The 72,089-nt window shown below is 33.3% G+C and overlaps 1 protein-coding gene, 1 long non-coding RNA gene, 1 other non-coding gene and 1 pseudogene across 3 annotated transcripts; 2 read left to right on the plus strand and 2 right to left on the minus strand.

The window, feature by feature from the left end:
• Positions 1-4,424: 4,424 nt before the first annotated feature.
• Positions 4,425-13,420, minus strand: LOC107428391 (putative ABC transporter C family member 15). The gene is made up of 11 exons (XM_016038924.4): positions 12,332-13,420; positions 8,370-9,802; positions 8,150-8,236; positions 7,417-8,031; positions 7,128-7,292; positions 6,628-6,922; positions 6,004-6,524; positions 5,866-5,929; positions 5,538-5,777; positions 5,192-5,357; positions 4,425-4,686 (listed from the first exon to the last, which is right to left on the minus strand). Exons 1-10 carry the CDS (start codon positions 13,140-13,142, stop codon positions 5,239-5,241), a joined length of 4,350 nt encoding a protein of 1,449 aa, XP_015894410.3. The 5' UTR covers positions 13,143-13,420; the 3' UTR covers positions 4,425-4,686; positions 5,192-5,238.
• A 5,303-nt stretch (positions 13,421-18,723) lies between these two features.
• Positions 18,724-21,023, plus strand: LOC125418786 (uncharacterized). The gene is made up of 4 exons (XR_009635250.1): positions 18,724-19,289; positions 19,365-19,469; positions 19,619-19,669; positions 20,413-21,023. It is a non-coding gene; the product is annotated as an uncharacterized LOC125418786 (long non-coding RNA).
• Positions 21,024-25,105: 4,082 nt separating this feature from the next.
• On the minus strand, positions 25,106-27,526 carry LOC107428399 (uncharacterized). The gene is made up of 3 exons (XR_009635063.1): positions 27,179-27,526; positions 26,233-26,381; positions 25,106-25,388 (listed from the first exon to the last, which is right to left on the minus strand). It is a non-coding gene; the product is annotated as an uncharacterized LOC107428399 (transcript).
• A 5,358-nt stretch (positions 27,527-32,884) lies between these two features.
• Positions 32,885-37,609, plus strand: LOC132800123 (mitotic spindle checkpoint protein MAD2-like; annotated as a pseudogene).
• The last annotated feature ends 34,480 nt before the right edge of the window (positions 37,610-72,089 follow it).

The following is a 72,089-nucleotide window of genomic DNA, read 5'->3' on the forward strand; positions in this document are numbered from 1 at the left end:
GGAAAACACAAACAATATGATTTTCTAGGGTTTGTGTATACACCCACAAAATTGCTGTATACACCCACAAAATTTACTGTTCACGTACTGTTCATAGGCACTGTTTACTGACACGTGGCGTCATCAGGAGCCGACATGTGGCATTCCCACAAATCGACATGTGCGTCTTCGGAGGCCAACACGTGGCTCATTCACAACGTGGCACATGGCACACTAAGGTGATGACACGTGGCGCTGTAATATTCTGACACGTGGTGACACACGTGTCATATGTGACAGACCGACACGTAGCGACTCTGATGGTCGACACGTGGCGACTCTAATGGTCGACACGTGGCCTTGCTACTGTGTGAAAGTGGCATATCCACGGTTCGCCACGTAGCCTTCCCAGTGTGCACGGTGTGTCACTGTTTATATGCCACGTGCACACTCTCTCATGGAGACACGTGGCGTGCCCATACCAATTGGGCCACTATTCATGTGGGCTGGGTCTTATCTGGGCTTGGGTCTTGGGTTGAACAGTAGCCTGTTCTAATCTGGGTTGGGCCTTTGAACTGGGCCAGATCCAACCGTACCCAATTTCAGACCCATTAATCCAAAATCCGGCCCGTTTACCCATTTTTAACCCTTCTTCAACCTTCAACTGGGTCAAATTTGACCCATTTTACTGGTAAACGGGTTTTCTGATCCGGTTCATATTTTTTCACCTCTTTTTCACTAATCCAGCACCAAAAATTGCCAAAAAATTTTCAAACCCATAAGAAACAACTTTCTCACAAACCCAACACAACAAATAGATCAAATCATGGACATGTATATTTTACAAAAATATTTATAAACATTTGAATAAGTAAAAACAAAAAAAAATACCACATGTCCATCACATAACCCACTCGGGTTTGAAGCCTTTTTTTTTTTTTTTTTTCAACTGAAATGGGCAAAATTGTTTAAAAAAAAAATAATACACATGCCCACCTCATTTCTTTCACACGGTTTCATCACAAACCAAGGACAAAGAAAAAAAAAAAAATATATATATATATATATATATATATATATATATATATATAAATACAAAAAAGGGCTAGAATAATTGAAGGAAACAAATTTTGAGAAACTAAATAAACAAAATATACTAATTCCCATGACAAATCTAATACTCGGGTGTGAGGATTTTTTTTTTTTTTTTGTTTTAAAACAAAAACCTTTACACCCAAAAGTCACTAATCAACAACAAGATTGAACAATCCACATATATAAACATATATTCATGCGGGAAGTTGTCTTAATAATATTAGAAAAATAACATGGATATATGTGTATATATGTGGAATAACAATTGTCAATAATCATTATCAAATACAGGAAATAAAAATATAAAATAAAAACTTGTATGTCCTTAGTTTTAATCTGCTGGTTGAAAAAATAGTCCGAGGCCTGTGTGATACCACAGTGTCCTTAAGACAATTCCCACAGTCTCCCAAGATACAACGGAATCGAAAACTTTTGGATGCAGCACCACCAAAGCTTTCCCTCGAACTTTTAGTATACCATTGCTTTACCACTCTCTAAATGCAAACCTTTTTTGGAAAAACTTTTCACTGTTCAAACAAGAATAAAAAACCAATTGTTTTCCCTACTCTCTTCTCCCCCTTTTTTCTCGTACCCTAGAAAAGCCTCTTTCTTTTCCCTTCTTTGACTTTTTCATTTTCCAAAAACCCCAAAACGGCAACAAAATAAATTTCATTTAATGCCCACTAATACAAACTGTCCAAACTATTCAAATTCCTTAAAACGTTACAAAATACTCCATTCCACTCTATTATAGGCTTTGACATTTCCTCCATCCTTAAACTCCTATTAATCCATTAATTCATTATTTCAAAAGCCACAATAACATTATCTAAAATTTGTCTACTTAGAAGGAAAGTCCAAAATCAAATTGAGAAGGTGTCGTTTAAGTCGATTTGCTAAAATCTTTGCAATAATTTTGCACAAAACATTGCCCAAGCTAATCCGATGAAACTTAGTAACTCAGTAACTGCTTTCGGGCTCTTAACTTTTTTTTTTTAAAAAAAATAATAAATTACCTAATTTACAATCTACAATATGTCCAAATCTTCCTCATTTTGTATGAACCCAAATAGAATACTGAACCACTAAAACTATCCGTTTCGTTCAAACTCTTAACGTTTTGAATAGGAAGATATCAAAGTATGACTGATATTTTGTAAACTACCTTCCATATTGAAAACATGTAAACAAGCCCTTGTTACATTATCGCCAACTATATGCCAAAATTTCTAGAAGAATAATGCAGGCATACCATATATCTTAACCTGGTGTGAAGTGGATCCATTTGAAACAATGCTATCCACACCTCATCAGAAGTAAAAAGTCTCTCAAAATCTTGATTCATTTATATTAAAATTTCAAATCAATAAAATAAAATATAATTTTGACTCATAATAATCATAATAAAAGAAAAGAAAAAAGAAAAAGGAGCATGATACACACTGTGATTTACTTAATTCGTTTCCAAATATGAATAGGTTTAATTGGCTTATCAAGTATGACCCAAAAACAAAAAGGCTGCTTATAAAGAAACGATATAAAAGAGATGTATGTCTAAGACTAAGACCTCACTTGATTTTTTTTTTAATTTTTTAAATAAAACAACTGATATATTAATTTTAAAAAGCCATTGCATCATCTTGAAAACAATTCTCGATATGGATCCTATAAATTTTTTCACCACGGCTAACAAATTGTAAAATTTTAAGACATTATTTATTGAGACATATTTATCAAATAGTTCATATTTAAAAAAAAAAAAAATCCTTCATCTATAATAAATGTAGAATATCTAGCAGTTTTATTTTCAGTGGTAATTATTTGCCATGTAACTGCCTGGTCATCTTTTATTTTATTTTATTTTATATAAATTATTTAATTTACAAACTATTTAAAATTTTTTCACATTTTTTATGATTCAAACATATATTTTTATGGAGATAAATAGAAATATTCAACCATTAAAATTATATCGGTTAGTCATCTTGTTACCAAAAAAATCATCTAATCATATTACGTGGCCGCTTATGAGGTCCTTGCAAACTTTCACTGCAAGATATAAAATATAAAATCGATGAAAATTCTGTGTCTAAAAATTAGCAAAGAGGCCCAGCCCACTTTCGTTCTCCAAAAGCGGCAAATTTAAAAAGTTATCGTTGAAACTAGCCGTTTAAGACCTTTTTCATTCATTTTCCAAAATTGTTGGCCATCGCTATCTTCATATTTCCTAAACAAGTGCAACCCATTTTAGATCCTCCCTTTGATTTTCTAAGACACCCTAAAGTCTATGATTTTGATTTTTGTTTCCGCAAATTAATTTTTCTTTCGTACCAAAGAGTCTGATAAAAATAAAATTTTCTTGGTTTAGACTCGATTTTGGAGACATAAAATTTTCTTGTTTCTTTCTTTCTTTCTATTACCAGTTTTCTTTTCTAGGTTTCGTGATCTATAATAAATCTTTGCTGATTTTTGTTTTATTCCTTTTCCTCCTTATGGTCATTTGTGGTTTGTTAGTTGAGGGGATTACAAATAATTGATTGAATGAAACAATATGTAGTATTCTCTAGTCGAGGACTGAGCTTATTGCTAATCCCCAAATGATGAAATTGCATTCTTTTGATACCAAGGCAAGTTTTAAATAATATTGCCAATTCTTATCTGAGTTTACAAAAAAATAAATAAATAAATAACTGACTTAGATTGGTTTTGTTGGGGTTGTTGTGTTATGCAGATTCATAAGGTTGACACTCTTGTAATGATGAATGGGTCAAGCAGCAGGACAACAACCAACTAGCCTTCTTCCTTTGGCCATAAGTGAATGAATGTTGTGAATATTTCATTCACATTTCGTGTTAGATCAGTAGGAAAGAGGACATGGATATGAATGATTATGTTACTTAACTGTGTGCGGCTTTTAACTTGGAAGATGAATATATATATATATATATATATATATTCAATCTTTTCTTGCTTCCTTCTGCGTTGCTTCTAAATTGTAATGTAATCTAAATATCTGAGATTCTTTGTGGCATGACATATCTAGAAATATTTCCTCAGTCTCTGTTTAGATAAATATTCTCTTTGTTATGTGCTCGGATTTCATCTTTTATATAAATCAAGCACCCTCACTAGAATCGTGAATCCAAAAAGTTTGGACAAATAAATGCAAATTGTGTGTGTATCCCATGTGTGAATAAATTACACACTAATAATAAGATTAAACAACACTTTTTAATTCATGGTTGAACTTCCAAAGTTATATTTGAAATTATAAATACAAGATTTGATTTAGTATTTAAGAGAATTGAATATCCTCACATTCACAATGAGACATTTACAAGTTTGGAATGGGCTACAGGCTATAGTCAAACTTTTAAACCACTGAAAGTCTTGGAAATAGTTCTCTGACACGGAAGAATACAATATTTACAAACATAAAATTTCCAGGCTATGCAAAGAGGATTTGCTCCATTTCGTTTCTTCCGTAAAGCATATAGGACTAACATGAGTGGAATGGCTCCAAGTTTATACTGATATGTTCAAAAATCTTCGCCTAAGTATGTACCGGTGTGGGATTGGACACAATCATAAAGCCACACTTTTATGGTCACCCTGAAATTAGAAGTTTAACTATTAACTTGAATTACTACATCCTGCTGGAATTCTGTTATGGTGTCTAATGTATAAACAGGTACTTCGTCTAGGAGAACATATTGTTATACATGAATCAAGCATTACCATTCATTTGATGCATAACAAAATGACAATAATATCCATCAACAATAGCTGCCATCTTCGGTCAGTATCCAGTGCTCAATAAAACTTACATGTGCAACAACTTATCTTCATCAATATGACTTTGAATTAATATCAATGCCGTAATATTAAAAGCAAAACAATACAAAGATTGAAAAATGAAGCCAAAAAAAGCCATCAAGATGCATAAGATGTCCTTTTCTTTTATTTGTTGCTTTTTGAAGTGCGTACACTAAGCAATGCAGCTCCTAATTAAACATATCTCCACCACTCAATTAAGAAATTGACAAAGCTCATCATCATAATGAAATAATGTAAGAACATGGTAGCTTCAAAAGAATGAACAAGAGAGAAAGCTCACTTAAGATTGGATCAAAATTAAGCTTCAAGCATAATTTGTACTCGTGCTCAGGAGGTGCCCCTAGTTCTCCTGGATGATCTACTTGAGAATTCTGCCACTAACTTTGAGAATGACGAAGAACTATCCTCAAGTAATCTAGCAGGAGCATCATACTCCACAATATTGCCTGTATGGCTAAGAAATATCAGCATTGAGAAGCTAAAATTATATAACCAAAACACAGTACAAGAGTTTAAAACAACTAGCCAAGCCTGTTTCTATCATTTTCTCCATATTTCAGTACTAGTTATAGTAAATATCAAAAAGCAAAAACTTTTTTATTTCATACAGGTTTTCTAAGCCTTACCTCCATCAAGAACAAGAACTAAGTCACTGTCAATTACTGTGGGAATCCGATGAGCCACAGTTATGACGGTGCAACCAGATGTGTCTTTTTTTATCATTTGTTGGATAAAATTATCGGTTGCAATATCAATAGAAGCTGTGGCCTCATCTAAGACAAGGATTTTTCTTCTATTCATGAGTACTCTGGCCAGGCAGACAAGCTGCCTTTGGCCAACACTCCAATTTTGACCATCTTCAGAAACTGCAGCATGACATAGATTTTACAGCGAGCAAGATTGCTTTAACGAATGAGAGAAAACAATGTAACTTCTTTAGGTAGAATTTCATACCAGGTTCATCCAGAAGTCGTATATCCTGCCTTATTATCTCAGCCAACCGACATTTGTTAAGAACCTGAGGGTCATTAGTATTGTGAGCAAAAGAAGATTCATATGATTAATTTTCAAGATGGAGTTTTTGATCCATACCTCCCATATTTCTTTATCGGTATGCTGCTCTAAAGGGTCCAAATTTGTTCTAATTGTCCCCTGAAATAAAGTAGGATCCTGTGGTATAATACCCAACCTTGACCTTAAATCCAGCAACCCTATTTCAGAAATATCAATTCCATCTATAACAATCCGTCCTCTTGAAGGCTCCATAACTCTGAATAGAGCTTGGATTAATGTGGACTTTCCGCTTCCTGTCCTGCCTACAATACCGATTTTCTTATTTCCAGGAAAAGTACAAGTAATCCCTTTGAGAACCATTGGGAGGTCAGGATTGTATTGGACATGAAGGTTTTCCAGTTCAATTCTTCCATGGCTTGGCCATTCAGGGTTTGGCCTACATTTTTCAATTACTAATGGTGCTTCACTAGGTATATTTGTGAATTGAAGAATCCTCTCAACTGATATCATTTTATTTTCAACATTGCACATATTCCAAATAATCCATGCCTGAAGAACATTTAGATTTAAGCCATAGGTGGCAGCAAGTCCTGCCAAACCTGAAATAAAGATCAATCAGTCAGTCCCACTTAGTTCAAAACTAGAATTACATAAGAATACTAATATGGTAAATTTGGTTCAAAACATAATAGGGAGGCTTACTAGGGTCAATGGTTGATGGAGGCAGGCTAACCAAGATGATTAAAACAAGAAAAAAAACCAAGTTGAATAGAAAATTGGTCCTAACTGACAACCATTCCATTGTGGCAGCATTATGAAATGCTACCCGAGAATAGTCATCAATCAGACTAAGAAGTTTCATCAAGAATCTGTCTTCCTGATTAAAGCAACGTATTGTTGTTGCTCCTGTGATGGATTCAGAAAAATGATGGAGTATTGGAGCCTTTCTAATCCCAACCATCCTGGCTAGTTCCCTGGCAGTGGTAATGTAATAAGCCTGTAAAAAAGTTTTAAAAGTTTAGAACACATTAATAATTAAATGCCTGAAAATAATAACCTCTCATAATATCTTATTAGTTTATTCTGTTTGTGCTTATAGTTATATCATGCATGCAACTTGTGCCTGTAGATCTACGTTTAATTTAAGATAACCTTTCTATTAAAAGAATAGAAAAAGTAAACTTAGAAGTTGGTATTCTTACCTGATACCATAACGAAATGCCAATAACAAGAAGAAAAAGAAGAAAGATCTCCCAGGCCACATGGGACATAAGAGCAATAACAAAGAATAGCTGAATAATTGCAAAAACTAATCCAGCTACTCTGTATGGTATGTTGGTGTCAATCGTGCTTTGGTCAGTGGAACACTGCAACAATTATTCAAAAGATAAAAAAAAACAATCCAAAGAAGGAAAATCAAGTACTGGTGGATGGAATATAAAGCTTAAATGGTACACATATTAGAGTATGCAAAGTAACAAAAACACTGACCCTACTAAGGATTCTGCTTGAAGGTGTCAAATCAAAGAAAGATATGGGTGCTCGAAAAATTGCAGTTGTCATCCCATGGAATAGATTTTTTCCAGTCTCTAAAGCAATGGTGGAAAGAAAGACTGCCCTTCCTAATATGAATGCAGAGCTCCCGAAAGATAACAATATGAATATCCCTATTAATTGCTGATTGCTGTTGACTCTGCCTTGTTTCTCTGTGGCCCAAGCAAGCCAGTAATTGCTTGCCATTTGTAGTCCTTGAAAGAAAACATGGCAGAGTAGTATGATAGGGATAAAAGCTCCTCCATATGCAGAAGTCAAAAAGGTCGAGTAAACACCCCATTTTACTCGACCAGTTTCTGCTTCTTCTTCTTCTTCTTGTATTTTCTCCTGAAGCTTGCCATTGGATAAGGGCTCTCTTTGCTGCTCTTTCAGCTCTTCTATCCCATCTTCTGCATGGGGTGCACTATTATCACATGGATTGTCCTTCTGGGATGTTTTTAATTGGTTGATCGATTTCTTATACGCAGCCAATTGACACACTAGTTCACCCTTTGGATTTTTAATCAGATCTTCAAATTTTCCTGATTGGGCGATGAGACCGTCTTTTATTACCTATCATGAGTTACATTTCAACCAAAAAAAAAAAAAAAAAGAGAAAAAAAAGGGTTAACAGTTAGTTATATTGTTCGAACTTAGGAAAACATGCCCAAGAAAAAGTTCTTTAACTCACCAAAACAAGGTCTGCTGCTTCTAAAAATTCAAGTTGATGGGTAGTATAGACGACAGTCTTGTTGGACAATAGTTGCATCAGACATTTCTACAAAATACGTTTCAAGTTCTAAAAAAATAATCTAGTGGAAGAACCATATATGTGTGTGTGTATACATATGAAAAAAGATTTTGAAAGTAAAAGAACAAAAAAAAGGTTAAATAATGAATGTTTTTCTTGCCTTGAACAAATGTGTTCCTGTATGTGCATCAACAGCACTGAAAGGGTCGTCAAGGAAGTAAACGTCTGAATCACTATAGACAGCCCGTCCTAGTTGAATTCTCTGCTTCTGTCCTCCACTTAAGTTGATCCCTCTTTCTCCTATCAAACTTAGATCTCCGTTAGCCCACATCTTGATATCCTGGTCCAGAGCACATGCTTTCAAGACATGCTCATAAAAAGCTCCATCCATGTTTTTCCCAAAAAGCACATTGTCTCTCACAGTACCAGTTTGGATCCAAGAAGTTTGTGGTACAATAGCCTTTGTACCATAGACTTTTATTCTTGTCCCCGAAATCCTAGGAATCTCACCAAGTATACTATAAAGTAAGCTTGATTTTCCCGAACCTACTGAACCACAAATTGCAACCTTGTATCCTTGTACAACACTCAACTTCTCCATAATTTTTAGAACAAGCTTATTTAGATTCCGATCACTTGTTTCCCAAGTGTATTCCCCCTTCTCAATTTTGATCCCAATATTCGAAGAAGCCTTAGAAGTGTGACAATGTATCGGTTTGTTTCTTCGATCTTCTTTGATGAATTCACAAACACGATATAATGAGACCTTTGTTCGAGCAATGATTGATATGAGCTCCGGCAAGTTGTAGATTGCCTCCTGAAGAATTCTCAATGTTGCCAAAGTTGACAGGACTGTGCCTGCTGTCAATGGCGTTTTCACCAGAATGCAAACACCGAATGTGACAACTGAAACTAAAGTAGGTGAAGTCCAAAAGAGAAATGCCACGGCTGAGCACGTATAAAGATATCGCTTTAGCCAGCTTCTCTCAGTTTCTCTGAGTTGGAGAAGCTTCATCAAGAATCTTTGCTCCCAACCATGCAGCTTTAGAACTCTCATGCTCTTTAGAATCTCAGAAGTCTTCTTGATTCTTGAATCCTTGGCCTCCATAATATTGGATTCAAAGCTTTTCTGCATCTTCACTAAAGGAACATTGCAGACAACCACAAGAACTGTGGTGAGAAGAGTAGCAAAGGCAGGGGCAACACCCAAGTTCCCATAGAGTATGGCAAAAGCCAGAAAGACTTGGAGTGGAAGCAACCAAACTCCATGGATGTGGAGGCAGCAATCTCCAATCCTCTCCGCATCCACGTTGATTAAATTTATGATTTTACCACTGTTTGGCCCAGAATACTTCATCGATATGGACATCTTATAAATAAGTACAGTTAGGGCTGCTTGTACTCTCAGTCCAATTCGGTGAGCACCGAAATACCACTGCCTTTGTGTAACGGACTCCAATGTTTTTGAGAAGAAGATAATGAATGCGAGAAGAAAACCATACTCGAAGCTTGTACCCTCACTTTTTTCCAATAAGTAGTTCACGAGATTAGTGATCAGGAAAGGGCCTGTGTATGATGCAGCAGTATTTATTCCTACAAAATTGAACTAAAGTATGTAAAATCTGCATGATTAGAAAAAAAAAATTACAAAAAGAGGTGAGAATATATAAGAACATATATAAAGGCTACCTACAAAAGCAGCATGGAAGTGATCTATTACTTAAATCAAAATCATTGTTAAGTAACTAAATTTATCAGGATACAAGTTTAACTATCCAGCTGATCATATAATTGCTAAACCAGTAACATATAACCAGCAACACACAATCAAATATATATATATATATATATGTGTGTGTGTGTGTGTGTGTGTAGAAGATTACAACTAAATCATCTAGCACAGCCAGCAAATGGTCAATGTGACAGCAGGAATAAATAGACCCAGCTACATATATACAAATAATAACAAAAAGTAAATGAAAAAGGAGATCAAGCCAAAGAAAGAACACTAAGATATAATGTGCTTCGGTTATCAAAGGAGAAACGGATTTCATTTATCAAGAGAAGATTACAAGCACACAAACACAAAGAACAGCAGCCCCCATTACATGTAAAACTCTTCTATTACAGCTAAAGCTATTTTTAACTCTGTCCAACGTGTTTCACTTACCCACATATATACGTTTCTAACAACTCTAGAAACATTTCAGGTCACCCAATTGAAAATGTAGTCAATAAATTAGTGCTTACTCATATTTTGTATAATTAAGATTCGGGTCACAATCACTGTAGGGTCTTGGGAGATATCAAATTAAAAGATCTGTATCTATCTATTTGTTAAATTTACTATTATTTTATTTTATTTTATTTTATTTTTTCAGACTATCAAGTTCGTAACATGAGAATTCACATGTTTATCACCTGTACTCCTTACTCTTTTATTGATTGCCTTATTTATTTTTTTATATACAAATTCAAGCTAATAATTTATAGCATGTTTTTGTTAGTTTCTCGAGTAGCCTAGTATTTCTTATATGTTTGGGCAGCGAGCAAAGCATTGTAATTGGTAAAAGAAAATTCTGCAAGTATTAATATGGAGCATCAACGTACCAAAGAGGCTAGAGATACAGAAGATGTTGAAAAAAGCTGATTCATTCGTCAAGTAAAAACCAGTACATAAAGAAACTGAGTATGTAGTTACACAGGACAAAAACTAACAATAAGCTGCCTAGTATTTTCTTCCGCTCCAGGCTAAATACTCTCGTGCCCAGTGGTGGCATCGGTTGGTTTGGGTCCCTTGTTTTTACTTTTTTTTTTTTTTTTTTTTTATAATTTATTTATTAAATCATAGAGCAAGAACAAATTAAACCAAACTAAATCAAACCGATTTGATTTGGTTTGGTTTAGTTTAGTTAGATTGAATATTTTGATATTTTTTTTAATAATTTTTAAAAAATATTATTAGTTTTTAATGATTTAATTTTAATATTATTAATATATTTAAGCTAACTTCAAAAGTCTTTTTATAAAACTAAATAAGCTAACGACAGCAGTTAATTAGGTGAGAAAGAGAGTTTTAGGGAGGTGGGTTGAGTGGTTTATGATGGGGGCCCAGTTTAGAAAGCGCTCTGCATACAAATAAAAAAATGCCTCTCTAGCATTATTATATGCGTTAAGCCGAAACCTTATGTCACGCAAATATATAACATGATATATAACATACAACTATTCAAAACAATAATGAAATATATTAAAATTTAAACCTCAATTTTGGAATTATATATGAATAATCAAAGATTCTTACTGTATGACAAATAAAAAAATACCTCTTTTATGATATGCGTTAAACCTAAATCTTATGTCACACAGATATATAACATGCAACCATTCTAAATAATAATAAAATATATTAAAATATAAAATAGAATATATTAAAATTTAAATCTTAATTTTCAAATCATATATGAATAATCAAGGTTTTTACTTTATGACAATAACAATCCAATATTTATGGATAAATTTGCGTTAAAATTTTTGAGCAAATCATAGCTTATTGGATTAAATCAACGATCGAGATGATTTTATTAATTAAACACATAAAAAAAAAAATTTGCACAGTAAAGAAAAGAAAACACATCGTCTAGTGTCGACACCGACCATGGCTTGAGATAGAGAAAAATGGGAGAGGCCGACCATTCCTATTTTCTTGAATTTTCAGAATTTCAATTTTTTTGTATTTTTTAAAAATTTTTATCTATTAATTTCATCTCAACCCTTGTTCTCAAACACATGTTAAAAATTTTAACAATTGAGATATAACAAAGATATAATTTTCCATGTGCAATTTTTATCTCTTTATATTATTTATATTTTAAATTGCACGAGGATGCTGGTTGTTGCCACATATGGACTACTCTTGATTTGATTCTTTTTGGTACTTTCTGAGGACTTGAAACTAATTCTGTAGTTGGTGTAATAAAATCATGGAAGGAACCAAACAAAAGATGTCTTAAAAACAGAATGGTTAAATATTATTTATTTGAAATTGGAACTCTGCCGCATAACTAGAAAATTAAGGTGAGAATAAGTAAGAACATATATATATATATATATATAAGTTACCTGCAAAAACAGCATTTATGGCCATTGACTTCCATGTAGCATGGAGTATGGCACTAGTCAATGAAGCATCCTCAATTTTCTGGTGCCAAAGTGACTGTTCAAGCACATTTGCAGCATTATCTGCTCTTTCTGATACAGGCACAGAGGGAACATGAGAAAACTCAAGCTTTTGAACTCTTCCGGTTTCGAAGAGTTCATTCAGCCATTGGAATGAAATCCTGCTCCAAATTCCAGCACCGGTAAAAACTTGAGATTCATTATTCTCATTTTGAAGCAAGGGTTCTTGGACTTGGAGATCACTGTCATTCTTGGTACAGCCAAAAATATTGAAGAAACAGAGCAACAATGACAAGGGAAAGGAAGCAACATCCACAACGCTAGCTTGTGGAAAATAATCCGGTATCTCTACAAATTTGAGAAACTCAGAAAGATACCGGAACACACAGAGAAACCCAATAATGGTGGAAAATACCCACCAAAATATGAGTATTACCGGCCATTTTTTCTCACGGTTGAGAATTGTAAATTTGGAATAGACTACAACTACAGAGGCTAAGATCCAGGCTATGGCCGAGAAAAACCATTTAGATTTGATAGTTTTATAGTTAAACCAATCAAAAAGTCCAAATCCCAGGTACAAAACCGAGATTATGACATTTAAAATAATAGTGGACAGAGAAAAACCTCTGTACTGACCGAAACCTCTGCTTCTAGCGTTCCTTCTTCTACTTCCCCTCACAATCTCCACCAAAATCCATGAAAGAAATATCAAAGCGAAGAAAACACTGACAATCTCCCAATAGAAGTTCATCTTTGTTGACTACATGCTCAGAAAACAAAAAAATAAAATAAAATAAAATAAAAATTCACAAAACCCAGTTGAGAGCTATGAAACAGAGTATTGTATACCTGGCTTCGGAAACAGAGTATTTGTATCCTGAAACCAGCGTATAAATACCTTGACTATATAAGAAAAACGACCCACCCGCTTCAGATAAGGATTAACCTGATTCAAAAAACGAAGAGAAAAAAGAAAAAATTTCAGTTCAAAAGAGCGAAAACAACATACTCAAATTATGAAGAAAGACACTGTAGCTGTTTGTGGATGGTGACGAGGAGTGCACAGTGGTGCTTTGTATGGGTTTGTCAAATGGAACGCTTTGGTCTACTTTCTCAAATAAAATAAAATTTAAAAAAAATTATCCTCCATTCCTCTCACAAGTGTATTTCCAAACATCGATAATGATTGTTTGTCATGTAACATAAAAATTGATCTTAGCTACGTTAATGCTACATATACCTATAATAAAATATAAAATTCATTTTCAATAGTAGTGAAGACAAAAGTAATTAATAATTATTAATTTTTTCCTTTTTAAAAGAATTGATTTTTTAAGAAAATATATTCACTTTTGCAATGTTGAAACCAAATAAGCTTCATATCTAATATTGATTTTAGACATTGTCTTTGAAAAAAGAATTTTTTTTAAAAATTATGTTACTGTTTATTTTGATTTTTACAATCCAAATTCCTATTGGAAATGCTCAGAACCTAATCTATCCTAATTTTCTACCCTATGTTAGAATATTTTTAATTATTTAAATTTAATAAAATCAGTGAATAATATAGTTTACGGATCAGAATTGAAATTGATATTCTGATATAATAAAAATGCAATAAGCATAACTTATGTGGCAAGCCACAATTATGCCAAATCATTTAAACATGTTTGTTTTACTTTTAACTCATTAGACAATTCTTATAAAAGGTTAACTAAATATTTTTAAATTTGATTGATAATAAATTTTATTATCATTGTTGACATGATTTTCTATATAGGATGTCGTCATAGTTTCATGTGTATATAGTGAAGGAAATATAGTCAAAGACCATCACTTACTCCATATATATGTGTTTGTGTTTGTTTTGAGCCATTAAAAATTGTTATAAAAGGTTAGTTGGATATTTTTAAATTTGATTGATAATTTTTTTTTTTTTTTAATGTGGTAAACAATATTAGTGACATGATTTTTCATATAGGATGTCCTTATAATGTCATGTGTATATAGTGAAGGAAATATAGTCAAAGACCATCACTTACTCCATATATATATATATATATATAATAATTATATATTATTATTATTCCATTAGAATATCTTAATTTTAATATAAACGATCAATTTACTTTGATTAGTTTATATAATATTATAATTTACAATATCAGCGTATTCTTATAAGAGCATGAGATATTCATAAAATTTTATTCTTCTGAGTTGATGGAGCTTAGCATGATTTGACGGCAACAAACCTGTGCTTTAAGAATATTTTTTTGTTAATTATGCTTTAAAGATATGCTACAAAAGAAGGTTACAAAGACATGCAACATTGGAATTTTGCTTGCTCAATGGCAAGCGTGTAGTTGGGGAATTGGAGTTCTGCTTTTTGATATCAGTAGTTTGAGTGATTCTTTTTCTCATTGTACTTTTCGTTGATGCCTAAGAATTTAAATAGGGCTGTAGATTAGAAAGCCAAAAAAAAAAAAGAAAAAAAAAATATTCTAGGTGGTAATCTTCTACTAAACTGGACTCCTAAAAGCCAGCCTGAACTAAGCAACATCTTATTATTATTATTTTTTTTTATTTATCTCTTCAATAAAATTCTCCTTTCAGATAAAAAAAAGAAAAAAAAAAATATGAACGTACTTTTGAAAAAAATACTTGTAAATAAAATAATTAATTGTTTGAACAAAAAATTATTAATTTTGTTTAGATTGTTTTAGTTTTTATAAATTTTTGACAAATTAATATTTTTCTTAGAAAATATTAAGATACTATAATTTTTATTGGCAGATTTTTATAAAATTTATTTATATTAATCATAATCATATTATATTACAATTTTGTATTTAATTGAAGTAAATCATGCCAAACTATTTCATCAATTTTAATTAAAGCTTGTAGGTGATGTATACGACATAATAATTAAAATTATAAATATGTAAAAAGGATATTATTGTTATGCACGTTTATTATAGGGATTTTTTTAATTACAAAATTACCATTGAGGATTAATATGTGTCATCCAAGTATAATATAAGGGGTTTTTTTTTTTATTTACGTAGTTTGAGGCAGTTATTTGTTATTATAAGATAATTGAAGGGGTTTAACGTATTTTACCATATTATTAATAATATTATATTCGGCATTTACAACCCACATGAACGGAATTATGAAGAGGTTCAAACTTCTTAAAGCATACCTGTCAATAGGGATGCTCATCGGTTCATGACGACATATTTCAAAAACAATCAAACCTATTGGATAGTAATTGATTATGAAAACTCTTAATATAATAACCCACATGGACTGTGACTTTTTTTTTTTTTTTTTTAATGGAAATATCTGACTTACCTTTTTTTTTAATGCAAATCTGTGACTTACTTTTTCTTTTTTCGGTGGAACTATGAAGAGATGCATACTTGAAAATCCAACCTTCTTTTTTTTTTTTTTTTTATGTTTTTTGGTGGAATTATGAAGAGGTTCATACTTATCAGAGCATATTTGTCAACAAGAATGCTCATTGGTTTGTAATGATATATTTTTAAAGACAATCCAACCCATCCGATAGTAATTGATTTTGAAGGTTTTTAATTTAATCCAAATCAATTTCAATATACAATCCGATCAAATTTAATGTAGATCGGTTTGAATCAAATTGACTAGTATAGCTTAGAATTCCAATTAAATTGGTTTGATTTGGTTAATTAAATTGGACTTTTTTCATTTTTTGGACATATTTTCCAATTATGAAATAGACATAATCAACTAAAATTATTGAAAAATATGAATAACATTTATATGTCATATAATAACTTAAATAATTACAGTTTATTTTTAAAATTTTAATATAAAAAAATAATATAATTAAATATTTTCAATTAAAATTTATCGCATGAGTGCATGAGTTCATGATTATTACTAGTGATAATAAATAGTAAGATTTAAAATTATTTGTCTTAAAAATAAAACTACCTAATTGATTCGTTAATTTACACTTTTGATTACATTGTGTTGATTTGGTTCATTGGAATTAGGCTTCTTCATTTTTCAGACCTTTTCTCCAACTATGAAATGGATATAGTCGGCTAAAATTATCTTTTCCTGTTCATAAAATTGTCTAAACTTAAGGCAACTACATTCATATTACAAAACATACTAGCTGCACTATAATAATTTTTTAGTATTTCAATAATATCTATGAATAAAATGTCTTAAATAATCTTTAACACTATGTACATTAATCTTACCTTTATGGATCATAAATTTCAGCATGACAAGCTAAAATGAATATGAATACAAGAGTTTATGACAACCAACAAATTTGGTAATTTACCAAAAGAAGGCAAAAAAAAAAAAAAAAAAAAAAAGAAAAAAAGCAAAATTTTGTATCCTTCTGTATTCTGATTGAAAGTATTTTAAACAATATTTTTCCTCTTTGTTTTTATCTTATAAAATTTGTAAATAATTTAATGACTTAATCAGTAATGCAGAGGTTTGAAAGTTTGCCAATAATTATAACAATAAATCAAATTTCTGAAACTTGGGGAAAAAAAAAAAAAAACCATTGGAAAAGGGTTTAATTAGTGTATATTTCAAGGAAAATTAATATAGTTAAGAACCTCCCACGACCATCCAACACCCAAACTCCCTTTGATATTTCATGCTAATTTTGATCTATTTGTATTTTATTATCTTTGTCACAAAGATCTTGACAAATATTCTTCAAATCCTATGAAATACTATTAATAAACATATTAGAAATTTAAAGTTTCTACCAACTTTTTGTCAATATGTGCGCACAAACAAACATATCTACAATATTATTTTTTGCTGAAAAACATATCTAGAATATTCATATAAACTAGAAGTGTTCTTCCACATCCGGGCCCAAACATCCCTTTGATCTTGCATGCTGATTTCGACATTTCCTACTTTTCTTTTATTATCTTTGTCACAAAGATCTTGACTAATCTTCAAATCCTGTGAAATAGTATATTAAAAAAATATTAGAAATTTAAAGGTTCCACCACCTGTTGGTCCACAGATGCGTATAAACAAACAAATGTGGAATATATATTCATATCAATCCAAAAATGTTCTTCTATATCTTAATTAAGATACCTATTAATATTGCAGCAAAACTTGGGTATAAGTCATATATAGTTAGAATCACTTTTTAACAGTGTAAAAATTTATGAATTTATAATAACTAAACTCTTTTTCTTTTTTGTTATTTTTTGGGGAAAATTACATTTAGCAGAAAACATGTAAGCCATTAAAAGAAAAGCTTTGAAGCTGGACATGATATAAATGTCATCCAAATAAAGGCAGGCAGAAGCCATCTCCACTGATTAAAGGAAAAACTCTTTGCTGGGAATGCTTTTGTCCCTCTAGCTACTGTTCTCCGGGTTTTGGAAAGATTAGTATATATAAACTGATTTTTTAAAATCACATTATTTCATTTAATGGCTGTATAATTTTAATGCTTTTTATTTTTAAAATTATTACAAATTGGTCCAAATGTATTAAAATTAATAAAAATTTGTGAAAAAGGAGGTCATGTGCATCCAAAATTGCATTTTAGCACCCTATAAAATTGTTTTTTTATTTTTTTTATTTTTGGAATTAAATTTAGTAAAAAAAACTATTCGCAAAACTAAAAAAATTTAAAACCAAAATAAAATCTAAAAATTCCCCATTTAATCAGCCAAATAACCCATGTATTTTTTCTTTATAAAATATGTAATTTTTTTATTTATAAAACTTTTACTTTTCTAAAAAAAATTACATTATTTTATTATAATAACTTGATCACTTTTATTTTTATAGTCTTTATTGTATTTATTTATTTATTTATTTTGAGTCTCTATAATATGTACAGATTATTATATTTATTTTTTGAAAAATTAAATTTGTATTATTTTTAATACTTTACTAATTTATTAGAAGAATAATAAATCTCTCTTAAGTACAGTTTATAAAATTTTAATTTTCTTTCCAAAATTTTAGGATGAAATTTTTTTATAAACTTTTATAATAGAGAACTATTATTTTTTTTAATAAATAGTAAAGTATTAAGAAATACAAATATAATTTCTCAAAAATAAAAATAATAATTTATACATATTATAGAGATTTTAGATAAAATTAAAAAAATAAAGACCTATAAAAAAAAGTGATCAAGTAATTTTTATAAAATAATGTAATATTGTTTTTTGGAAAAGTAAAAATTCTATATAAAAAAATACATGAGTTGTTTTGCTGGATTTAATTCATAATAAGTGAGTATTTTGGACATAATTCGGTGTCTGTATGTATATATATATACATAGGGGAATTTGGCCCAATACCCCCATAGGACCGAGCTTCATGAATTTTGCCCCCTCAATTTATTTCTTTTTTGATCTACCCCTCCAATCTTTTAAAATCCCAAAATACCCTTATGTGTTTTTTTTTTTATATGTTTTTTTCTTTCCTTTCTTCGACTTTTCCCCTCCATCTCTTTATCCATAACCAGACCTTAGGAGCCCTCTGTTTCCTTTCATGAATCGGCCGGATTGTAAGCGTGGAGACTGCGCGTTTTGAAGGAGATGGTGAAGAGGCGACTCAGAGAGAAAACTGCAGGATTTTAGAGAGCTCTAGGAGCAGAAGCAGAAGCAACAGGTAGGCAACAGCTCTAATTTTGATTTTCTGTTAGTGGTGTTGGGAATTTTTTTTTTTTTTTTGGGAGAAATTGTGAAAGAGAAATTGTGAAAGTTGTGTTCTGGTTTTTTTTTTTTTTTAAATAACGGTGGTGGTAGGCATTTCTTGCTGAGAGATATGTATGATGATATGATGCTGGATGGAGTACAGCCAAGTAGGGATACATTCCATTCTGTCATCAGTTAGTGGAAAGGTGCTTTCATGTTTGTTATCATGGACTTTCATTCTTTTTGGAATTTTCCGTTTGGTTGATTTTGTTTTGTTGCAGGTGGATAAGCAAAATGCTCATTTCTTTGGTGTTACGATCAACGAGCAACAAGCCGAGTGTGGTATTGTAGAAAGAGTTACTTCAAATGCACAAAGCAAATTTAAGGTATGTATATTTCATATTTTTGCATTTAAATTGTTTATATACCATGTTTGATGACTATGAACTCTCTCTCTCTCTCTCTCTGCATCTGCATTTTCTTTTGTGTTGCTGGTGTGACATTAAATTTATAATCTAATTGCTTTATTTTCCAGTTACTTTATTTCGAGCAAGATGTGAATGGCGGTTATGGTTTGGCCCTACAGGTACCATATCTTCTTTCCTATTGTGTCTCCAATCCATTTTCCATTTTATAGTGCATATGGTTTTTGCATTCTGAAAGCTGTCATGGTTGTTTAAAAAATTTGAAGCATCGATGGAGTCAACAGTGCCAATGATCATATACAATTGGTAGAAATGTTTTGTAATAATCTTGTCATGTTAAACTTTCTGCTGTTATATCCTTCAATTTCTAAGTACTATGCGTCTCTAATTTATTTTCAAAGCATAAAATTGTGGCTGTGAAATTGTGATTTTGAATATCACACATGGGTAGAACTTAAAATTAGTAACCTACCTGTGAATGTGACAATGATGCTCAACTTCTCTTTTCAAGTGAATGTCATTGCATTGTGTCAAGTGGTCAAGTGGTATTGGTGTGGCATTTCAATGTATTTCTGTTCAGTCCTCTGACCTCATTCCCAAGGGCTTTCTTACTTGCAATTTGACTACAATCCTTTAAACAATTGACTTATATAATTGTACTATGATTTTATGTAGCATGCTTCTTTTTATTTTACTTTGGTTCAGCAAATCTTTACCTTTAGTCAATAATTTTGTCATATGGAAATGCTTTTTTTCCCCCCACCCCTCATCAAGCCATCTAAATTTCAATATATATCATTGACACACAAAAATCATGACAGTCAATTGCCTATTTAATTAAAATTCATTTAGCAGAATCTCTTCCTATGCACATGCATTTGACATTAGTGTGGTCTCTTTACAGATGGATAATTGATCCTCCTCTGGAGGTCAATGTACCATCAAAACGCACACCATGGCCTGATGCCCCTCCTGAACTCCCTACCAATGAAAATGTAGTGTTGGGCATCCAAGAGCATGCTGTAAAGCATCCTACAAAGACCCGCACATCTAGATCAAAGAGACGAAGCAAGAGAAAGCATGACACAAGAACGGTGGACACACAGGTTGCTTCAAAGCATTCTGAACAAATTTGAAAATCTTAGCACGAAGACGGCTAGAGATGCATGCTGCTGTGTGAATTTTAGGCATCATTCTTCAGCATCATAAAAAAATTTGAATTGCAAAGGCTTATTAGCACAGAGGCAGATGGCCTAACCTGGTATATGTGAAAAGAATCCTTCACGTTGGGCCAGTTGATAACAGGCATTGGAGTTTGAATTTTCACTTAATTTTTCACAAATTTTTTCTTTCTTTTATATATTTTTGTTTGGGATATCAGGATTCTGGTTCAGCATGAGGTATGCCAGCAAAGTCTTGCCGTGTCTGCTACCTTGTAGGACTTTGTATCCAATATGTTTCGAATCTTATACATAATCTTGGAACATAGGAATTATAGAGTTGTGTTCAGCTGGATTTTTGTAGAAAAAAAGATACCAAAATGTAATAAACAAAAAAGAAAAAAAAGAAAAAAAAAGGAAACTTCCATATTTGTGAAAGGATCCAATTTCTTCCATATTCAGATTTTGTTTTTAGTTTTTGTACATGATTCTCTTGTCAATAACTGTTCACCATGGGTAATTCCCGAGGAAATCTTCGGTAAACTACAAATACCCTCTGGAAAAATTACCGACAGTTTCGTCGGTAATTCCCGATGGTGTACAGTACGACATATTTTGCCAATTTTTTGGACCCCACAAGGCCCCTAATGTGTGTTGAATGAAAAAACATGCAAAACATGGATTCTATAATTGTACTAAGGAGAGAAAATCATAAAATTTCATAAAAGTGTATCAAAGTTTGCAAAAAAAAAAGTATACTGTTCACCCTCGGTAATTCCCGACGAAATCGTCGGGAAACTACGAATGCCCTCTGGAAAAATTACCGACAGTTTCGTCGGTAATTCCCGAGGGTGTACAGTGCGGCATATTTTGCCAATTTTTTGGACCCCACAAGGCCCCTAAGGTGTGTTGAATGAAAAAACATGCAAAACATGGATTCTATAATTGTACTAAGGAGAGAAAATCCCAAAATTTGATAAAAGTGTATCAAAGTTTGCAAAAAATAAGCTAACTGTTCACCCTCGGTAAATTACAGACGAAACTGTCGGGCAACTACAAATGCCCTCTGGAAAAATTACCGACAGTTTCGTCGGTAATTTCCCGAGGGTGTACAGTACGTATTATTTTGCCAATTTGTTTTACCCCACAAGGCCCCTAAGGTGTGTTGAATGAAAAAGCATGCAAAACATGGATTCTATAATTGTACTAAGGAGAGAAAATCAAAAAATTTCATAAAAGTGTATCAAAGTTTGCAAAAAATAAGCTAACTGTTCACCCTCGGGAAATTACCGACGAAACTGTCAGGAAACTACAAATGCCCCCTGGAAAAATTACCGACAGTTTCATCGGTAATTTCCCGAGGATGTACAGTACGTATTGTTTTGCCAATTTTTTTTACCCCACAAGGCCCCTAAGGTGTGTTGAATGAAAAAACATGCTAAACATGGATTCTATAATTGTACTAAGGAGAGAAAATCAAAAAATTTTATAAAAGTGTGTCAAAGTTTGCAAAAAATAAGCTAACTGTTCACCCTCGGGAAATTACCGACGAAACTGTCGGGAAACTACAAATGCCCCCTGGAAAAAGTACCGATAGTTTCGTCGGTAATTTCCCGAGGATGTACAGTACGTATTGTTTTGCCAATTTTTTTTACCCCACAAGGCCCCTAAGGTGTGTTGAATGAAAAAACATGCAAAACATGGATTCTATAATTGTACTAAGGAGAGAAAATCAAAAAATTTCATAAAAGTGTATCAAAGTTTGCAAAAAATAAGCTAACTGTTCACCCTCGGGAAATTACCGACGAAACTGTCGGGAAACTACAAATGCCCTCTAGAAAAATTACCGACAGTTTCGTCGGTAATTTCCCGAGGATGTACAGTACGTATTGTTTTGCCAATTTTTTTTACCCCACAAGGCCCCTAAGGTGTGTTGAATGAAAAAACATGCTAAACATGGATTCTATAATTGTACTAAGGAGAGAAAATCAAAAAATTTCATAAAAGTGTATCAAAGTTTGCAAAAAATAAGCTAACTGTTCACCCTCGGGAAATTACCGACGAAACTGTCGGGAAACTACAAATGCCCCCTGGAAAAATTACCGACAGTTTCGTCGGTAATTTCCCGAGGATGTACAGTACGTATTTTTTTGCCAATTTTTTTTACCCCACAAGGCCCCTAAGGTGTGTTGAATGAAAAAACATGCTAAACATGGATTCTATAATTGTACTAAGGAGAGAAAATCAAAAAATTTCATAAAAGTGTATCAAAGTTTGCAAAAAATTGATGACTGTTCACCCTCGGGAAATTACCAACGAAACTGTCGGGAAACTACAAATGCCTTCTGGAAAAATTACCGACAGTTTCGTCGGTAATTTCCCGAGGATGTACAGTACGTATTGTTTTGCCAATTTTTTTTACCCCACAAGGCCCCTAAGGTGTGTTGAATGAAAAAACATGCTAAACATGGATTCTATAATTGTACTAAGGAGAGAAAATCAAAAAATTTCATAAAAGTGTATCAAAGTTTGCAAAAAATTGATGACTGTTCACCCTCGGAAAATTACCGACGAAACTGTCGGGAAACTACAAATGCCCTCTGGAAAAATTGTAATTGCTGAATTACAATATGTAATTTAATAATGTTGAAGCACTAAAGTAAAGTATACTAAGTTGTCTAAATGATACCTGATGCTTTTGTTGGTCAATAACAGAACTAAGCATCTTCCTTAACGCTGCCATCTCTTTATTTAATTCATCAACTTTTGCCTCCAAGCAAGCAAGCTAATCAATATCAATATCCAAAACATAAGTCAACATATATTAGTACAACATATGAAATACAAATTTGCGTGCAAGTAACAATTGCATACCCTGAAATTAGAATCTGGAGGGCCACTAGAATGCTCCCCAGCTTTGGACGCATCTTTAGCTCTAACATCTTTAGTGCCAACTATTGGTGCTACAATTGGAGGTGACGTGTATCATCACCCAATATCAACCTGATTGCGATGGCTGTTACCATTATCTTCTGCTTTGTGATAATTTTACAAGGTAAAGATACCTCTGGTTATTGGGGTTATGTCTCTTGTTTTAGGGTAACTTTACAAGGTGAAGATAACTGTATTGGTATATTTGTTTTCTAACTTTCAGGTATCTTGGGTTCTCATGTATGATGTGATGCAGTTTCCTGTGTTCATCTTCAAAATTGTAAAACCATATGGATTCATGTACGATTTGCCCATCGATCTTTTTCCTTTATTTTTGTTGTATTCTTTTATAATTACTCCAGTGGGCAATATGAATTCATCTTTCGATCAGGCTGTATGGGGAACCAATCTCATACATATTGTCACCACACGTAGCACTGGCAGGCATGAATTAGCAACCAAATGTTCTGTCATCCTTTTGTGTATCTGTTCATGAGTATGACCTGTTTCAAGTACTTTCTCCTATGTTTTTTGTTCGCAAGCTTGAGAATAGTTTTCATGTTATAATCTTTGTGACTACACGATACATTGTAATAGGCTTTTTATGAATTCGGGAACTTGCTCCAGATGTGATTGCAGTGTAAACGAACTACAAACCAGGGAGCAATGTAGTGGTTTTCGATGGCATGAAGCAAGTTTTGTACCTATAACAACCCATCTGGACCTTGCTCCTCTCTACCCACGTATGTTTTCTCTATACCGGTCGAGTTCTCATATAAACTGTCTGCAGCTATTGCTAACATGGATTTTGTGAGTTCTAACCAGAAGTTACCTTATGTTTTATCTTATAGGTACCTCTATTGGGTCCATTGTAGAATTTGTATACATCAGAAGATATGATGAGAATGTTGAAGTGCCTAAGACTCCAAGCATGTACATCAGTTGTCACTGGCATTATGGCAGTCTTTAAAACCAATTGTGTATTCAGCCAACTCCATTCAGTTGGAGTTTTGAGGCCGATTAAGTTTGAAGATACTATGCCTATGTTGCTTCTTAGTTTACTATATGATTTTCGCTTTTATTTTATAGATGAAAGCAACTTGTTTGGCTTTGAGCATGATAAGGAGCTCTGAATTCTTCCATTTATCTTAGACATACGGTCTCGAGTTCGACTACCATTTAGATGAGTATTATGTTTCGAGACACAAACAGAGAGAGCTGAATTTGGCTTACAGAACAGAGTACCAAGTTTGAGGTTGTAACGAGTTTTTAAAGAGCTATTTCTTCATGTAGCAGAAACAGCAGAATACAATAACGGAGAATTCTATTGCATAGTCTATGCCTCTGCTACTACTGTAAACATTATTGCTGGATGAATATTCATTACTAATTCAACTTCTTACTTGTTTTTTAAACTAAGTTGAACTAATTAAAACTCATTTATCCTATTATTTGGTTATCCGGGATAAAGTTGATAATTAAACAAATTAATTTGAACCAGAAGGATATCAAAATAATTCGAAACTTCACAATGATAATGGGCTTATCAAGGCATTGTGAACGTTGAACACCAGATGACATCAAATTCTGCATGTTTCCTACATCACTCTGCAATGACATCTTTACTAAGAAACAAAAGTAAAACCTGCATAGTTCCACCTGTAATGTGACATTTGATACATTCTCAATAAGCAAGCTAGTCCTAAACTAGTTAGGATTTCATTGGTACCGCTCGAGGCCTCCATAGTCCCAGCCTATACTTGTGGGCGTGTGTCAATATCAGCTTCCTCTGAAAAACAAAAATCATATTCAGATATAAGTAATCTAATCTCTTCAAACCATCAAATGAAGCTAAGTCCCAAAGAACTTAATCCTAAAGAAAACCGCAACTTTCATTACGCCTTTCACCAACAAATTTAACAAGTAGCAGAACAAAAAATATATGCACTACTTTTAACTCTTTCTTCTTAGATAGAGAAATGAAGAAGAAGACAAGGCCTACAGTATTTCAGAAGCAAAAGTCAGTACAACAAGACAAGAAAATATTACATCACTTAGGGAAGAAGCCTAAACTCATTTGAGTCAGTATTTAGAAAGTTTATATCATTACCAAATATAAAGCAACACATACTCCGGCACTGCATCTCAATTTTGGTAAACATTTTCGTTAAATAACATCTTTTCTTTCTACCAGTATGATATAAATGATAGCTCTCAAAGCAATTCTGCATGCTGTCTTCCTGAAACATTTTCACTTTTGCCCAGTAAAACAAAAATATTTGCAACCATTGGAACAGAACAAAGAACAAAACTCCAGAACTAAGGTTATTTCAAGTTGCAGTACCATTGCCAAACTAAAAGATAAATTAACCATTCCCGGATAGTCAGAGTTTCCTTTAAGCATCCCTAAACTTTCTTTGTTAGAAGAGTTTAAGAAACCATAAACATAAATTAATCACCCTACTTTTCATGAAATCTTTCACTTAGATTTAAGCAAGCAATCTATAACCAAATTTTCTGATCTGCAATACTATCAGATGTATTGACGGATATACTGAAAGAATTATAATATACCCAAAAGGCAGAGGGCTTCAAGTATGTGCATATATAGTAGATAAAGATTTAGGAAATACCTGTTTGCAAGGGATGCCAAGTTTCTTCAGTCTGAGAGTCCGAGTGACAAGCAGTTTCTAGAAGTCGCCCACCTCGGTTTCAAGCTTAGCCGCATGGGATTCCACCCCTTTGCCTATTCCATTTAAAAATTCTGGAATTCCAACTTTCACTGCAACAAAAGCAACAACTTTAGATCTCCTACTGACTATAACACTTTCACAGTAATCTAATCTAATTCTAACAAATTTTATTTCATATAAACTTTCATGCTCAAGTACATCACTCATCAGGAAGCATGAATCTTGCTCACTTGAGCCAACATAAAACATGATTTGTAGGATTAATTCCCAGTCACTAAAAGTAAAATCACCAAAACAGAGAACATCAAATTCTGCTTTTCTTCATCTTTATCAGTCATTTAGCAACCAGACAAGAGTGAACACGGTTTTTCAATGCTATAATAACGTTGAAACAAAAACCATGTTTCTTTTTCCAACTTAAAGAGTTATTCAGCATTCAGTAATCAGCTTGGTATAGATAAGTTTCTCAAATAATGATAAATAAATTATAAACCAATATTTCCTTTTCCTTTATTCCCCATCTTTCTCACCAACCAAACAATGCGGGAAACTAAGCATAATCAACCTTATTCATCATTTTTTCCTCTATGTTTCCTATCTGTGAATCTATTAACTTCAATACCAGCCAAGTTTCTCACTCTGTAAATCCTGGATTTACACATAAAATTCAATTTTACCCATTTCGATTCTAACTCAGCAGCCAAAAACAGCTACTTGGATCTCTCTTTCTATCGACAATTTTTTTACAAAGTTCAAATCACAAAATTCACAAGAACCCAGAAAAATTTTCTTCTTTATCAATTCTCTTTTCTTGCTCTGGGAACCGAACAGAAAGTAAGAAAATCTTTTTATGGGTTACTAAACCCAGGACAAAAAAATCACTAACCTGCATAAGGGGATGGCTTGGAGAAGAATCTAGCGAACCCAGTTGGTGAAAGGGGTTGAGAAATTGGGCTCCCCTTGAAGAGCATTTGCCTCCATGCCATCTTCTTCAATCTTCAACTTTCTCTGCGCTAGATCACACAGTACCGCGCCGGCGGCTGGCTGAAAAGCCGCGATCTCCACAAAATGGTCTCGATGATACGGCCTCTGGTTCTCACGCCATGGGTTTTTGCGCTCACCAAGTGTTTTTTTTTTTATATTTTAAAATAAATAAAAGGATATGTAAGTAATTGTTTTTTGTTTGAGGGTTATAAGGGATATTAAGGGGTAGATAAAAAAAGAAATGAATTGAGGGGGCAAAATTCATGAAGCTCGGTCCTATAGGGGTATTGGGCCAAATTCCCCTATATACATATATATATTGGATTCTCATTACTCATTAGGGAGCCCATAGAAGGCTGTGATTTGAATTATGGACGTTCATCTGGGAAAACTAAAAACTATTATGCAGCAAAGCACTGGAGTCAGTTTGGCCCAGTTTCACATTTTTGTCTCTGTTATCTGTTTCTTAATTAGCATTCGTAAATAGTTTAGCAAAAAAAATAAATAAATAAATAAAAGCATTCGTATATATATTTGGATCAGACATCAAACATCACATAAGTATATGGAAATGTTGATAAATTATGTTAAATATATGTGTTGAAACAATAAATAATGATTTTTGGAAATTAATAATAATAATAAAAAAAATTTAACAACACCCTTCAACCTATTTTTTGACAACTTGTGCTAGCAATAATTAACAAGTTATAATTAACAATTTGTGCTAGTAATAGTTGTTAAATGAATTAATAATTATGAACTTAGTAAAATCAATTATTCATTTACAAGGTTTAATTATTCCATTAATAGAATTGAATTATTTTAATATTTTATAGTAGGATCTTTGGTCATACACTCTCTATAAGACTCCAGTTGGTCCATTGAACTGGAGGACCAACTCTCTTTACAAGCCCATTAACTTACTCATAATTTTTTTAGTATTATTATATTATTAAATTATTAATATTTTATATGTGTTAAAATTAATGGATAAATGTAACTTGCAGAGACTATAAAAGATCTAGGATAAGCAAACAAATATATGCCATACGTTATTTTGATATTAAGATTTTCAGTGATTTGAGAGTGGTTTGAGAGTAATGTATCCATAGGTACTATTTTATATTTTTTTTTTTTTTTATTTTATAGGATTAAAGATTTAATTTAGTAATAGCTGTATTTGGAGATTAAAAATTTATAATTTATGGAATTTATTATATATATTTAGGTACATAAAATCTAACAATTGGTACAAGAGAATAATAGTTAATATGCATAATAAATTCATTTGCAATTTTTCGTTAAATTACTGTGTTTTCGTTGTGACCATTGATCTGTGGATTATTTTTATTTTTCCTTCCTGCATGCATGGATTTGTGAAGCTATTGATCACAAAGAAATATAATACATGCCCGATTGTATTTCGAAAAAAAAAAAAAAAAAAAACTCCGAAAATTTTCTTTTACGAAACTGGTTATCGGGTTTATTGATTTTGTGCAAATTATGTGTTTTCTTTTTTTTTTTTTATTTTTTGTTTTTAGTTCGAATTATGACCTGGGTTCTTTGTGGACTTTCTTTTCTGAATCGAATGGAATATTTTTGAGTTAATTTGGGTTTAAAAAAAAAAAAAACTGGAGTTCGGCGGCCGAATTTCATTATGATTGGGTGTTAAAATTTCTGGGTATTTAGGCCAAATTGATCTATGAATAATATTTTCCACACTGAAAGGAATCTAGAGACACCGGAATTGAAGAAAACGGTGGGCATTTTTGTGGTTTTCTGGCCGGGGTGGGGAAGCGGGTCGTGCGACCCGTTAACCAGGAATTGCGACCCGGCTCAGTGAAGAAGACGCTGACGTCAACAACCTAAATTATTTAAAAAAAGAAAAAAAAACTTTTATTTTATTTTATTTGATATATGTTTATATCATTTTATCATTTATTTATTGTTGATTATTTATTCATCTATTGTTTTATTATTATTTAAAAAAAATTGTTATTTCTTTATTTATTTGTTTGTTTATTGTTTATTGGTTTATTTATTCCATTCCAAATTTTTGAATTAAATTAAATATCTATGTTTAAAAAAAAAATGGATTGCGTTTGGAGCTTTTCCTAAAGAGACTTTGTGTCTAGTTGGTATAGTAGTGTGGGATTTTAGGTATTCACCTGTCGTGAGATTTATTTTATTTGCATTATGTGTACCAGTATAATATGTGTTGGCATAGTAGATGGGATATTTTATATTTGCCTATTTCATGAAATTGCCAATATATTATTTTCTTCCACTTCTTAACTACGGTCTATACGGGTAACTAGGCTACCCTATCGGTGGTTTTAGTTGCTTAATATGACGCCTGAAATGGCAGTGGAAATTGATTGAATGCCATGAATCGCAGGTTCTGAGTTACCCTGTCAGTAATTCAGTTCAATGCATTTGATTGTGATTATTTGGTTGATTGTCTCTGGCTCGTGAAAGGGTATCTTTAGTGCTACAAAGACCCTAGCGATATTGATTTTATGTTATGTGATGAGGGGCTGGAAAATAGTTATTGTTTTATATATATTAAATGCTTTGTTGTGTTTACTATTTTCACGGTTAGTAGCACCCCGAATGTTCTGCCTATGACTGCTATGATGAAATTGGATGAGACAAATTATTAGAAGTAAAAAAAAAAAAAAAAAAAAGAAAACTTTGGTTATGAATTTAACCTTTATGAAATTGGATTTGACTTTGGAGATAGATCCACCAGAGATACCAACTGATGAGAGTAGTACAGCAGATAGGAAACTTTATGAGGATTGAAGGCATTCTAATAAGTGCCGCATGATGATGATGGAAAATTATATGGATGAATCAATTTATGCAAGTATTCCAAAGGTGAGAATTGTAAAGGAACTTCTTGAAGAGATAGGAAAGAAATTTATCAAGTTTGATATGAATGAGAAGCATCATTATTTGGACCTTTTGAATAATACTAAATATGATGGAATTAAAGGAGCAAGGGACCATATTATATTACTTTTTTCCTATTATAATAAGCTGAGGTGTCTTAAGATGGATATTGGAGAGGAGTTCTTGACCTATTCAATAATGAAGAGTCTTCCATCTCAGTTTGATAATATAAGATCTAGTTTGAATACTAAGAATGAAGGATGTAGTTTGGAGGAACTAACTGCTATTCTTGTGAAGGAAGATGATATATTAAGCTAAGCAAGTCGAGATCCATTGCTATAGTATCACATCAGGTAGATAAGTCCAAGAAGTTTTTCCCAAAGAAGGGATAAGGATTCAAGCCTGGACAAGGATTCAAACCTGAATAAGGATTCAAGCCTAATAGGAAAATGTTTACTAGTCTAAAGCTTAAAGGACCTAGGGATGGAGCTCATCACATAGAAGAAAGGAAATCCTACTTCAATGGAAGATGTGGCTACTGGAATAAAGTTGGACACAAGAAGATAGATTGTTGGCATTTAAAGGGAAAGTAAGAAAAGAAAGGGGATGATAAGGCAAAGGGGGCCAACCAATCTTAAGTAGCATGTTTATATGGGAGATAGCTCAAGAGTGAAGGTGGATATCATCGGAACAGTCAAGGTGAAGCTTGCTACTAGATATGTTTTAGAATTACATGAAGTTTCCTATGTACCCTCAATTAGGAGAAACTTATTATTTATTTCTCTTTTGGATAGTCAAGGTTATAGTTTCTTGTTTGGACATAACAAAGTTGAGATTTATAAGGATGATAAAGTTATTGGTTTTGCAATTTTATGTGGCAATTTATATAGCCTTGATTTATTTAGTAATGGTCTTAATTCTTCTGTTAATTCTATTGTTGCCCCTATTATTGCTTCTAAACGTCCAAGAGTTAATGATAATTCCTCAATATTATGGCAAAAGCGTTTGGGACATATTTCTAGGCACAGAATGGAAAGATTAGTGAAGGATGGAATACTTCCCAATCTTGATTTTTCGGACTTGTCAACTTGTGTTGAATGTGTGAAAGGAAAATTAACTTCTAAGGTCTAATAGAGGTGGTGAATTTTATGGCAGATATGATGAGACTGGACGAAATCCAGGGCCATTCGCAATTTATTTACGTGAGTGTGGTATTGATGCGCAATATACAATGCCTGGTACACCTCAGCAAAATGGCATAGCTGAGAGGAGAAATCGTACTTTGTTGGAGATGGTCGATCTATGTTGGCAAATTCTAGCTTTCCAAATTACTTGTGGGGAGAGGCTTTAAGGACGACTGCTTATATTTTGAATCAAGTTCCAGTAAATCTATTCCTAAGATTCCTTTTGAGTTGTGGTCAGGGAGAAAGCCTAATTTGCATCATTTTCGAATATGGGGTTGCAAAGCTGAAGTAAGGATTTATAATCTCCAAGTTAAGAAGTTGGATCCTAAAACTATAAGTGGGTATTTTGTTGGCTATTGTATAGGATCTAGGGGTTCAAAATTCTTTTGTCCATTTCACACCATGAGAATTGTTGAATCAGACAAGCCTGTTTATTTTGAAGATGATTTTAGATTTGATGATAGTAATGGTCCAAAGGAGCCTCAATTTAGAGAAGAAAATGTATTCATTCCCAGTGTTGTAGTTCCTGATAGAGATATTATTAATCCAGTAGTTGATGAACCAGTAGTTGATTAGGATGAACCCATTATTGAGGAGCAGAATATCCAAGCTATTGTAGATACTGATGCGCCTTTGAGAAGGTCACAAAGGAGTAGGAGGTCAGCTATTCCTGATGACAATGAAGTTTACTTGCATGAGCATGATTTTGACATAATTGATGATTTAAATCCAGTCACTTATGAGGAAGCCATAAGCAGTTCGCACTCAAATTTTTGGTTGGATGCAATGGAAGATGAAATGAAATCCATGGCATCAAATGGTGTTTGGGATTTGGTTGAGTTACCTTTGGGTAGCAAACCTATAGGGTGTAAATGGGTTTTTAAGACTAAAAGAAACTCTAATGGTCAAGTGGAGAGGTATAAGGGTAGACTTGTAACCAAAGAGTTTAGTCAGAAGTAAAGAATTGATTGCACAGAGACATTCTCTCCTGTATCCACAAAGGACTCTTTTAGAATCATTATGGCAATTATGGCGCATTATGACCTAGAGTTGCATCAGATGGATGCCAAAACTGCTTTTCTGTATAGTGAATTATTTGAGGATATATATATGGTTCAATCAATTGGCTTCCAGCAAACAGAGAATGGTAATTTGGTTTGTAAGCTTAAAAAGTCAATTTATGGTCTTAAGCAGGCTTCGAGGCAATGGTATCTTAAGTTTAATGAGGTTGTCACTAAAAATGGCTTTAAGGAGAATTTTGTTGCTAGATGTATATATATATATATATGAAGGTCAGTGGGAGCAGTTTTATATTTTTGGTGTTGTATGTCGATGACATACTTTTGGCTACTAATGACACTGACCTGTTGGCTGAGACAAAGCAGATGTTGTGCAACCATTTTGATATGAAAGATCTTGGTGAGGCTTCTTTTGTTTTGGGCATCAAGATTATTTGAGATAGGACTAATTATGTGTTGCAATTATCTCAAAAAGCTTATATTGCTAGAATCATTAAGAGATTTGATATGCATAATTGTTCTCCTGAAAATATACCAGTCACAAAGGGTGAAAGGTTTTCTAAGGATCAATGTCCCAAGAATGATAAAGAGAGGATGGCGATGAGAAATGGTCGCTATTATTCAGCAGTAGGTAGTTTGATGTATGCTCAAGTTTGTACACAGCCTGATATAACTTTTGTTGTGGGTGTGCTTGGTAGATTTATGAGCAATCCTGATTCTATTCATTACCAAGTAGTTAAGAAGGTCTTTAGGTATTTTCAGGGTACTAAAAATCATATGTTGACATATCGACGTACCAACTCTCTAGATGTAGTTGGTTATAGTGATGTAGATTATAAAGGCTGTGTGGATGATAAGAAATCTACCACTGGGTATATATTTATCATGGCAGGAGGTGCTATATCTTGGCGAAGTGCTAAGCAGTTAATGACAGCATCCTCGACTATGGAGGCAGAGTATGTGGTGTGTTATGAGGATACTCGTCATGTAGTTTGTCTTCAGAATTTTATTCGTGATTTGGGAGTGGTTGACTCCATTGAAAGGCCTATTATGATGTATTGTGATAATACTACAGCAGTGTCTTTCTCCAATAATTTAAAAGATACCTCTAGTGCGAGGTACATTGATGTTAAGTATTTTGTGGTTAAGGAGAAAGTTGAAGAAAGCTTCATTACTGTTGTTCACACACCTACTTATAGCATGGTGGTAGATCCACTGACCAAGGCCTTACCAGTAGGCATATTTAAGGAGCATGTGTCCCGTATGGGATTCTTAGACAGTTGAGACTGTTGTGGGTCAGTGGGAGTTTGTTATATTTTCTGCAGTAATATCCATATTGAGTATTATTTATTATTTTGATGCATTGATGTATGTGGATCATTATATATTTATGAGATGATTTATTACGCATATTATTGCTCCTTATATTTACAGGCCTGTTTAGACTATTAGTCTATATATATGTGTATGTTGATTCACAGGTGCCATTGTGAGTCCCTACTACCTAGTTTGGGTATACTGATGTATCCTGTCGATACACAATATGCTTGGATGAAATGGTATTGTGTGTTGGGGGATTGCACGTGGTTAAGTAAATCTCTACTACCTAGACTGAGTTTATGGCATGCAAAGTGCTCAGTTGAAATGGTATCATGTTTTGGGAGATTTACTGAGAGAATCTCTACTACCTAGTTTGGGTATACTGATGTATCCTGTCGATACACAATGTGCTTGGATGAAATGGTATTGTGTGTTGGGGGATTGCACGTGGTTAGGTAAATCTCTACTACCTAAACTGAGTTTATGGCATGCAAAGTACTCTGTTGAAATGGTATCATGTTTTGGGAGATTTACTGAGAGAATCTCTACAGCCTAGTCTAGTATATTATTGTGTCCTGTTGGCATGCTATATATTTAGATGAAATGGTATTATGGTTCGGGAGATTCTGTAGTAAATAAGTTTGGATTATATATATGATGATGATTATGCAATCCAAGTGGGAGAATGTTAAATAAATTAATAATTGTGGACTTAGCATAATCAATTACTCACTTACAGGGCCTAGTTATGCCATTAATGGGACTGGTTTATTTTAATATTTTATAGTAGGGCCCTTGGTCACACACTCTCTATAAGACTCCAGTTGGCCCATTGGACTGGAGGACCAACTCTCTTTACAAGCCCATTGACTTACCCATATTTTTTCTAGTATTATTATATTATTAAATTATTAGTATTTTGTGTATGTTAAAATTAATGGGTAAGTGTGACTTGCAGAGACTATAAAAGGTCTAGGGCAAGCAAACAAATATATGCCATACGTTATTTTGATATTAGGATTTTTAGTGATCTGAAAGTGGTTTGAGAGTAGTGTATCCATAGGCACTACTTTATATTTTTTTATTTTGTAGGATTAAAAATTTAATTTATCAATGGCTGCGTTTGAAGGTTAGTAATTTATTATTTATAAAATTTATTATATATATTTAGATCCATAAAATCTAACAATAGTTTCATAAAATTCCTTAATTTTGAACTCAACCGGTAAATTACCAATGCTCATGATCAAAATGACATAATGTAGCTTCTAACGAATAAACAGGCGATCACGAATGTAGTTAAGCTTGATGCGTAAATGCAATCTTGCCTTGTATGGCTAAGAAATGTCATGAGCATGAGAAGGAAGAAAATTACAACACAAATTACAGCAGTACACGAGAGCAGTTCAAAACAACCAGCAAATTAAAAAGCAAAAAACCACTTTTTTTTTTTTTTTTTTTGGGGGTATACACAGGGTTTTCTAATTGTCTCCTCCTGAAGTCAATTGTTAGAATATACAGTCACCAGAGAAGGAAGACATGGTGCTCCTTTATGGAGTCTGATGTGTAATTGATGTTTCAACAAGTCCATCTGGGTTAACTTTCAGTGGTAAAAGAAAGAAGTGGTCCATGTATAGTCGTTAGAGCAAAAACTTTCCAATTCTTGGAAGTAGTTTCATCCTCCATGCAGGGCTATAGTAGCCAAGTTGCCTACGTCACACAGCTTTGTTTTTTCAAACTACTAATTGAGTCCTAGAGAAGTGGAACTTCAGCACTGAAACACAGTGAATTTGTTGAAAAAGGGTAAATTTCAATTTCTTTCTACTTGTGCACTAAAAACTAAATTTTCTGCAGTGTTTTCATGGATTCTAATTGTTTTTCTTTTGATCTGATTTCAGAATGTCAAGGGAAAAGAGTGGCAAAGGAAATAATGAAGGAGATCCCAAGCAATTTCTTCAAGCATTACTTAGTTAACCATGCCTTAATGAATTCTGTAAGAACCATTTCAGCCACCAAGTTAATTACAATGATAATGCTTGTTTGTTTATTGCCTATGAAAATTATTCTGATTGAATTTTGTTTGTTTTAGTGTGTGTGTGATTTTCTAGCATACACCGATAAAGATGTTGCAGTGCCATTCACTTGGTTTGAAAGGTATCCAAAAAATTGATTGTCAATCCCCAAAATGGTGAAATTGCATTCTTTTGATACCAAGGCAAGTCTTTGATCCATAATAATTATCAAGTCTGATATGGTAAACAAGAAAAAAAAAAAAAAAAACTGTAAGTGACTTGGATTGGATTTGTTTGGTTTCTTGTCTTGTGTTATGCAGTGATAATAATCCATTTAATAATATATATATATATATATATAGACACAACAAAAAGGCCAGCGGCCCAGCCCACATTCCTTCCTTAAAGCCGCAAATTTAAAATATTACCGTTGGTGTGAGGGAGGCAAAGAAACTAGCCGTTACTTTTTCATTCATCTTCTCAAACCCTCTTGCTCTACCCTCCTCTTCTGACAATGCTTGCTCGCATCGCCTTTGTGAAGTCCAGTTGCACTGCCCAGCTCACCATTGTTGATTATTAGTGTAAAAAAGGCTCAATAATTGTGGGCAGGTTTCAGAAAGTCAGGATATGTAGCCAACCTTGTGAGCTTATAAATAGGCTTAGTTCTCTCATATTTGCATCACATCTTAATCTCATTCATCCCAGAAAGAAGTATTGAGTAGAATTCCAAAAGAGAGTTTGAGAGAAGAATGAGAAAGCTCCAAGAGAGAGTTTGACAAAAGAGAGAGATTCCACAAGAGAATCCAAGAGAGAGAAGCTATTATTTTTTTATTCTATTTCCAAAGAGTAAAAATAATTGCTTTTATTTTTTTCTTTTATTCCTTCTCTATAGTGGTCAGAGAACCATAACAGCCTTTTCTCCATATTTTTATCACTCGGGTTTCCTAAACAATTCCAACCCATTTTTATTTCTCCCTTTGGTTTTTCGGGAACCCCAAAAATTCTCCCTTTTTTTTTGGAAAAAATTTTCTTTTGTACCAAACGGAGATTTAAATACAAGGAAAATTGGTTTAGACTGGATTTGGTGAAAATGGCTTTAATAACAGTAGCCGAAAACGTAAGGTTGTTTGGTTGCTCAGTAATTGTAGGAAAAAGGAAAAGAAAAAAGGGTAAGTTTCTATCTGGGATTTCAAATTGAAGGTGCTAAAAAATTGAAATATTTGAATGTTGTATAGAATGGCTGTAAGGTGGCAAGTTACGGAGGGGTTGTTCTAGTAATAATGAGACTGACAGTGAAGCTGTTGGAAAAGGAGTAATTTCAGTTTCTTTCTACTTGTGCTCTAAAAACTCAAACTCTAGAGCGTTTTCATAGATTCTAATTGTTTTTGTTTGATCTGATTTCAGAGTGTCAAGGGAAAATAATGAAAAGGAAATAAACGAGGGGAATCCAAAGCAATCATGATGCAGATTGCTTCAAGCATTACTCATTTGCCATACCTTGATGAATCGTATAAGAACCATTTCAGCCTTGGATAAGATGTTTTTCTAGTGTTTGTGAAAATTGTTCTGATTGAGCTTTGTTTGTTTTTAAGGTGTGTTTGATGCTCTAGCATACACTGATAAAGGTGTTGCAGTGCCATTCACTTGGACTGAAAGTGATCCAAAACTGATTGCCAATCCCCAAATGGTGAAATTACATTCTTTTGATACCAAGGCAATTCTTGAATAATAAATACCTCCAAATTCTGATATAATTTTAGGAAAAGGGAAAAAAAAAGAAAAAAAGAAAAAAAAAAGGGTGAAAAACTGTAACTTTGATTATGTTTTCTGGTTTATAGTGTCATGAAGAAAGGTTGCCACTCTAGTATGATACAAGAATGATGAATGGGACGAGCAGTAGGATAACAACCAACTAACTTCTTCACATGACTACAAGTGAATAAATGTTGTGAATCTTTCATTCACATTTTTGTTATATCAGTAATGGTTCTGAATACAGACTGTCATCTTGAAAACGAATAGTTTTTCCATCAAAACAAATAAATAGTCCAGGTCAATGTTCATGGGATTAGCACTTATCCGAACCCTTCAGTAATTTAGTTGGCTAAGGAAATAGAAATTAGAATAGAGACAAGAAAATGTGAAGCCCATATGCATGTGGACCAAACTGGTGCCAGTAGTGCTGCTAACTAATAGCTTTCCCATATCAAAACCAAAAATTCAAATCACAGCCTTCTGGGAGGGGTTCTCCTATATGAATACGTTAATTGTAAAAGCTTTATATGTAGTCATAGTGGAAAGAATCCTTGAACTAGAAATAGTATATATGCGCACAAAAATTATGGGGAGCTATTTTGCAGTATAATAACTTCAAAGTTGCGTATGCTATGATATTCACCAATAATCCTATCTGTAGCCCATATATATATATATATATACATATTTAGTAAGAAAATGGCCATATATATATGTTATTGAAAAAAAAAATACGAAAAACAAAAGGGGAATTTGGCCCAATGCCCTCATAGGGATGAGCTTCACGATTTTTACCCCTTCATTTGTTATCTTTTTTTTTTTCTACCCTTCAATATCTATTTTAACACTACGCGAAAAATAAGCTCTAGCGACACATTATTAGCGACGCTACGAGATAAATGCGTCTAAAAAAATAAAACCGCGACTCTGAGGTTAATACGTCAGTAAAAATTCGACCAATCGACGACGCATAAAAAAAATGTTATCGTCGAGAAGTCGCGAGAAACAAACACACACGACGCATAAGATTTAGAGTCGCTGAATAAACACAGTTATGCGTCGCCTATTAGTGTAACATTTTTTTTTTTTGTTTTGCGTTTTTTTAAGTATGTAACAGTTGATTTTCTTTCAAATTTAAATAACAAGTGAAAATGTTTAAATATTTCGGAAAATATTTTATTGATATAAGGCGACGTATACACTATTATAGGTCGCCCATTAGGGAATAAATTTATATTTTTGGGTGTTTTTTCTAAGTATTAAACAGTTGATATTCTTTCAACTTTAAATAACAAGTGAAAATGTTTACGCAGCATGACATTTTTTTTTTTTGAAAAAAATATTTTAAAAGATTTATTAATGATATGAGGCGACAAGAAGAATTGTGCGTCGCCTATTAGTCTATTATCATATATTTTTTTTGAAATTTTTATTAAGTATTAAACAGTTGATTTCTTTCAACTTTAAATAACAAGTGAAAATGTTAGAGCTGTTTCACAGTGCTTTTTTTTTTTGTTTATTCAAATAAATTTTTAGAAAATATGTTATTGATATATGGAGACGCATAAATACCATTATGCGTCGCCTATTACTGTGAAATTTTTTTTTTGTTTTTTTCTAAGTATTAAACAGTTGATTTCTTTCAACTTTAAATAACAAGTGAAAATGTTATAGCTGCTTCACAGTACTTTTTTTTTTCTTTTTTCAAATAAATTTTTAGCAAATATGTTATTGAGATATGGCGACGCATAAATACCATTATGCGTCGCCTATTATTGTGAAAATTTTTTTTTTTGTGTTTTTCTGATTTCTTTCAACTTTAAATAACAAGTGAAAATGTTATAGCTGCTTCACAGTGCTTTTTTTTTTTGTTTTTTCAAATAAATTTTTAGCAAATATGTTATTGATATATGGCGACGCATAAATACCATTATGCGTCGCCTATTATTGTGAAATTTTTTTTTTTTGTTTTTTTCTAAGTATTAAACAGTTGATTTCTTTCAACTTTAAATAACAAGTGAAAATGTTATAGCTGCTTCACAGTGCTTTTTTTTTTTCTTTTTTCAAATAAATTTTTAGCAAATATGTTATTGATACATGGCGATGCATAAATACCATTATGCGTCGCCTATTATTGTGAAATTTTTTTTTTTTTTGTGTTTTTCTGATTTCTTTCAACTTTAAATAACAAGTGAAAATGTTATAGCTGCTTCACAGTGCTTTTTTTTTTTGTTTTTTCAAATAAATTTTTAGCAAATATGTTATTGATATATGGCAACGCATAAATACCATTATGCATCGCCTATTATTGTGAAAATTTTTTTTTTTGTGTTTTTCTAAGTATTAAACATTTAATTTCTTTCAACTTTAAATAACAAGTGAAAATGTTATAGCTGCTTCACAGTGCTGTTTTTTTTTTGTTTTTTCAAATAAATTTTTAGAAAATATATTATTGATTTATGGCGACGCATAAATACCATTATGCGTCGCCTATTATTGTGAAATTTTTTTTTTTTGTATTAAACAGTTGATTTCTTTCAACTTTAAATAACAAGTGAAACTGTTATAGCTGCTTCACAGTGCTTTTTTTTTTCAAATAAATTTTTAGAAAATATGTTATTGATATATGGCGACACATAAATACTATTATGCGTCGCCTATTATTGTAAAATTTTTTTTTTGTTTTTTTCTAAGTATTAAACAGTTGATTTCTTTCAACTTTAAATAACAAGTGAAAATGTTTAAGCAGCATCACAGAGCTTTTTTTTTGTTTTTTTTTTCTTATTTCCCTCAGGCGACCCTCAAGCTTTTTGTGCGTCGCCTATTGACTTTTTATTTAAATATTTTTTTTCCTTTGGTTTTGTGAAAATATTTATCAATCTGTTTTACTTTTGGCATCAAATAATCTGTTAAAATATTGAAGCACATAACTGTGATGGTTTTTTTTTTTTTTTTTGCATTATTTGTATCAGGCGACTCTGAAGCATATTGTGCGTCGCCTGTTCATCATTTATTTTAATTATTTTTAATATTGTTTGAAATTTTGTAAAATTGGTATGTTTGAAACCAAAGTTCATGCAAAACAAATACTACCTTATGAGCGATTTTCACAAATTTGTCTACAATATTTTATATGTACAAACAAAAGCTATTAACAAAATCTAGCTATTTCACTACCATGCATATATATATATTCATTGGTTTGAGATACTTGTGATCATCGCTGTTGCCCATTCATCTCTAAATTCGTTGACATTTTCAGCTTGTAACCAAGTGACACCTTCGTACTGAACACGAGAAACTTATGTTAATACATATAAAAATAATCATAAATATTAATTATTACATAATAGAAATATGATGAAATCATTAAATTAATAATAATTTACCATTCCTCTTAAGTCCCGGGGAGGAACTTTGCGCCTAATGATATCTCGCATTATCATCATCATATAGTAACCGCATTCCGTATTCCCGGGCTGCATCGGTGTCTAAATTTGCAAACAGTAAATTATGTGTAATATTAGATACGAATATATACAAGTATTTAAATTAACTAACAACTAATAATGCTAAGTTTTTATATATAATAATTACCTTAGTATTTTGCCACCGAAGTTTCTTTTCAAATGTCTTTCCTTGGTTCTATGCAACGAAGGAACTATATAGAAATATAAATATTGTATAAGATTATACAATAGCTTCAAAAGTACAAATCCAATATATATAAGAACAATTAAGTAAAAATATTAGAGTTATTAATTAACTTACTCGTCGATCAAAGATTTTAGATCCTTATCAATTATATTCTTATGAGTCTTCAAAGAATCAAAAAACCATGCTACTGCTTTGTATAAATCAACAACACATAGCATCCAATGATTCCTAAAAACACCAATAAATATTTTAGTTAATATGATGTTTCTCGAAATGAATATTTTCATAACATAATTCAATAAAACTAACACAATATTACCTTGCACAGTAGGGAAATAACCATAGTTGATTATTTCTTGCATCTTGCCATCTACTCAATATATTTGATATCCGTTCATGAGGGTTTTGATGACCAACCGAAGCAATAATATCCGGATGAACAAAGCAATATTTCCCTTCGAAGGAGCCCGTCAATCCCTCACATAAATGCCTACATAATCCGATTACAAATAATTATAGTGTTTAATTAATTAAATTAAAGAATTAGTTATAAAGACATCCAAATTTAGTTTACCTTATGTAGAATGAGATGCATTCGGAAGATAATTCTTGCATGTAACAAAAATCGTTTATATCGCTACTCGCTATGGCCAACTGTTGTTCTTCCCCAAAGATCTCTTTTTTCATATTAAAAAACCATAAATGATCGCTATTGACGTCCTTGATCCGACGTAGCAACTCTCGGATCGTTGGGGTAACGATTAAGGGATCAACATTATCATCTTCATCATTCTCAACATTTGACCTGTTCGAGCTTCCCTACAAAATATCAACAAACAACATTTAAAATAGAACAAAAATGAAATTATTTTAAACTTCATTAATATATATAGCTGCATCGAACAATACCTCCTCAGATGGCAAGATAACAAGATCTCTTGGCCATGCAACAAATGCACCTTCAGCATCACCGACACGTATGATGTCAAATGACGGAATAGGCAAAGGTGCAAATCCATCAATAACGTCATCAACAGTTACCTTATAATTTGCTGCACCTAGCTTCACACCATGGCACATATCCGTTGGCAGCGAAGGTACCAAAGTGCCACGTGCTACTATATGGCCAACATTGCCTTGTGCAAGATTGCATTTTACACCCTGCAAAGTTTAAAAAAAAAAAAAAAGATTAATATATGTTCACATGACAATATTCCTTCAACTTAAAGACTCGATCCCATGACCTCATGGCGGTAGGTAAGACCCTTCAACCATGGGAGCTATATAGATAGTAATAACCCACTTAAACATACATACATACATATATATAAATAAACAAATAAATAAATAAATAAATAAATAAATAAATAAATAAATAAATAAATAAATAAATAAATAAAAATATGAAATAATCACCTCAGGATAGATCCGAGGAGCATCAATCCAAGATGTAGATTGGGTCCCATGAGCAGCAACATCATCGAATTGGGTGCCCGGAGCATCAACATCATCGGCTGGGGGGGTCCCATGAGCAGCAACATCATCGACTTGGGTCCCACGAGCATTAACATCATCGGCTGGAGGGGTCCCTAGACCAGCAACATCATCGACTTGGGTCCCAGGAGCAACAACAGTATCGGCTAGATGAGCGAGTGACGGAATCTGAATACCACATGCCGATATGAGCGCATCAACTTGGGCAGCGCTGCTGCTGCTTGAATTTCTGACGATCGCCATCAGACCTTTGAGCAGCGTCTCATAGATTGAATTGTTTCCACTTCCCTCCGACTTGGTCTTTTTTTGTGAACTCGGCTTAGGAGTATGGAAAAAGTTATTCACCGTGTATCCTTTGCCTCGACCCCTAAGTCTACCTCCATACTCCTCTTTTCCCAAAGCTTGTGTTAGGATATCCACAGGAGGTGAAGGCCGAATTTCTCCTTCTGTTGCCTTCTTCTTTAAGTCATTCTACAATATATTATTTAAATGATTGAATATATCAGTTTATATAATAATGAACTAAATAATAATATATGCAACAAATATTCATATAAAATACAATACTCAAAATTTTTTCCGCTACATGTTCAGTTTCTTCATTTGCATATTTTCCATCCTTCCCCATACGTGCCCGTATCCACAGGTCATCTTGGTCTACATAATCTTCAGTGCCTCTTTCAAGTTGCTTCAAAATTACAAATAAATTAATTTTAATAATGCATGCAACTGATCAAGTAACAATGACAAAATTATTATGGTTAAATGTAAATAAAAATAAATTGCATACAATGGCTCTTTCTAATCTCGCGTAGCCCATTGCACCCATCCTATGCGGATACTTGTTTAATTGCCATTTTTCCGAATATTTTTGACTTAATGCCTACAAAAGTTATAAACAAACATATTAGAAAACCCAAATAACATAAGTCACCATAACAAATTTTAATTTTTATATAAATAATGCCAGCGCAATTTAATACAACAGTACCGTGCGTTAAATAAAACTATACCTGAAATTTATCCGACAACCTTTGTTGTACAAAATCATCCCACACCTCTTGGCTTATGAATTCATAAATTGAGGGTCGATGCTTCAACTTTTCGGGTGTGTCAATATATGGTCGAACAAAAGATCTATACAAGTAATTCTTGAATTTTCTTCATTTGTCACAACAATCTTTTAAAGTTGCCTTCCTAAAACTATCATCCTTACCCGTATATTGCTGCAAAATTAAAATATATATATATATATATATTTAGTAACATTGATTGACAAGTAAATGCGGTAAGTTAGAAATGCAAGTAAAATGCATATATACAAGCTGTAAATGCAAAAAAAGAATTATAAAATCTCCATCAATTAAATATTATTTATAATAAACAATATCTAACAATAATGCACTCCGTACCTTTATTGATGCCCATAGGTTATCTTTTAACCTATCGGACACATCTCTCCAATTAGATATATTAATTGGTATTGTGCTCCTAGCCAACGAGCCCTCCAAATTGTTTAGTCGAACGGCCTCAGAGTTAATAGCAACTCCAACCTCATTATATTGAGGTTCCAAGCTTTTGTTTCCCGCCAAATGCTTCCTAAGGCCTTTCATTGTTGTGGCCCCTCGTTTTCTACGCCTTGGGGATGATGTATTCGGCCTTTCCATATCACTGGATGGTGATCCAGCGCCATCCCCATCCGAGAGGACATGTTCATTAAAAGAATCCATAATTCTACATACAAAAAACATAAACACAAATTAATATTACTAACAATATAGGGTGTAGTATAATGAATAAACCATTAATAACAATAATAAACGATAAATTCATGTAATTTATTTACCAAGTGATGCAGTAATAGTATCTTCTCTTAACATCTATCCTCTTTAACAGTCATTAACATTTTCAAACTTTGCATCCGGCGACTAAATCACTAATGGATTTTGAGTCGCACAAACGACGTCGTTTTAAGACCCAAAACAGAGCACCTCTGACATTTCCCACGCAAATTTAACCATATAAACACATAATACAAATAATAGCATATAATTTTGCTTTACATACAATCGAACCCCACTTAATAAATATAGCTATTTTTCCAAACAAAATTTAGCTAACCCATTGTCGACAACAAGCCATGATTTTGACAACATAAAACCCCACCAAAATTATAGTAACGAACAAATATTTAAAAAAAAAACAAAAACACCAGCAAACAGAATTTTTTTCCAGCAAACACATACACCAACGAACCCCAAAAGGGATGAAAAACAGCACACATACACCACCGAACCCCAAAAGGGATGAAAAACAGCACACAAAAACAGCACACCTTTACAAATCTAGCAATCAAGAGGAACTTCAAGCCACCACAGCAGCGACGGCGACGGCACGGCAGAAACCCAGCAACCAAATCCCGGCGACGAGACGGCAAAAACCCCAGCCACCCAGTGCGACGGCGACGGCGACGGAGAGAAGGTGAAGTTCTTCCAACCCAACCACCGGCAAGAAGGAAGAAGCAGAGGAAGAAGGAACTTTGGGTATTTAGGAAAGAAACCCACAAAATCCTTCAAACCCTTGAAAGAAACAAGAATGCATAATGAGAGTGATCCTTCAAAATCTTCTCATACCCCCTAGATTGCTTCCAACTCTCTAGTTTCCGTACTAATGGTTAATGGTTGAAAAGAAAGCCCATAGATTAACGTGCCATTTTATTTATAATATTTCATAAATATTGGGGAATAAAAAAATGTTATTAAAAACATTTTAGGGGCAAATAAAAATATTTAAAGACACTTACAAACGAAAAAATGGAAATACAAAAAAAAAATAAAAATAAAAATAAATTAGAAAAAGCGACGTATAAAGAATAAAATACGTCGCCTATAAAAATTAAAAAGCATATAAATTTTAAGTGTTTTGAAATGTTAAATAAAAAATAAATATACTTGAAAGAAAATCAGACTGATTAAAAAATATAAAAAGAAACTCATTCACGTTGTTAAAATATTTTAACTAGTTATTTGATGCTGAGATAAAATCAGATTGATTAAAAAAATAAAAAAACAAAACTCATTTATGTTGTTTAGATATTTTCACTGCTTATTTGATGCTGGAAGAAAATCAAATTGTTAAAAAGCATGGTTTTTTTGAAAAAAAAAAAAAATTGGGTATTAGGTGACGCATAATACTGCTTATGCGTCGCCTATTACTATAATTATAAAAAAAAAAAAAAAACTCTCTTTATATTGTTTAAATATTTTCACTGGTTATTTGATGCTCAACTAAAATCCAATTGTTAAAAATGAAGGTTTAAAAAAAAAAATTATAGGGTATTAGGCGACGCATAAGCATGATTATGCGTCGCCTATGACTAAAATTCAAAAAAAAAAAATCTCTTTATCTTGTTTAAATATCTTCACTGGTTATTTGATCCTCCAACAAAATCAAATTGTTAAAAAGGAAGGTTTTTAAAAAAAAAAATATAGGGTATTAGGCGACGCATAAGCATGCTTATGCGCGCCTATGACTAAAATTCAAAAAAAAAAAAAAAATCTCTTTATCTTGTTTAAATATCTTCACTGGTTATTTGATGCTCCAATAAAATCAAATTATTAAAAAGGAAGGTTTTAAAAAATATATGAAAAAAAAATGGGTATTAGGCGACGCATAAAATAGATTATGGGTCGCCTATTACTGTAATTTTCAAAAAAAAAAAAACTCTGTTTATCATCTTTAAATATTTTCACTGGTCATTTGATGCTGGAAGAAAATCAAATTGTTAAACAGGAAGAGTTAAAAAAAAAAAAAACCTTCTCTAACTAGTTTAAATATTTTAACTGGTTATTTGATGCTGAGATAAAATCAGATTGATTAAAAAAATAAAAAAACAAAACTCGTTTATGTTGTTTAAATATTTTGACTGCTTATTTGATGATGGAAGAAAATTAAATTGTTAAAAAGCATGGTTTTTTTGAAAGAAAAAAAAAATTGGGTATTAGGCGACGCATAATACTGCTTATGCGTCGCCTATTACTATAATTAAAAAAAAAAAAAAACTCTCTTTATATTGTTTAAGTATTTTCACTGGTTATTTGATGCTCAACTAAAATCCAATTGTTAAAAATGAAGGTTTTAAAAAAAAATTATAGGGTATTAGGCGACGCATAAGCATGATTATGCGTCGCCTATTACTAAAATTCAAAAAAAAAAAATCTCTTTATCTTGTTTAAATATCTTGACTGGTTATTTGATGCTTCAACAAAATGAAATTGTTAAAAAGGAAGGTTTTTAAAAAAAAAAAATATAGGGTATTAGGCGACGCATAAGCATGATTATGCGTCGCCTATGACTAAAATTCAAAAAAAAAAAATCTCTTTATCTTGTTTAAATATCTTCACTGGTTATTTGATACTCCAACAAAATCAAATTGTTAAAAAGGAAGGTTTTAAAAAAATATATGAAAAAAAAATGGGTATTAGGCGACGCATAAAATAGATTATGCGTCGCCTATTACTGTAATTTAAAAAAAAAAAAAAAACTTTGTTTATCATCTTTAAATATTTTCACTGGTCATTTGATGCTGGAAGAAAATCAAATTGTTAAACAGGAAGATTTAAAAAAAAAAAAACCTTCTCTAACTAGTTTAAATATTTTAACTGGTTATTTGATGCTGAGATAAAATCAGATTGATTAAAAAAATAAAAAAACAAAACTTATTTATGTTGTTTAAATATTTTCACTGCTTATTTGATGCTGGAAGAAAATCAAATTGTTAAAAAGCATGGTTTTTTTGAAAGAAAAAAAAAATTGGGTATTAGGCGACGCATAATACTGCTTATGCGTCGCCTATTACTATAATTAAAAAAAAAAAAAAACTCTCTTTATATTGTTTAAATATTTTCACTGGTTATTTGATGCTCAACTAAAATCCAATTGTTAAAAATGAAGGTTTAAAAAAAAAATTATAGGGTATTAGGCGACGCATAAGCATGATTATGCGTCGCCTATTACTAAAATTCAAAAAAAAAAAAAACTCTCTTTATCTTGTTTAAATATCTTCACTGGTTATTTGATGCTCCAACAAAATCAAATTGTTAAAAAGGAAGGTTTTAAAAAAATATATGAAAAATAAATAGGTATTAGGCGACGCATAAAATAGATTATGCGTCGCCTATTACTGTAATTTGTTTTTTAAAAAAAACTCTTTATCATCTTTAAATATTTTCACTGGTCATTTGATGCTGGAAGAAAATCAAATTGTTAAATAGGAAGATTTTAAAAAAAAAAAACCTTCTCTAACTAGTTTAAATATTTTAACTGGTTATTTGATGCTCCAAGAAAATCAAATTGTTAAAAAAGATGGTTTTTTTTGGGGGAAAAAAAAAGGGTATTAGGCGACGCATAATACTGCTTATGCGTCGCCTATTACTATAATTAAAAAAAAAAAAAAACTCTCTTTATATTGTTTAAATATTTTCACTGGTTATTTGATGCTCAACTAAAATCCAATTGTTAAAAATGAAGGTTTAAAAAAAAAATTATAGGGTATTAGGCGACGCATAAGCATGATTATGCGTCGCCTATTACTAAAATTCAAAAAAAAAAAAAACTCTCTTTATCTTGTTTAAATATCTTCACTGGTTATTTGATGCTCCAACAAAATCAAATTGTTAAAAAGGAAGGTTTTAAAAAAATATATGAAAAATAAATAGGTATTAGGCGACGCATAAAATAGATTATGCGTCGCCTATTACTGTAATTTGTTTTTTAAAAAAAACTCTTTATCATCTTTAAATATTTTCACTGGTCATTTGATGCTGGAAGAAAATCAAATTGTTAAATAGGAAGATTTTAAAAAAAAAAAACCTTCTCTAACTAGTTTAAATATTTTAACTGGTTATTTGATGCTCCAAGAAAATCAAATTGTTAAAAAAGATGGTTTTTTTTGGGGGAAAAAAAAAGGGTATTAGGCGACGCATAATGATGCTTATGCGTTGCCTATTACTATAATTAAAATAAATAAAAAAAACTCTCTTTATCTTGTTTAAATATCTTCACTGGTTATTTGATGCTCCTAGAAAATCAAATTGTTAAAAAAGATGGTTTTTTTTTGGGGGAAAAAAAAAATGGGTATTAGGCGACGCATAAGGATGTTTATGCGTCGCCTATTACTATAATTTAAAAAAAAAAAAACTCTGTTTATCATCTTTAAATATTTTCACTGGTTATTTGATGCTGAAATAATATCAGATTGATTAAACAGAAAGATCACAAACCCAAAAAAACAAATTATTTGTTCATAAGCGACTCATAAATATTTTAATGAGTCGCTTTTTATTTGAAATGTCCTTCCCACATGTAATCTATTAGTTTATTTGGGTTCATATAAACTATCACTGATAGCCGAAAACATGGAAGTGCAACTCGTTGAACATACTTACATCGAGCAATTGGACTATGGGTCCTTGCTTTAGACCAATTTACAATTGTTATATCCTATCTCAAATTATGTCGTGAGATGTGTTTTTGTGTTTGTGTATACTCATCATATATGAGAATAATTGAAAAGAGCATTGATAGAACTGTTTTATATTTTTAGATTAATTGACTTGGTGTTCATTGGAATGCTATGTGAAAATTTTTTTTGAATGTAATTTTAAAAAAAGTGACACAAATTAAAAAATAAATTTTAATTACTATTGGATAAGGCGACCCTTATATACGTAAATGCGTCGCCTGTTTCTATCAATGAGTCGCTAGATCATATACCTTTTTAAATGTAAAATTACCATTTTAGAATTATTGCCAAAAGTTTAAGAAGGAAATAAACAGTACTTGGAGAAACTTATTTGTTTTAAACGAATTAAAAAAAGAGCGTCTATGAAACTGTTTATCCTTTAGCGACACAGTTTATCTGAATACGTCGCCTATTTATCCAATTTCTTAAAATTTTTGGCGCGTTTTCAAAATTTACGCGGGATTTTGAATACCATTTCTTTTCACAAAATATGTGTTAGTACACTTCATAATAGGTGTTAGAATTGGAAGCAATCTAAAAGAGACTTGAAGAGTGGGATATTTCGTGTTTAATTTTCCATTTGCTTGCATTGCTATCTGGAAGTTGGATTTCTTTCTTCGTGGATTCTTCTTTCTTCGTCAACCTCGTGGTTAGCTTGGATTCTTCTTTCTTCGTCTCCCTCGTGGTTAGCTTGGATTCTTCTTTCTTCGTCTCCATGGTTTCGGTGAGTTTTTTTTCGCTTTATGATTGGCGGTGACATGTGGTGGATTGGGTTATTTTTTATTTATTTATTCATTATACCCGAAGGTTAGGTTCGCTGGGTTTTCTTAATCTTGTTTTTGTGGATAATTTGTTTTCGATGGGTTTTCTTAATTTTGCTTTTGTCAATAATTTGTTTGCGATGGGTTTTCTTAATCTCGCTTTTGTGGATAATTTGTTTGCGATGGGTTTTTTTAATCTTGCTTCGATGGGTTTCTTAATCTTGCTTTTGTCGATAATTTGTTTGAGATGGGTTTTCTTAATCTTGCTTTTGTCGATAATTTGTTTGCAATGGGTTTTCTTAATCTTGCTTCGATGGGTTTCTTAATCTTGCTTTTGTCGATAATTTGTTTGCGATGGGTTTTCTTAATCTTGCTTTTGTCTCAAATTTTTTTTATGATATTGTTTGATATTGTTCTGTTTAATTAGATTGGTAGGGAAATGGATAAATCGTGGATAACGAAGGATAGAACCTCAAGTGATTTTGCTAAGGGGGTGAGTGAATTTTTGAAATTTAGCATGGAGAATGCCAATGATTGTAATGCCATACGGTGTCCTTGCATGCAATGCGGGAATATGAAAATCCATACTATTAGGGATATTAAAGGCCATATATATTGGAATGGGTTTGATGTCAACTATCGGCGATGGATTTGGTATGGTGAGTCATGTGCTGATGGTATTAGACCATCTTCTCATTTTGGGAATATTAATGTAGAATATAATGAAAATGATAGTAGTAGTAAGGAAGACGTGGCTTTCAATAGCTTAGACATGACCCGTGCTGCATTAGAAACTTTTGATAATGATCCTAATGAATTTGCTACCTTATTGGAGGATGCGGAGAAACCTTTGTACCTAGGTTGTACCAAATTTACCAAGTTGTCGGCTTTGGTTAAATTATACAACTTAAAGGTAAGATATGGATATTCTGATAAGAGCTTTGATGTACTGTTGCAATTGTTATCCCAGATGTTGCCAAATGACAATGTGTTGCCAACCTCCATGTACAATGTTAAGAAGACTTTGAGTGCTTTGGGAATGGAGTACATCAAGATTCATGCATGTCCTAAAAGTTGTATTCTGTTTAGGAAGGAATATGTGGACCTTAATGAATGTCCTAAATGTGGATCTGCTAGATGGAAAATTGATAAGAATGGAGTTGCTAGCAATATTCCAAATAAAGTTTTATGGTACTTTCCTATTATTCCGCGTTTTAAACGAATGTTTCGTAGTGTTGAAACAGCTAAGAATTTGACATGGCATGCCAATGGGAGAAAGGTTAAGACAGGGGAAATGCAACACCCTGCGGATTCTCCATCTTGGAAGTTGGTTGATCGTTTATGGCCGAACTTTGCATCCGAAGATAGGAATTTGAGACTTGGGATCGCGGCCGATGGCGTTAATCCACATAATATATTGAGTAGTAGGTATAGTTGTTGGCCTGTGATGACGGTTATGTATAATCTTCCTCCTTGGTTGTGTATGAAGCGGAAATTTATGATGTTAAGTCTTCTAATTTCTGGACCGAAGCAACCAGGAAATCAAATTGATGTATACATGGAGCCGTTAGTTGAAGACCTGCAGCGGTTGTGGAATGAGGGTGTTACGGTCTTCGATGCTTACCGTCAGGAGAAATTCACGTTGAAGGCAGTGTTGCTATGGACAATAAATGATTTCCCAGCTTATGGTAACTTGTCCGGTCATGCGGTGAAGGGATATTATGCTTGTCCAATTTGCAGTGAAAATACTTTTGCTACAAGGCTAAAGCATGGAAAAAAAATGAGTTTTACCGGGCATAGAAGATTTCTTCCTCCAAATCATCAATATAGAAGGCAAAAGAAGGCTTTCAATGGATTTCAAGAATTTGGAGTGCCTCCAAAACCGTTGACTGGAGAAGAAATATTAGATAAGCTTAATGCAATGAGATTTGATAACTCACACAAGAGGAAAAGGACTGTTGATTCTGAAGAATGTTGGAAGAGGAAGTCCATTTTTTTTGAATTGGAATATTGGAAATTTCTCCATGTGCGACATAATTTAGATGTCATGCATATTGAGAAAAATGTTTGTGAAAGCATATATGGTACATTGCTCAATATTCCTGGTAAGACGAAGGACGGAGTTAATGCTCGATTAGATTTACAAGAAATGGGTTTGCGGAAAGACTTGGCCCCTAAGCCTCAAGGTAATCGAACTTTCCTACCACCGGCCTGCTATACATTATCAAAGCATGAGAAGAAATTGTTTTGTAAGTGTTTAGCGGACTTAAAGGTTCCAGATGGTTATTCTTCAAACTTTAGGAATCTTGTTTCAATGGAGGACTTAAAGATGGTAGGATTGAAATCTCATGATTGTCATACATTGATGCAACAACTCTTGCCTCTTGCAATTCGTGCAATCCTTCCTAAACGTGTGAGACATGCAATTGCAAGACTTTGTTTTTTCTTCAATGCAATTTGCAAGAAGTCTATCATTGTTGGTGAATTGGAAAATATTCAAAATGATCTTGTCACAACTTTATGCCTTTTAGAGAAATTCTTTCCACCATCATTTTTTGATGTAATGGTTCATCTAACTGTACATTTGGTTCGAGAGGTAAGATTGTGTGGACCAGTACATTTCAGGTGGATGTACCCGTTTGAGAGGTACATGAAAGTATTGAAAAGTTATGTTCGAAACAAAAATCGGCCAGAAGGTTGTATTGCCGAGGGTTACATATGTGAAGAAGTGATTGAGTTTTATAGTGAATTTCAGAGAGGATTAGATGCAGTTGGAAACCCAATTGGTAGATATCAAAAGTTAAATGATAAGGATGATGTTGGTGTCCCATTTAAAGGTGGAAAAAATCAATCAATTGATCAACAACTTTGGGAGCAAGTTCATAGATATATACTTTTGAATACACCAGAAGTGGAACCGTATGTCAGGTGCGTATATACATGTTAATGTATAAAATAGTTGATATTTTTAATATATATATATATATATATATATCAACATGTATAATTTAGTTGATATTTTGAATATATTAATAGGCATCGATAAGTTGATATGTTGGATATTTTTATTAATTACAACAACTTTTATTTGTTTTAGTATTCATTTTGAAGTCTTGAAGTCAAGCAAAAAAAATCGAGGAAAAAAAGCAAAATGGTTTCAAGACGAACACAAACATACATTTACGTACTGGTTACGTGATAAGGTATGGGAAAGTTAAATATTCAATATATAATACCATTGTTTTAGCTTTAATTTTTCATATTTTTCTATTGACTAGATTGCACAAGAGCGAAGTCAACCTAATCACACAGTGTCTGAAACATTACGATGGTTAGCCCATGGTCCGCAATGGGTGGTAACGAAACATGAAGGATATGTCATTAGAGGGGTTAGATTCAACACTATAAATATGGATAATAAGAGGGTCACCCAGAATAGTGGTGTCAAAGTTATTGCCAAAAGTGAGCATTTTGCTAGTGCTAAGGATAATAACCCAATTTTAGCCGAGATGACATACTATGGGATCATAAGAGAGATTTGGGACGTCGATTACACTATGTTTCGAATTCCAGTGTTCAAGTGTGATTGGGTTGACAGCAGTGGTGTGAAAGTTGATGAGATGGGGTTTACATGTGTTAACTTTAGTAAAATTGGATATAAATCTGACCCATTCATCATGGCTTCACAAGTTCAACAAATATTTTATGTTGAAGATCAACTTGACTCGAGATGGTCTGTTGTTTTAACTCCACCACGACATTGTACTTTGGTTGAAGAAGAATTGGTTGAAGAAGATGTTCTTGGCGATACTACAATGGCTCACAATCCATTTGCCATACAATTGCCAAGTGTTGATGAAAATGATAATGAGGATGAATGTGAGAGTGGCTATGTTTGTAATGACTGTGAGGGGATATGGATAAACAATATCTTCTAAATAAATTGGTACGTATATTTATTAACTTATAATTATATTTTAAGTAATATTTATTTATTCATTGTGTGTTTTTTTCTTATGTGTTTTCCACTTTAATTAGGAGAATATGTGCCACGCCAAACCTTAAGAAGGTAAATATTCATTAAATTTTCATTTGCCAAATTACAATTTAATTTATTAATTATGATTAAGTTTTTATTAATTTATTTTGTGTCAGTGCTAACAAATTTTTTTATTTTTCCATATGCAGTATGAGGGCGTAATATCGTCAACTCGAGTACATCAACTTCCATCTCAATAAGTATGCATATGTAAAAATATGTCAATGAGATGATATTTAATTACATTGATTATTGTTTTGTTATGAACAAGTATTTATTTTCAATTTTTATATTCTAATTATTTTGGACGAAGTTAGTTTGGGTTTTTTGCTATTATAATTAATTTTATATTTTAATAAATTTTTATGAAGATAAATCTAAAAAAATATAAAAGAAATGGCGGTTTATGAATATAACTAAAAGTCGCCTAAAATATATAACGACATATAATAAGATCAATTTGGCGACTCATATAATTTTTAGCGACATAAATATATTGTTGTATACGTCGCTAAATAGGTAAAAGAGTCGCTAAAAATTAATAAATATGCGACTCTTATAATTTGTCGCTAAAACATGAACGGTCGCTAATATGGCGACACTAAAAACTGTTCGCTAATTGTTACGGGTCGTTAAAAAACCGATCCACAAAATTTGTCGCTAAAAATAATACATCGCTAAATAGGCGACAAAAAAGCGTCGCTAAAAATTCATGAGACGCTAATTTAGAGACACTAAAAAATAGTCGCTAAAAATATATGGTCGTTAAAAGAGAGACTCACATAATGCGTCGCAAAAAATAAAGCGTCTCTAAATAGGCGACAAAACAATGTGTCGCTAAAAATGAATGAGTCGCTATTCAGGAAGAATTTTTAGCGACATAATAATTTGGTGACGAATCACGTAAGTGTCGCTAAAAATTTATTAGCGACTTTATTATAAAGAGTCGCTATTTTATTAGTCGCTATAAGTACATCACTGTATGAGTCGCTAAAAATTAAATGTGCGTCGCTAAAAATTATTATTAGGCGACTGTTATTATACGTTGCCTGTTATCTTATATATTTCGCGACAAGACATTTGGCGACTCCGTCAAATGCGTCGCTGTTTATTTAGTGCGACGCAGTACTTGCGTCGTGTATCAGCTCGATTCTAGTAGTGTAACTTTAAAATAATAAAAAATAACTTAGATATCCTTTTATATTTTAAACAAACAATAAAAATCTACTTTTTCTAAAAAGAAAACAAACTTGTTTTTACACGAATACACAAGAATACAAAAAACCAAACTTTATCTCAGTACCCAAAAAAAATACAAAGAAAAAACAAAAAAACAGAACTTTGATCGTGACCTCAGCACTCTCCGAGGTAATTGTTTTAATATTTTTGTTTATTTGTTGCCGTGGATCGGTGTGGGTTTGTTTTTGTGTGGATTTTTAGCCTTGCCGTGATCGGGGTGGGTTTGTTATTGTGTGGATTTTTAGCCTTGCCGTGACCGGTGTGGATTTGCTTATGGGTTTATTTGTTGCCTTGCCGTGGACCCGTGTGGGTTTTTTTTTTTTTTGTGTTTATTTGTTGCCTTACCGTTAAATACTTACAAATTTAGTACAATGTGAGACATTGAAACTTGTGATTTGTGTTTAGAACCGGTTAAAAATGTGGAATTTTTGAAGATTTAGGTTTTTGTATGGAAGTGATTATAACCTAGGTTTTAGGATAGATTGATATTGGGTATTAGTAGGAAATGAAGAGAGGAAAAAAAGGGACCGGTTTGGCCTTGAACGGTGGCCGGAGGTGGGAGAAACAACCGGGTCAAGAATCGGATCGGGACCGGTTCAGGCGGGTTCGGGTCAACCCAGACAAAGGTTGAAGATGGATCGAACGACGTGTCGTCTGGTTGTCATTCATGTCGTCTGGGATGAACGACACCCAGACGACACGTCGTTTTTAATTTGTTTCGGTTCCATCGACATCCCTGAGCATGGAAAATAAACAAAGGATAAAGGCAGGGAAATCAATGAATTTGATGAAGAATAATGTTAGTTTGTAATAAAAAAACATAATATATGTATATATATATATATATATATATTTGTTACAACTTAGGGATATAAGGATTTTTACCCTGATCGAAGTTTAAATCCTAAAGCTAAAGGTGTTATCTCACTAGTGCATGATACTCAAACTCTGTCTAGAAAACTGCTTTTGTGGGTTGAAAAGAAGAATTTTTTTAAAAACGTACTTGACCCTTAGGAAACTAATTATATTTCCTTTTGGATTTGTATACAGATAAATTCTTGACCCTAAACTAATTATACAGATAAAATAAATATAAAGTGAATGATTTGTATAGCCATGTTAAACACAAGCAGTATGGGGAAGAGATGTAGCTACATTAGTTGACATACTCATATAGAAGTGGTGGACATGTTGCAGTCCAGCTTAACCTATATGTTCAGATTATAGTCTGCAACTTTCTGTGCACATTTTTTAGACATATATTGTATGGTAAGAAATAATTAAATATAACATGAATATGATATGTATATATACAGTCTAAGGGCTGCTTTTGATTGGCTTATAACAATCTTTCTGTTGCGTAGCTTCTATGTAGTCTTCCACCTCTATACTTCACTTTCTTGTTTTTCTATTTTGGGTGAATTGACTACTTTCTCTCCAGTCATTTCAATATTTCACTTTATCTGCTTCTGCATGTAGCATCATAATTGGCCACAATTGTGGGTTGCTCTATTAAAACCCCACTTTAGACTATAGCTGCATTAGAAATCTTAGTTGCTTTTCAGACCTTCTTTTTTCTTTTAAGTTTTTTCTTCTTCCTTTTTGCTAGGGTAGTTTATTATTAAAAATCAGTACTTGGAGATAAGAGAAAAATACTTTATTATTAATTAGAATTGAAGTTGAGAATTCCAGAGTTAGTACTTTCTAAAGGTATAGATATATATATATATATATATATATAGAGAGAGAGAGAGAGAGAGAAGATCGGTACATAAAATTTTAGGTACATGGTTAGCTAGTAGCAAACACGTAAACACTTTATCCCCAAAAAAGAAAAAAAAAATTAAAGAAGAAGAAGAAGATAGAAAGATTTAGAAGTAAACACACTGCTATACAGTAAATGTTCAGTAAATGTTTTGTAGATGGCATACACAATATCCTTAGGAAGAGAGCGTATGAAATTGAGGATTGCGGATATTTATATATGTATACATAGTTGACAATGTGGTTAAAGGTAGATAAAAGTTTATTAATGTTGTCAATGTACATTTGTAGGTTGTACTTTATAATGGCACCAAAGAGGAACTTGCGACGTCAACCGAACAAGGGAGTTAAGAAGGTGGAAAGTAAGAGATGCGGTGGTAGCACAGCAGCACCCGACTCTAAGCGTCAACGAACTACTAGGCAGAAATCCAAAGCTGAGACAGAAAGTGCCAAACTTCGAGGGCACGTTCCACTTTCCTCTCCCCCATCTGATATGGTAAGTTTTATATTCATTTATGTTGTTTTGTGCGGTAAATGATAAGACATCTGTCAGTATTTATTCATGAATGTGAAAACTCAAGAAAAACTTCACTCGATGGCCATCAGTAATTGCCGATAGGCCATCGGGATTTTTTTTAGTTCATTGTAGGTTGATTACCGATGGTTACATCGGTAATTACCACTTGTGCAAAAATGTGAACCCATATGTATTAAGATTTAGTTGGAAATTATTATTATCAAGTTAGGGTGGAAAAATAGGGTATGATTAAATCGTTGACGTCAGTTCCATTTATGTAATTCATTTTGCAGCCCATCGATGCTCTAAAGGAACGGATCTTTCAGGATGACGATATATTTAAAGTTAGGGCACATTCATTCGGGAATCCAATAGAAGCGAACAAAGTAATTACAAGTGTCCTCATAAGTGAGCAGCTGGAAAAGTATATACAAACATGTTTTGGACACTTACTTGACATGAAGAACCTCCGGTTCTCTGGTCAGGTAGTGCATCACCTACTTTGCAGACGAGTTGTGTCCAACAATTCAGAAGTACTGGAGTTTAACTTCAGCGGATCTGGAGTGCGGTTTACGAAGTGGGAATTCGCACTCATTAGTGGCTTAAAGTTTTGTAGGTACCCTTCCATGTATGATATGCAAATTTCCAAAGGAAAGGAGCTGCTGACGAGGTTGCTAGATGACAGGACTGACTTGAAACCGCCCAAACTGGAACGAATATTCAAGGGTACACTTTTTGTGGATGATTGGGATGCTGTAAGAATTGTGTTACTATATTTCTTAGTTCATGGTGTACTCGGAATGGATCCAAGGGTTCAAATAAATAGAAAATTCATTGATTTGGTTGCTGATATCGAGGTATTTAATTTCTACCCTTGGGGCATTCTGAGCTACAAGGAGACGATCAACTCATTCCACAATGCATTCCAGCACAGAGGACGTGCAGTAGAGAATAAATCACAGTATTATGACCTAAAAGGTTTTCCATTGGTGTTTCAGGTACAGTAATATATTTAATACATGTAGCGTTTACTTAAAAATTATATTTAATAACCTATAATTTATATTTTGTAGTTGTGGAGGTTTGAAGCAATCTCGGATTTTGGTAACCAATTTGCCGAGCGGTGGAAAACCCGTTGTCCGAGGATCCTTGGATGGCATGCTACAAGTCAACCGAACCATTTTGCTGTCCATAATTGGTTCACCTCAAATAGCAATGTAAGGCAAATTTTTTTTAGACTACATGGTACGACTACATTCAAGTTACATTACCATAGTCAGTTTCCAAATTTACTTTTTTTTTCCTTTCTTCATTTCATGCAGTATGTTGTGCACTAGAGGTTAGATGCTACCGATGAGGAGAAGACTATGGATTACTGGCGAACAATAGCAGTGAACATACATGAAGTTTGCTACACGGCACCTCCACTTGTAGCACCAATAGCCACTATTGGCGCTAAAGATGCGTCCAAAGCTGAGGAGCATTCTAGTGGCCCTCCAGATGCTAATTTCAGGGTATGCAATTGTTACTTGCATGCAAATTTGTATTTCATATGTTGTACTAATATATGTTGACTTATGTTTTGGATATTGATATTGATTAGCTTGCTTTCTTGGAGGCAAAATTTGATGAATTAAATAAAGAGATGGCATCGTTAAAGAAGATGCTTAGTTCTGTTATTGACCAACAAAAGCATCAGGTATCATTTAGACAACTTAGTATACTTTAGTGTTTCAACATTATTAAATTATATATTGTAATTCAGCAATTATTTGTTGTTAGAGTTTGGGAACTGCAAAATAACCATTGTGTTTTGCAGGCCGAACATCATATGCACAGCCATTCACCGTCATCTTCGGTGCGACCATCATCCCCTGTGGCACTGTCATTTGGAGAGCAAGCCGAAGAATTTGATGCACCCATAGACAGTTCCAATGGTAGGAAGGAGGATGATGATTGTACTACACCGTTTGAGCCTATCGTACCTGGAGGAACCTATGTGGAGGATTCCTGGGCTTTAGTGCCATATCGGCCTTTGCATTTCGGGTGGGATATCGGTGCTTCAACTGACAGTCCACATCATGACCAATCCGCTGAGATTGAGGTGAAAGATTGGACGCATAACGTTGGTGATACAAGCCGATTCGGTAGAGTTTACCACCAGTCACATCACGTCATCTCTCCTTACATCGACCCGTGTAAAAAGAAGGTCAAATTTAATCTTAATTGACATATTGATGCATCGAAGGAGAGGGCATTCGATGAGTGGTATAGGCTGGCACCGAAGGAAGCAACCGTGTGTACATCTTATATGACGGTGGGAAAGAAATTTTTTACTGAGCTACTTACCTCTGAAGGATGGTTGACTTCCGATGTAAGTTATATGCTTTATGTTCATGTAAAATCATTGTGTTCCTACGTTTGGAATGATGTTTTATTTATCACCTCGCACTTATTATTTATTTCCTTTAATGTGGTTTTGCAGCATATTGACACTATTTTGTATTTCATACGAAAAAGGCGGTTTGAGAATGAGAAGATATTCATCCACACCTGTGCTATCAGGACCCGTCCAAAATTCCTCACCGGAACCCTAGACAAGCCCTGATCCCAGGGAAACCCTACCGGACCTTCCAATGAAAAATCCGGCAGAACCTCCCCTAAGGGTTGGACTTACCACAAATTTCCTACACTGAAAACACACTTCTATATACACCACCTTATTCCTCCCACATTACTACAATATAATTCCACAATTTGCAACACTCCAAAATAATAATAAGGAATTAATGCAGTATTTAATAAAATGTGTCCAATACAGTATACAGAGCATTATGCAAGTAAATATGAAATTGATTCAATGTCAGATAAGGAAGCAATACAGATGAAGAGGAAAAAGGGAGAAAATGCTTCTTGGACTCTTGGCAAAGAACTGAGACGTCGGGCTCGTCCCAGATGATCAACGTCTCCCAAACCTGGTACCTAGGGAAATGGAATTTAGAAATATGAGATGCTAATCATCTCAGTGAGTGACCCTATCTACTGTACAATTATAACAGTAATAATAATTATAGTACACTTGATTAATTAAAAATAAATAAATTAATAATAATTAATTGAAAATAATATTTTGTCTCAAAACCGTCACCATTCACTTCGTTGGAAAAGTTTTCCTTTTTAAAAATCATTTCACAAAAACCCAAACTTGTACCCCAATTAATATCATGAAGACCGACGCTCAAAAGTATGAATGAATGATCATTGTAATATTATGAAATGTCTCAAATCAAGATATAAACATCTGAGCATACACTATAATAAATACAGTTCCTCCAAATAAATATGAAAATGCAGAAATTACCACAATATTTGTAAATCAACAATATATACAAATATATACAATGTACCATACGATGTACCAATATACAAACCGTGGGATACACCCACCTCACGACCCTCAATATATGAACGGTGTCGTGGAATTAAATAAATAACCATCGGAACGTACCCAACCTCACGGTCCATGGCAATAATAAACCGTTGGATGATACCAACCTCACGGCACCGTGGTAATAATAATAAATCGTCAGATAAACCCGACCTCCCAGTCCGTGGTAATAATAGATAACCGTTGGATGAAACCAACCTCACGGCACCGTGGTAAACCCAGCACGCTGTAATATAATACTGAACCAAACTCTGGTACTATATGGTATATCAATTAAAAATAACCGATACAATATCCTACTGTATCATAATCATAATTTAATTGTCAAGTTCAACCGCTTGTTTAAATATTTCAAAATTTTCAAATCGTCATTTCATACGAAAATCAGAAATACCACAGTGAAATATATTCACCATAAATTAATTTTTAAACCCATAAAATTCTTAAAATATTTGAACATGCTTAAAATCATAAAATTTTCCATCTGCTTCTCAAATAAATCATTTCCGAAATGATTTAAAACCCCAAATTAAATACCAAAATATTTAACTACTCCAAGTTCACTTATGAACCCATTAGAATTTAAAACCATTTAATATATTGTCAAACCTTACGTAAAATGACAATTCATATTTAATAAGGCAAATATTTTTATATGCATAATCCAAACATTCAATCCAATGGTATATAAGCCAAATTATTCGAACACATATATATTATATTATACCCCAAAACAATTTTTAAAACTAATAACTATAGCAATAATTAAAATAAATCAAATCACAATTTCTTTAAATTTCCAAATATATTCCTTTGGCACCAAAACATATACTAAAAACATTATAAATTAGCAATACAATTTATATGAAAATTCTCTTAATATCAGATACATAAAACATTATTTATCAAATATTTAATTATGAAATATTTCAACAATAAAATTTGATAAAATTTACCAAAATCTCAAATTTCTTAGAACCAACATATTTTATAATGCCCAAATATTTAATTCCATTCAATTTTGGCATCAAAAATTCCAAATATAACTTTACTAAATATTCAACACATCAAACATATTTTCAAATAACCAATTAAAACAAAATATATATATTTTAACATCCCAAAATAATTTTGAAAGTGGGTCACTCATCTCGAATACGCAATTAAACCACGATCCACCATAGGATCGATTCGTCAATCCACACGTGCTCCTAAAATAACAATTTACACACAGTCAAATAAAATAATATTTTATTTGGATAATCAATACCCGGTACCGGGGGCCTAGCATAAACGTTGACCAAAGTTGACAAATTATAAGTCTATGGAAAGCTTGTGAGATGAAGATCACATTACCGACCTCCATTGAGCTCAATTCAACCGGCGGTGGCCGGAATATGGTCGGAAAGCTTCGGCCGGTCTTGATCCCCTCGTATCTCTCAAATCGACAGGAGTTGAGTTAATCGGAGCTCAGAATCGGAATTAAAGGGTTCAAATTAGTGGGAAAGGACCGGTTGCACGATCGGTGGCTGCCGAAAAACCAGCAAACCAGCGACACACCTGCCGCCGGCGTTGGAGGCCGATCCTGATGCGTCCGCTAGCCATTCAGCCGGAGATTTGGCCGCCGATGTTGCCCAGCTATGGGCTTTCCTGTCAGCGAACGCGTGGGTCCTTCCGGTGGCCGGTGAGGACAAAAAGCGGTGAGGCTGAGAGGGAGAGGAGGAGAGAGAGAGAGGAAGAAGAAGAAAGAAGGGAGAAGAAGAAAAAGCTGCCCCTCGTGGGCTTTTCCCCATGTGGGAAAAAGAAAGAAAAAGAAAAAGAAAAGAAAAGAAAAGGGAAGAAAAGAAAAGAAAATAAAATAATTAAATAATATTAAAAATAATATTATTATATAAAATAACAATAATAAAATAATATGGTATTAAGCATGGTTGATATGTGGCATCTCATCATGGTGACACATGGTCACATTTATTAAGTCACACGTGGCACATTGTTACACGTTTAAAAATAATATTAAAATAATACGGTATTTTAAAACTTTGCATGTCCATAACTTTTTAACGGAATGTCCAAATCAGGCGTGCCGCTAGTCTATGGACTCGTATCGACGAGCACTTCACAACCATGTATGAGTCAAAGCTCATTTCCCCATAAATAAAAAGTCAATTTCGACACCCTTGGATAGTTTGGACCCCAATCTTGTTTTGCTCATATCTTTCAAACCGTAGCTCCGTTTTCAACGTGCTACTAGTCTACGAACTCGTGCCAACGTGTACTCCGTAACGGTACCTCAGTTAACCTAGAATTCCATCCCAGTCAAAAAGTCAACTTTTGACCCCTTAGGTCAACGGTCAACCTCGGTCAAAGTTGAAAAATTTCCGTTGTACTTTGGGATGGAGTGTTACATGTGCCATATTAGATGTGTTATTTTGGGTAAGATGATGGGATGTTACTGCGTTGCTTAATGTTATATTGATGATATTTTATATTGTATATATTTCATTATTTGGCAGTCATCCATCAAAGGGCGTTATCCCATATGGAGGGCATCTTGTAGCACATATTTATGTGATACGACCCTTTGTAGCTATGTGCGTGGGAAGTCACCCAAACCTAGCGTGCCGTGGCGGAGATGTGATTATGTAAGTCCCTACATATATTTAAAAAAATTCTCACTAAGTTTCCCATTTTGTGGATAATGAGGTTATGTTCTAATTTGCAGGTGTACATCCCTGTCAACAATGGAGGTGCGGATTGGTTGGCAGCATGTGTGGACTTGAAGGCCAGAAATATTGATTTATACGATCCAAATATGGGAAATAAATATGTCCAGAATAAAGAGTTGAACAATGCGGAATGCCTTACGTATATGCTGCCTTACCTATTGAGGGATGGGGGATATTACGAGAAGAATCCAGACGTGCCTACCACTTTAGAGCCATTCACGATGACCATGATCAAAGATGCACCCCGCCAAGATAATGGGTATAAATGTGTCGTCATTTCAAACAACTTCTATTGCTGCTGTTTTATTGTGGTTACGTGTGGAAATACACGTGGTTGGTTTTCATTAATGCTAATCATTAATGCTATTCTGCAGGGGTGATTGTGGCGTCTAGGCTTTGAAATTTATTGAATACAAGAGTAGTGAGGAGAATCCTTTATTTGGCCCGCAAGACATTATGTTTTTTAGAAAAAAATATGCTGTTGATTTGTACTTTAATAAACTTTCAATGTAGATCGTATGTTTAATGTTATGACACTCTATACTAATGTTATATTAATATGCTGAACCTATCTTTAGTAATGATAACCGTTGAAAAAAAAAATAGAGAAAAGAAGACCCTCGGTTGTGATAAAAATTAAAGCAAAGATGATTACCGATGGTGCATCAATAATTCCCAATTCACCATCGGTAATTACCGCTACGCTTTCGGTAATATGAATTAACATTTTTTTTTTTTCCAAATACTCACCTAATGGGTGTTTCCGGCAACAACATGCAAATTATACATTCATCAATGCCCCCAAACATCAAAACCCCAAATGTTCCGAAAACGTTCTCCAATTGGCAAAAATATTTAATTACCGTAGGTTTCATCGGTAATTACCGAAACCCCAGTGGTAATCACACTTTACCAATGTTATGGCCCCCACAAGTCCCATAATGTGTGTTAAATCCAAGTACATGCAAAATATGGATTCTCAAATTATCCTAATGAGAGAAAATCCCAAAATTGCTTAAAAAGTTCACAAATTGGCCAAAAAAATACGATGACTGTAGACCTTCGGTAATTACCAATGAAACCTTCGGTAACCAACACATACTCTCTGGAAAAATTACCGTAGGTGTCATCGGTAATTACCGAAACCCCTATGGTAATAACATTTTACCAATTTTTTGGGCCCCACAAGTCCCCTTACGTGTGTTAAATGAAAAAACATGCAAAATATAGATTATCAAATGATCGTAATGAGAGGAAATCCCAAAATTGCTTAAAAAGTTCTCAAATTGGCCAAAAAAATACGATGACTGTAGACCTTCGATAATTACCGATGAAACCTTCGGTAACCAACATATACTCTCTGAAAAAATTACCATAGGTGTCATTGGTAATTACCGAAACCCCTATGGTAATCACATTTTACCAATTTTTTGGGCCCCATAAGTCCCCTTACGTGTGTTAAATGCAAAAACATGCAAAATATGGATTATCAAATGATCCTAATGAGAGAAAATCCCAAAATTGCTTAAAAAGTTCTCAAATTGGCCCAAAAAATACGATGACTGTGACCTTCGGTAATTACCGATGAAACCTTCGGTAACCAACATATACTCTCTGAAAAAATTACCGTAGGTTTCGTCGGTAATTATCGAAACCCCTATGGTAATCACATTTTACCAATTTTTTGGGCCCCACAAGTCCCCTTACGTGTGTTAAATGAAAAAACATGCAAAATATGGATTATCAAATGATTATAATGAGAGAAAATCCCAAAATTGCTTAAAAAGTTCTCAAATTGGCCAAAAAAATACGATGACTGTAGACCTTCGGTGATTACCGATGAAACCTTCGGTAACCAACATATACTCTCTGGAAAAATTACAGTAGGTGTCATCGGTAATTACCGAAACCCCTATGGTAATCACATTTTACCAATTTTTTGGGCCCCACAAGTCCCCTTACGTGTGTTAAATGCAAAAACATGCAAAATATGGATTATTAAATGATCGTCGTGAGAGAAAATCCCAAAATTGCTTAAAAAGTTCTCAAATTGGCCAAAAACATACGATGACTGTAGACCTTCGGTAATTACGGATGAAACCTTCGGTAACCAACATATACTCTCTGAAAAAATTACCGTATGTTTTGTCAGTAATTACCGAAAGCCTTATGGTAATCACATTTTACAAATTTTTTAGGCCCCATAAGTCCCCTTACGTGTGTTAAATGAAAAAACATGCAAAATATGGATTATAAAATGATTGTAATGAGAGAAAATCCCAAAATTGCTTAAAAAGTTCTCAAATTGGCCAAACAAATACGATGACTGTAGACCTTCAATAATTCCCGATGAAACCTTCGGTAATTTTTCTAGAGGGTATATGTTGGTTACCGAAGGTTTCATCGGTAATTACCGAAGGTCTATAGTCATCGTATTTTTTTGGCCAATTTGAGAACTTTTTAAGCAATTTTGGGATTTTCTCTCATTATGATCATTTGATAATCCATATTTTGCATGTTTTTGCATTTAACACATGTAAGGGGACTTGTGGGGCCCAAAATTGGTAAAATGTGATTACCATAGGGGTTTCGGTAATTACCGATGACACCTACCGTAATTTTTCCAAAGAGTATATGTTGGTTACCGAAAGTTTCATCGGTAATTACTGAAGGTCTACAGTCATCGTATTTTTTTGGCCAATTTGAGAACTTTTTAAGTAATTTTGGGATTTTCTCTCATTAGGATAATTTGAGAATCCATATTTTGCATGTATTTGGATTTAACACACATTATGGGACTTATGGGGGCCATAACATTGGTAAAATGTGATTACCACTGGGTTTTCGGTAATTACTGATGAAACCTATGGTAATTTTTCCAGAGGGTATATGTTAGTTACCGAAGGTTTCATCGGTAATTACCGAAGGTCTACAGTCATCGTATTTTTTTGGCCAATTTGAGAACTTTTTCAGAGATTTTGGGATTGTCCCTCCTTAGGATAATTTTAGAATCCATATTGTGCATGTTTTTTCATTTAACACATGTAAGGGGACTTGTGGGGCCCAAAAAATTGGTAAAATGTGATTACCATAGGGGTTTCGGTAATTACCGATGAAACCTACAATAATTTTTCCAGAGGGTATATGTTGGTTACCGAAGGTTTCGTCGGTAATTACCGAAGGTCTACAGTTATAGTATTTTTTTTTTCCAATTTGAGAACTTTTTCGGAGATTTTTGGGTTTTCTCTCCTTACGATCATGTAACCATCCATATTTTCCATGTTCTTGCATTTAACACACATTAGGGGACTGGTGGGGGCCATAACATTGGTAAAATATGATTACCACTGGGGTTTCGGTAATTACCGATGAAACATATGGTAATGTTTGAAGCAAAAACAAATTGAACGTTTTCATTTTTTAATGCCGTTTGATCTCTTACTTTGTCAGAATTTATCGTTAATGATGCTACATTTAGCATGTTATTGGTTGGAACACACATGATTGAAGTTGTCGGATGGAATTGTGGTGATTCTTTTACGACGGTGTACAAATGTCAATTACCGACGATGCATTGGTCATTACCGTTAGGCAGTAATATCATCCGTACAATAGTAAGAAACATACAAACAACTAAACGAAAAACTGAACACGGAATGATATGTTATCAAAACAATACGAGTTGTGAATTTGACAATAAAAGAACACATAAAACCAACGTCTATTATGCCAAAACACATGTTACGCGGTTGAGCAGCTAATTGCATTCCTGACTACATTGCATACACACGCATACCGTATAACATGGCCCCATTGTCTGAATATAGCATCGCGTGATTGATGGGCCTTCGGTTCAATGGTGCTGTTGGTTGGTAGTGCTATCAAGAGGTAAGGCGGTGGAGCATGATCGGCTGCTGTGACCAATCTGTTTGCACCTCCCGCATCTATATTTATGACGCTCCTTTCCTTGAGATTGAATCCTCTTCTTTCTCGGTCTTCCTGACTGTTTGCCAATTTGAGGTGGAAGTACAACCTGGTTTATGACATCCATCTGGAGCATGCCACTAACATTTATCTCCAAGTGGATATATGGTTTCCGAATATGCATCACGGAGTGAGTCAACTGAGTAATGCGCCGAGCAAAGGAAATATGGAGAAATATGTCGATGCTTACATGCTGCAATTGCATGAACACAAGAAAATGCATCAGTGTCAAATTCCTTGTATGAGCATGTCTTATTTTCTAAGTTAACAGCTCCAACGAACATGCCATGGCCAAAAACTTGAAACTCATATAAGTTCATTGGCATAACACGTAAGCCTCTGCCATTATTTGAGCGCTCTTACGTGATGTTTTCCAACCAATTAGTAACAGGAGTTTGCATTGCAGCTTGTTAGTTCGACGTTCATACCACCACCTTTGCAAGACATCATGAATGTGATCTAGTAATGGCAAAACAGGTTTATCCCTAGCATCAATAAGCATAGAGTTCATGCTCTCTGCAATGTTAGTTGTCATTATTTTGTATCTATTGCCCGGAAAATGTGATCTAGCCCATTTTGAAGGACTTGTATCCTTGAGATATTGTACAACTTCAATAGTAACCCCTTCTAAAAGCTGCATGGCCTTATCAAAATCCTCAACAATATATGCTTTAGCTGCATCATTAAAAGTTGATATAATCGCATTGACATTACCTTTAAACTTCTTAGCACGTAAATTTGTACGAAGATGATATGTGCAGTGGCCATGGTGATTATTAGGGAAAACTGTACCTATTGCTTTTGCAATGCTTTTGTGTTTATTTGATATAAAAGCTATATTCGGATCATCCCCAAACGCTTCTTTAAAGCTCTCAAAAAACCACGTGTAAGCCGCATCCGTCTCCCCAGGGCCTATTCCATAAGCAAGTGGATAAATTTGATTGTTCCCATCCAAACATGATGCAATATATAACAAACCTCTATATCTATTCTTCAGTGTAGTTCCATCGACAGCTACGACTCTCCGCATATGCTGAAACCCTCTAATGCTAGCTCCAAGTGCCATGAAAAAATATAAAAATCTATTTTGATTGTCAGTTTCAATTCGAGTAAACGTGCCCGGATTTTTGCTCTTCAAAACGTGACTCCATAAAGGAAGTTTTGCATATGAATCTTTTGGCGTGCCCCACAAACCTGATAGTGCAACTTCCTTAACGGCCCATGCTTTGTTGTAGCTTATCTTTACTCCGTAATTAGAGCGAATATCATGCACGATATCTCGAGGTTTGTATTGCCTTGAAATCCCATCAAACGTTGGCTAGATGATGTCTCCGATAACTGAACTTGTTGCTTGACGATGATCCCTTTTCATGATATTTAAAGAGCAAATATGCTTATCCTTAAAGGCCCTAATCATGAAGGCCTCTGTATTATCACCATGTAGTTTGGTAGCACGCATTCGCCACATGCAATTGTCGTTTGCACATACAACCTCATATCAGACTCTATCTGACTTCTTGACCTTGAATTCAAATTTCTCCTTAGTGCATAAAGACTAATCTTCTTCTGTAGCGCATTCTTACTCGCAAAGAGTTGGTTGATTCGAATGATTTCATGGGCATTGACAGATGAGAAGCGATAGTTAACCCTAAGTTCAGCCATGGTTGCGGTAGAATCCTGTCGAATGTCCAAATGGTTTTTGGTACAAGGAGAGGCAAGCACATCATCATTCACATTATCAATTGGACGACTACCATAAGGAGACTCACCATGTCGACTATCACCAGCTGAAAGTCCCGAATGTTGGGTCCAAAAAATGTCTCGTAACCCATCTTCACTACGATCAGTGTTGACCTCAATCTCAAATTGTTCATCTTGATCATAATCATGTCCATGATATTCATTCATATCATTAATGTCGAAGCACTCATTATCATGATCATGTTCCACAGATTGCACATTGTTTTCACAAATTTGATTTTCAGAGAATCCAGGTTGAGTTTCCGGCACATGAAGTTCGGTCGCTGGGGACTGCATGTCAGCATCAGAGGTACAAGTAGCTGTCTCGGGAACTGCAGATAGTGGGGCAATAGGCATAAATCCTGAACTTGTAGGTATCCTATTCACAACACATCCAGCAGTATTAATACTTTGTGGAACTCTGGATAACACATCAACAATAAGTGGAGATCTGTCTTGAAGTCTGTGTGAACTATACTCTTCTATAAAACTTTGTAGATCTTCGTCATTTTCCACAACGTATGGCTCACATGACAAACACACATGGTATATGAACTTGAAGATTAATTGATGTTGTGTAGAATCTAAGTTGAGAGCGTTGTAGACAACATCTTCAAGTTCTGCGAACGTACAATTCCTTTTGATACGTATAATCTTCATTCTTTGACGTTGGTATCTCCAGGTACCTTCAGAACGCACACTCCATATTCCATCATAGAACAGTAAAACTGAAATTTGTGACATTGAGCACAAAGGGTTTACCAATTCAAAACATACTAAGTATCTACTTGTCACAAGCTTGTGGTAATTCGTGAGGTCTTATGACTAAAAATAATTACAATCGTAGAATCTTTGCTGGAAGGTTTAACTATAATCCTGAAGCAAAAGTAATGAAAAAATACAAATGCATTTTCAGTAAATGAGTACAGAAAATAAGCCAAACAGTTATGTTATTAACGCCTAGTGGAATAGCATTTTAAATGCAAATGAGTAGAATAGCATTTTAAATACAAATACAAATGCATTTTCAGTAAATGAGTAAAGATAAAATACAAATGCATTTTATGTAAATGAGTACAAATGCTGTTTAAATGTTGCATATTAACACCTAGTAGAATAGCTACTCTTGACAGACATAGTGGATCAAGTAGATTAAGATGTCAAATTTGTGGCACATATGCTAAATCATAACATAACGTTAGCTTGAATGGATGCAATGTTGACAATGTGGTGTTCTGTGGATTATTTTGTTAAACATCATAAATATAGTTACATTTAGCATGTCATTCGTTTACAATAACATTAGAGAAGTGGACAAATTCGATTGTCCAATCGGTTTGCTTTTAGAAAATGGAAAAATTAAATATTCCGATGGAATCGCCGTTAAATTTTCCAACAAGCAAGTGTTTCATAATTACTGATGGACCGTATGTAACAAACAAAGGTTGTAATTTTCAAATGGAAATTTTCGAACCATTTATGGATTGTTTTACATAAAATAGCACCAATATAGAACTTGCACTTATATATCATGTCAAAACGTGACAAACAATGAATCCAATATAAGGGAAAAATGTATACATATCTGTACACACACACACATATATATATATATATGTATATATATACACATATCAAAAAATCTTTAACTCTGATCTGCAGAAACGTACAATTTAATTACACCTTTTTGAAGTGTATGGGCTCCACACTGAAGATTTTCAGTTTTGTTGTTATCACAAAAGGTTGGGGGTATGCAGGGAGAGTGAACTGAACTGAAGGTGGTATTATGTTTTCTGCAATGGTTCGTCAATGCGAAGAAAGGCTGAAAAGTACGTAACCAACAAAAGAGAAAGAGAGAGGAAGACACACAGGATTCATTTAATGTGGTACCAGGGAGAGTAAGAGAGAGGGATAGAAGTTAATGAGGGTAGATGAGAAATGAAAGATGGTAAAAAAATTTGTTTTAATATTTTCCACTTTATTTGACAGTTAATGAGGAATGAGGGTAGATGAGAAATGGGAAACTGTTACATTTATTTTACACTTTCATATCCATTTATTTAAATAGTTTCCACAAGTGCACAATTAATTCCCTCATAACAACTCTCGTTTGGACATACTACCATGGAGCCGCATTTTAAAAGTGATTGGAAGAAGCTTGCAAGCTGGGAATCACATTTTACAATCTAAAACTAACTACATTTCAATGCATACCATTCAAACAAGTTCTAATGGTCAGAAAGTAGAGAGCCAATATTTGAGAACTCAATTACCATCCATTTAAATTATCATCCTTCTTATTTATTACTTTTCCACATATCAAATAATATGGAGAACTTAATAATGAAATTGGATCCTTACACATCATATTGACACAAGAATCATGTACAAAAACTAAAAACAAAATCTGAATAAGCAAGAGGAAATTGTACAAGTGTTTTATGAATAAAAACTAGAGCATATTACAGCTCCTATAAAAGCCTTTGTTGGTATCAATCCCGAATTGACCCAATGTTCCCCATCAATGTCAAAATCTTGAACACCAACTAGCACCACAATTGGTATAATTCCAAACTTTAGTGACAGCATTAAAAGCATACGGGGCATCTCCACTAAAACGGAGACCGATTTGATATCTGGATGAAATCAAACGAAATATCTGTAGTTAGTTACAATATTTAGCATACAAGTTTCAAAGAAAATAACTAAATACCTAGAGTATCCATAAAG

This window comes from Ziziphus jujuba, chromosome 12 (genome assembly GCF_031755915.1).
Source record: "Ziziphus jujuba cultivar Dongzao chromosome 12, ASM3175591v1".
Classification (NCBI taxonomy): domain Eukaryota; kingdom Viridiplantae; phylum Streptophyta; class Magnoliopsida; order Rosales; family Rhamnaceae; genus Ziziphus; species Ziziphus jujuba.

Coding starts and splice junctions, on each gene's coding strand:
- LOC107428391 (XM_016038924.4), bottom strand. CDS start 13,142: ATGAACTTCTATTGGGAGATTGTCAGTGTTTTCTTCGCTTTGATATTT. Junction 6,923..7,127: donor GCATTTCGTTATGGTATCAG/GTAAGAATACCA, acceptor ACTTTTTTACAG/GCTTATTACATTACCACTGC. Junction 5,930..6,003: donor CCGATAAAGAAATATGGGAG/GTATGGATCAAA, acceptor AATGACCCTCAG/GTTCTTAACAAATGTCGGTT.